Consider the following 72,089-nt stretch of genomic DNA (forward strand, 5'->3'; position numbering starts at 1 on the left):
CAATATTGCACTGAAAATTATAGTATTTGATAAAAAGGCATTTGTTCCAATAAAAATCCACATATCCTTCATGAGATGAATCTCTTCATCATGATTTAAATATGGTTTAAATACGTTCTCCTCCCATCATGACCAGATATGCAAATTCAAGCATCAGGGTTGGATATCACTCTATTTATGAGATCTGATGGTCTCTGTTAAACTTTGGAGAACAGAGAAGACCCCAGTACAAACAACACACACCATGTTCTCTACATCTCTACTGCTCCTGCTGGAAGCTGCTGTGAATGCTTTATCAAATTCATTTATTTACTACAATAACAATAAATGTGCAGCATATATTGTGTGAGATATCACCATGTGTTTTCCTCCATAGATGTGCATAGTGTTGAACTGACCCAGCCTGCTTCCATGACAGTTCAGCCAGATCAGAGTCTCTCCATCAACTGCAAGGTTTCATATTCAGCGACCATACAGCTTGGATCCGACAACCTGCAGGAAAATCTCTGGAGTGGATTGGAAGCCTCTATAGCTGCAGTGCTGCACAAAAACATCATCACAATTCAGTTCTGTATTTAAATAATAGCTACATTTAACTGAGCGAATAATCTCCACATTATAAACATTTCAGCATAGACACCAAGATCATTATTTATTAATACAAAGATTTACTCTGATCATGCTTAATAAAAGATATTATCTCTTTTTAGCTGTTTAAAATTAAATGCGTTTGAATGTCCAGCGAATGGATGTGAACCAGATTTAACATAACTATATATATTTTTATGACCTACCGCAGAGATTTTCATATTCTATGTGAAAAAAAAGAACATGAGTGTGCAACTTGTGTGGGGTGGAAAACATATGGCCGCACCATGTACGGTAACGAATGGATGTGATCCAGATTTAACATAACTATTCATATTTTTGTGATCATGACCTTTGATCTAGATATAGAGAGTTAGAATGTGTATCTTTTTGACCTTTGACCTATACCTGTTAAAACTACGGTTACAATATATACAAAGTATCTCTCTCTAGCGATGTTTATAGCTGTAATAATGTGAGTGATAACAAGAAATCCTTTGAGTGATAACAGGAACTCTGGTTTGATTCACTGTCGATTATTGTCCTCCCGAAGTGTTTTATTCCGTACTGAATCTGCCACTGAGCTCCTCTGCTTCTGTGGAATTTTAAATAAAGCTCCAAGAGTTATATATATATATATATATATATATATATATATATATATATATATATATATATATATATATATATATATATATATATCCCCATTTCTATGAATTTATAGTGTATAGTACATTTATAGTGTTATATAATAACATATTTTTGGGGTTTTCACTCAGCTTCATTTAATAAAACGGGTTCTTGTTGTTTTCCTAAAGTGTTCATTAGATGGGTAATGGTTCTTCTAGGAACACTTTCTGATAGTGAAACATTCTGTTATACACAGCAAAATACCCAAGTGTTTATATAAGTCCATGCATCCTCTTTAGAAATGAATATTATGTTTTTCATTATGCTTTAACTCCTCTGAGAGGCGCTCTTTACGCAACGTCTACCCAACATGTTGCGGTTAAAGTGACTGAGAGATTAAAGGTTGTACAACATTGTTTAAAAACTAAAACAAGTAAGTGTTTTTACATTTGACATATAATACGGCTTTTGGGCACATTTTCCTTTTCCAACATTAAAATAACTTTTCTTTAACAGGTGTTCACTGTGTTGAGCTGATCCAGCCCGGATCCACAGTATTAACCCCTGGTCAGTCAGTGACTCTGACCTGTAAAGTGTCTGGATATTCATTAACTGATAGCAACTACTGTACAGACTGGATACGACAACCTGCAGGAAAAGCTCTGGAGTGGATCGGAGAGATATGTGGTAGCGGTAACACTTACTACAGTGAGAAACTGAAAAGCAGATTTCAGGTTTCCAGAGACACATCCAGCAGCACAGTAACATTAACAGGGCAGAACATGCAGACTGAAGACACAGCTGTGTATTACTGCGCTTGTGAACCACAGTGAGACAGATCAACCACATCCCTGTACAAAAACACCTCATACAAAGGCCTATTAGTCCACAAGTGCAACACTTATCTATCCAAGTCTAACGATCCATCAATCCATCCATCCACCCATCCATCTTCTACCACTTACTCCTTTTCAGGGTCATGGGGAACCTGGAGCCTATCCCAGGGAGCATCAGGCAGAAGGCGGTGTACATCCTGGACAGGGTGCCAGTGCATCGCAGGGCACAATCACATACACACTCACACACTCATTCATACACTACAGACACTTTGGACACGCCAATCAGCCAATTTACCATGCATGTCTTTGGACTGGGGGAGGAAACCCCCGCAGCACGGGGAGAAAATGCAAACTCCGCACACACGCCATGTGTGGGACTCGGACCCCCGACCCACTTGTGAGGCGAACATGCTAACCACTAAGCCACCACGCGCCCTCAATCTAACTAAATATTTCTAACATAATAATGCTACAGCTCTAACATTGCTGCGCATTATATCACTGCTGTCATATATCAGGAAACTCTGGACTCCAGTCCCCATTAGCCACTGCACTGCACTACATGTCACATGACCACCTGCACCTGATTCACGTTTGGTAATGAGCACACTTGTGTATATATAGCCATTGTCTGCACTGTTTCTGTCTTTTGTTGTCTTAGACTTTCTTGTTCCATGTTCCTGTGTTTTGTTTCATGTCACAGTATTTTGCCTAGTTGTCTTAGTTTTGTTGTTTGATTGTTTAAGTAAACATTGTAATCTGCGATTGCTTCCGAACTCAACTTTGATTCGTGACAGAAAGAAAGACCTTCAATCGGTAGCAGCAGATCGCCAGGATGGAGAATTGGGGCATCAGGATGCCACCGATATTAGTGGAGTACTTTGCTATGTTACGCCAAAAGTCGGAGGATTACCAAGCTGCTCTACGAAAGCAGCAGGTCGTCAGGATGTTCACGAAGGACTACGCCACACCAACTGGAGGAGGAGTCCGGGTACAAGGGGGAGTCTGTGGTCAGGGCTAATACCATCTCCCGCCCTCCCTCCCCTATTATGGATCTACTTCAGCAAACGGAGTCAGCGGAGAACGAAAGTCAGCCTCCCTGCTCGTCTGAGGACGCTGCTCAGCTTTTTGGTTCAGCTGAGGATGGCACCCAGTCACCCGGGTTGGCTGAAGACGTTGCTCCATGTCCTGACATACCCAAGTACTCCCCTCTGTTCAACAACCCCGCACTCAAAGCCGCTCTGCCTTCCTGCACCGCTGAGGTCATCGCTCTGCCTTCCTGCACCGCTGAGGTCATCGCTCTGTTTGCCTGCACCGCTGAGGATGCTGCTCTGCCATCCTGCTCTGCTGAGGTCGTCTCTCTGCCATCCTGCTTCATGGAGGACTTGCTCTTCCTCCATGTTCCGCTGAAGACGTTGTTCCTCTTCTTTGCTGCACGCTGTATGTCACTCCCCGTTCCTGCTGCACGGAGGACATTGATCCCCCCTCGTGCTCCATGGAGAACCTCACTACTCTCCCTGGCCTGGCGAAGAACCTTGCTCCCCTCTATGGCCTCAAGGAAATCTTGGAGCTTCCCTCATGCCCCTCATAAATTTGCTCCCCTCTCCTGCAGAGGAGGTTGTCCCGCTTTCCTGCCCCGCCGAGGTCGTTGCTCTGCTTTCCTGCTGTGCCGAGGACGTCCCTCTACCTCCCTGCTCCGCTGTGGACGCCGCTCAGCCCCCTAGTTTTGCTGGGGACACAGATGGAGGGCATGTATTTTTGGGTGCTCCGGGAGAAGCGCCCTGGGGGGGTGGGGGGGGGGGGGGGGGATTTTGAGAGGTAGAATTTTTTCTATTATCCCAATATCCTCAAGTACAGATAATAATTATCATGCTAAATTTAATCCTTGTGCTTATTGCACTGACACTTTAATATTTTCTAGAAAATTATAGAATTTGATGAGGCACATGTTACAATAAAAATCCACATTCAAAAGATGAATCTCTTCTTTATGATTTAAACACATCTGAAATACATTCTCCTCTCATCATCACCAGATACGCAAATACAAGCCTCAGGGCTGGATATCTCTCTATTTATGAGATCTGATGGACTCTGTTAAACTTTGGAGAACAGAGAAGAACCCAGTAAAAAACAACACACACCATGTTCTCTACATCTCCACTGCTCCTGCTGGCAGCTGCTTCCTGTGAGTGCTTTATCAAATTTCATTTACTACAATAAATGTGCAGCATATATATTGTGAGATATCACCATGTGTTTTCCTCCACAGATGTGCATGGTGAAGAACTGACTCAGCCTGCTTCCATGACAGTCCAGCCAGGCCAGAGTCTCTCCATCAACTGCAATGTTTCATATTCAGTTACCAGCTATTATACAGCTTGGATCCGACAACCTGCAGGAAAAGATCTGGAGTGGATTGGAAACATCTATAGCGGTGGGAGTACAGCTTACAGTGGCAAACTGAAAAATAAGTTCAGCATCTCCAGAGACACTGCTACAAACACAGTAACAATTGGAGGACAGAATCTGCAAACTGAAGACACAGCTGTGTATTACTGAGACAGAATAGTGGATTCCCCTTACAAATACTTTGAGATGTGTTAGACATCCTCTCAATGCAACTAATAAACCATCTCAGTCACACTTTTACTTTTTTCCAGTGGAACGACATTTTAACAGCTTCTGTTATTTTAAATACACAAACACTAGTTTTTATTAAAGAACTGCATAAAAATGAAAATTATATTCTTTAACAAGTGATCATTTTGAATGTTTATAAATTTCTCCATTTTTACAGTTAAATTAAAGTACAATTAAAAATCATGATAATTAATGAATAAAACACTTGGGGTGAGCTGTTAAAGGAAATCATGTGTTGGTGTAATGTGATGCAGCCCGATGTGAAGTGGACTTACTGTTACCACCTGAATTTACCATCAAGTTTTCCAGTAACAGCACATCCCATGGTTTATTTGTCTTATAACACAGCAATTTGCCAACACTAACAATTATTTGTTTATTTTTTAACAACACTTGAATCATTCTATCCATTAATGATTACATTTAATTTTGTGGAACATCTGTAAAACAAGTTATGTTTCCTTTATTACTTATATCATAGAAGTTAGAAACAGTTGTTCCCTCTCCAGTCTCATTTTTGTCTCTCTCTTGAAGTTAATGAGAAAATAAAGAGCAGTTTGTCATGCTGCTGAGAAACCACGTAGTGCAAAGTCCTCTGTACTGAAGAAATGTCTGTGTCTGAAAATTTACACTGGAGACTCCTTCCATAAATATTACATAAACATCTCCTTACAGAAATCTTAATTATACCAGTGACGATACCTTTTATATTGTTAAATAACAGAATGTTTTCTAATCTGTTTATTATTAGTATTAGATTATGTGGAGAGCCATTCATACAAGTCGCTGCATTTTCCTTTAACTAATTGGCGAAAAAAATGACAAAGTTTGGAAACGAGACTGTGGATAAATGTGAAAGAATTAATGATTTGATTTTATTGGTTTTTACTTTGCATTTCAGCACAGCACTTCTGAATTCTCAAATCTGATTGGTCAGAGGTGTTGCTTAATTTTCTATAACAGCTGTGACAGTAGTTTCAGCCAGAAGGCAAATCACAAATTTATATTAATCACTTATTCTGATATGTTATAATTTTTATGATAACATCTTACACAGAGGTGTGTGGTGGAAGTAGGGTTGGAAGGGTTACTTTAAACATGTATTCTGTTACAGTTACAAATCACTTCATAAAAAATGTAATCGGTAACATAATCCAAGTATCACAATATAATATAACATAATAAAAGTAATGTAATCTGATTACTTTTGGACTCCACATAATCCAATTTCAAAACTTGTGTAATTGTTTGTGTTTAAATTTCATTTAGCATTTTTTAAAAGCAGTCTATCATAGCTTTTTAACAGTCAGAGATAAACCAGTAAATTTAAGTGTTGTTCCATTAAAAAGCCACATATCCTCAACACCAAGAAACTCCTCCCCATTTTTCAAAGACTTTCACCTCCCATCATCATTGCATTGTCATGAGACACATTAAGTATCACTCATTATCTGATACATATCTGGATTTTGTCTTTTTTTTTAAATCAGATGCTTTCACTATGTGCCTAATTTATGATTATTTCTGTTTTTTCGTATCTACATTAACTCAGGATATGTACCATTTTCCAAAGCAAAATAAATAAAAAGTAATAATAAAAAACAAGCCTCCTTTACCACTCTGTCATCAGCAGGATGACCAGAAATCTCTGCTGGATTAGTGTTTCTGAGTAAACACAGTAGATGAACATGATGTGTTGAAAGTTTATTTGCTGTTCCTCTCTGTTACATCATCATGACTCACACATTTATTCCATCATGATGTCGATGTCATGATTCAAATCCAGAGTGCTGTGTGGAGCAGTCGAGTCTCATCAACACTCACCATGAAGTCCCACTCTCCTTCTTCCTGCTACTAATCAGCCTCATCAGTGAGTTCTCATGCTGAATCTCAAATATATTTTACATTAGTATTTTTTAATACACTAAAGTTTTTTCTTTTATGTGGCAGGTATTCAGTGTCAAAGTCTATTCCCACTGGTGCAGTGGTGAAAAAACCTGGAGAAACTCTGAGTCTTTCCTGTAAAGGATCTGGGTTTAACTTTGGTAGCTATGGCATGCACTGGATCAGACAAGAAGCTGGAAAAGCACTGGAATGGATTGGGGTTATCTGGAATGATGCCAGTAAAATGATATGCCAAACACATTGAGGGACGTTTGGAAATTACCAAAGACAACTCCAAAAACATGGTGTATCTGCAGCTGACTGGTTTGAGTGCACAGGACTCCGCTTTGTATTATTGTGTAAGAGACTCAAACTGACACAATAGACTCCAGAGCCTACAAAAACTTACACAAGCACTCAGATTTTACTTTTTCATTCCAGACACATCTACAAACTCTTCAAGCTTTTTCTGATTAATAATAATCCCATGGAATTAATTATGATATGAACGCATTACAGCATTTAATCATGGATTACGATCATTTGGAAATGAAAGGACAAAGTGTAAATACATTGTTAACAAGTGTTTTGTGAACATTTAGACAAATACAAGCACAGGGAGACTCGAGGCAAATAAGCTCTAGGACAAATTCATGTTTTTTTCCCATCCTATTACTTCCATCCATCCATCGTCTATACCACTTTATCCTTTTCAGTGTCACAGGGAAACCTGGAGCCTATCCCAGGGAGCATCGGGCACAAGGCGGGGGACACCCTGGAATCCATCACAGGGCACAATCACATACACATTCACACACCCACTCATACACTACGGACACTTTGGACATGCCAATCAGCCTACCATGCATGTGTTTGGACTGTATCTTTGTTATAATGTTAACACGAGGTACCTGATAATACTTTATATGTCTTCATCATAAGAATATTGTCACTATGTTGATGATTATCTTTGATTGCAATGTTTTATCTTCTAGGTGTGAGCAGTGATGAGATCAGACTGGACCAGTCTTCTGCTGTGGTAAAGAGACATGAGAACATGTGAAGATCTCTTGTAAGATAAATGGCTTTGGTATGACTGAGTATCTCATGCACTGGATACGACAGAAACCAGGGAAAGCTCTACAATGGATTGGTTATGTGAACTCCATGAAAGGCCAATTTCTCCTCTCTGAAGGCATCCCAACATGCACACAGTTCTTAGAGGCCAATAATCTGAGGACAGAGGACACTGCAGTTTATTACTGCAACTGAAATGCCACAGTGACTGGAGCTGAGGAAGCAGCTGTAAAAAAAACAAAACAAAACAAAAAAACCAACAACAACAAACAAAAAAAACGGCCACATATTGTAACTGAACTAAGTAAAGCTGCTTCAATTGTAATTCATAGACAGGATAACACCATCTGTATCTGTTTCCATCTCCAAATATCCATATGTGTATCTGGATTTTTCCCTAAAGTAGGAATGACCTAAACGAGAACTTTTTTATTTATTTATATGAACCCTTACTATGTTCCTAAAACACTGGAAACACTGGGGGGGAAAAGCCCACAAGTAGAAATGTCCGCACTGTTAGCATGGTGTGTGAATTGTGGCTCTGACGGTTCCTCAACAACACACTAATAGGCATCCAAGTCCCATTACACACCTCTAGTCTCAACCAGATTTCCTGCAAGATTCCTAAAAATCTAACCTCCTGTTTGTATTAGTATCTGTTCAGATCACATTATCTGTTCATCTACTACATCAACTACATCCCTACTCCTCACACAAAACATCAACATATCAACAATGCTACATGTCTTTTTTGTTTGTTTGTTTTAATCCAATTATCCACATAAATATAAAAGAGTTCATTAGTATAAATATAAAGAGTCCAAAAAATAAAGAGTGCATTATATTAGTTCCGTTGTAAATTGTACAGAAACTCAAACACATTAGAGCGAGCATCTCTCTGTAAACACTGCAGCTGGAACTACTGTCAGAGCAGCTGTTATAGAAATGTAATTAACTCTTTCTGACCACAGTACTTGCTACTTCAGGGAGAAAGTTTTATATTGGATGATTGTTCAGGTATTTAGGATTTTCGCAAAATAAAAATGTTACGGTGTAATCCGTTGATCACAGAGATACGTTAGTGCTTTGTTTATTTCAGGCTAATTTTAAGATGAATTCACTGAGATTTCAGAAGGTTAGGATGTCAACTAATAAATTTGTAAACCTGAGTCTTCAAGTTCATGTAGTACTTGATGACACATTTTATGCAAATCCTCCACTCATGTCTCTTAAATTAAGGAGGTCTGTGTGTGTGAGAGAGTATGTGTGTGTGTGTGTGGTGAGGAAGGAGGAGAGCAACTGGGTTTATTTCACTTCAGTTTTATACTAAACAAAGATGCTCTCCTAAGTGCTGCTGCTGTTAACAGCTGCATTCTGTAAGTCTCCATGTTGTCTGAATGAGTTTAGATTTAATACCTGTTTGTGAAAATGATTTGAAGACATTTGATGATGTTCTATTGTGATTATTCACAGGTGGTGTTGGCGGTGTGGAGCTCACTCAGTCAGCCTCTGTGCTCGTGAAACCTGGAGAGTCGTTCTCCATCTCTTGTAAGATCTCAGAGTAGAGCTATTGTATTCACTGGATACGACAACCTGCTGGGAAAGCACTGGAATGGCTCGGATATCTGTGTAGCGGTGGTAGCACTAATCTCAAAGACACGATGAAGAGCAAGATCAGTTTCAGCCAGGACACATCCATCAGCACAGATTATTTAAGAGGACAAAACTTTCAGTCTGTGTATTACTGTGCAAGACACACAGCACTACAAACTCACTGCAGCCCTGTACAAAAACATCCCTGTTCAGTTTCCTCTCTCTGCAGTACACTTGTCCCCAGGGACGCTTGGTATAAATGAGCTAGCAGGGCTGAGACCCCTCTGTATTTCAAAGATAAAAGTACATCAACATAGTGTTTCATCTTTGGCCTCAACATTCATGTATTTGTTGACCTGAGGTGGATATTCAGTTAATCCATCATTAATAATATGTCAATCCATTCCAAATCTTTTCTGCAGGTTGTTGAATCTGAGCTGTGTAAAGTGGATGTTGGTATCAGTGATAGAAGCTCCACACACAGCTCAGTACAAAACACACATCTGCAAGGAGAGGAACAATGTGTAAATATTTTTGCACCTATAGAGGGCAGTAGCTCTCTTCTACTGAGGTAAAATTCACGAAAGATTTAAAGGAAACATTTTCTGGAATGAGAAAAACACAAGTATTCACTCTCAGAATTAGGAGCCAAGGCATCTTCTAAATAACAGCAGCAATAACACACACAACAAAGATCAATTCAGACAGCTTATGTAAATATAAATACAACATGTAAATGTTGAATGAAAGTGTTCAGGTGCCAATTGAAACATTCTGAGGTTATTTATAGATTGTTTAAATTATGTTGATTAATAATTAACAAGCATTGATAAAGTGAAGGAAATTAATAAATCATAAGAACTTTGAAGGTTACTTGCATGTACACCAATTATTAAAAACAAACATTAAGCTGAACTGGCAAACTGTAAAATGTGACATCGCTCTCATCCTTAACACATGCAAAATCAGCCTGTGGAGGTTCTTATTATAGATCTGACTCTATTGGTTAAAAGGAAGTCAATGCAAATCCATCCTGTTATTATTTGCTCTACATAAAATCAGCTTGTTGCTCAGCTAAAGCTCATATCATCAAACTGAATTACAGAACTTCCATCACAGTGTTTGATTAAGGGGCTAAGCGTCATTCAGCAGTGCATTTTTATACTCATGTTAACACGAGACTTCTTTATATGTTTACCACTGAGTGTATGATTTAATGATTATTTTTGATTGTTTTATCTGGCAGGTTTTTGCAGTGCTGAAATCAGACTGGACCAGTCTCCTGCTGTGGTAAAGAGACCTGGAGAATCTGTGAAGATCTCGTGTAAAATAAGTGGATATTCAATGACAAGCTACAACATACACTGGATCCGACAGAAACCAGTGAAAGCTCTGGAATGGATTGGCTGGATGAATACAGGCAATAATAAAGCAACATATGCAGAGTCTGTGAAAAACCAGCTAATTTTTACAGAGGATGTCTCAGCAAGCACACAGTACTTAGAGGCCAAGAGTCTGAGGAGAGGACACTGCAGTTTATTACTGTGCCCGACAAGCCACAGTGACTGGAACTGAGGAAACAGCTGTACTAAAACCACACACATATTTTTTCACACATCATTTTATTGAACAAGTCATTACTGTTGTCATTTATGTAAATGATGAATATAATCCCCTCTTATTGTGGTTAATAAACTGCTCAATTACATTCAACTGCACTATCACGAATGCGGAGACAGATGCACTTGCAGATTCAGAGTTTAATAGGAATTCAAACCAACCACAAACGTCACTAAGCATAGGGCACGGGCGCACATAACATGATGACCTGAAAGAAACAAACCTAGACACCAAGTGCTGTACAAACAGTGATTTAAATACACAGCTGCTCGTTAATCAGGATGAGAGTCAGGTGCGGCTGGTCACATGACCGTGATGCAGTGGTGAGGTGGCTGCTGGGAATTGAAATCCCTAGTTCCTCATGGAGTTTCATAACACCCATATTGTAAACACTTCAGCCTAGACACTTAGATAATAATTTAACAAAAACTAATGAAAAAAAAATTACTCAGTTCATAGTTATTAAGAATATATTATATATCTTTTTAGCTGCTTTAAATGAAATGAAATCTGAATCTCTAGTTAAACTTCTACTTTTTTGACACTTTTGAAAGCAGTTTTTGATGTTCATGTAACTGAATTCACATTGTATAAAAACTACTTAATTTATTATTTTTAAAAATATTTGTAAATAGTTTATGAAACTATTTAACTGGTGAGGCTGGTTAGGAAACGACTTTTTATAACTGTAATAATGTAATTGATGACAAACACTTTGGGTGGTAACAGGAAATCTGTTTTAATTCATTGTTGATTATTTTCCTCCCAAAGTGTTTTATTCCTTACTGAATCTGTCACTGAGCTCCTCCGCTTCTGTTGTATTGTATATAATGCTCCAAGTGTCCATGTCTTTTAGCAGAAATGTTCAACAGCAGTTTATTTTCAACTGAGGTCAAAGTTACTGTTATTTTACATTGAATGGGCAGTCTGTTTAAACTAAACCATCTATGCATAACATTCCTATGAATTTGTAGTGTATACAGTAATATTTTTGGTGTCTTCAGTCAGCTACATTTAGTAAAACTGACCTTATAATCATCCACTCATCTATACACTGAGCAGCCTGTGGTTGTGAATTTAATACATCTATGGTGGACACTCCCTATTCAAATAGAGTCGGGTATAAACAGCATGTTCTTGGCTGTTCAGGTTTCCAGTGAGCTCTGTGTTAGATAACACTCCCATTCACTTTAAATCTGGGTGAAGCAGAACTAAGAGAACAATGATTTTAGGATATTGTATTTTATTTGTGCTAATATCATGTAAGTTTAATTTTTTTTCATGTGATGATTACTAGGAAAATTAACCATTCTGATTCCATAATCATTATAACATAACATTACCTAGTTATACTCTTCTCTTCCAGATTCTTATGGACAGTCCCTGACCTCCTCTGCTTCTGTGGTGAAGAGACCTGGAGAGTCAGTCACTCTGTCCTGTACTGTCTCCGGATTCTCAATGAGCAGCTACTACATGCACTGGATCCGTCAGAAACCAGGAAGAGGACTGGAGTGGATCGGATACATCGACGGTGGCACTAGCACAACATTCGCTCAGTCTCTGCAGGGCCAGTTCTCCATCACTAAAGACACCAATAAAAACATGCTGTACCTAGAAGTGAAGAGTCTGAAAGCTGAAGACACGGCTGTTTATTACTGTGCACGAGAGTCACACTGACACAACAGACTCCAGAGCTGTACAAAAACTTACACAAGCACGTCCTCATGAGCTGTAAATATTCCCTCAGCAGGAAACTGAACCCCAGAGACACTTATTATAAACAACATCCATTTATTTTTGTGCTCAGTTTTACTTCTCCTTTTGTCTTACTCCATTAACAGTCAGAATTCCTCTGTAAAATTCTCAGCCTTTTCTTTTATTATCTCTGGCAGGTGCTTAAAGCTGAAGACAAACATGAAAATAACAGTAAGTATACGCAAAGACATTAAATGATAAAACATTCAACTGCATTACATTTCATTTCATGATAAAAACATAACTCATGAGACATCTTTTTGCTAATTTATTTGTTTCTTCATATGCAACTGAAACTATATTTTGATTAAATTTAATTTATGTATTTGTTCATTTAAGAATTTGTCTACACAGTTTTATAAATGAAAATGTTTGAAGAAATGCTGTATTGTAGAAAGACCACCATAATAAATGTTAGATACATAACCCATACTGCATGCAAATCTCCCCAATCTCAGACAGATATAAATACACTGCAAGTACACAGCAGTCTTTGTGTTTGGTCAAGTACAGGAGAGGAATCATGAGCTGGCCTCTTCTTCTTCTGATATCCTCTGTGCCCTGTGAGTAAACACATCTCTCCACACTTTACTCACCTTTTTATATGCTCCATATTTCAGTGTGAGTTGAAGTGAAGTTTGCTTAATAGCTTCTGTATGTTTTACCGCTCTCCTCTTCTCAGATGAGCATGGCATCAGTCTGACCTCGTCTCCTGCTGAGGTTAAACCTCCCGGAGCCTCAGTGAAGTTATCCTGTCAGATTTCTGGCTATGCCCTCACTAGCTACGGCACAGGCTGGATAAAACAGCCTCCAGGAAAAGGCTTGGAGTGGATCTGGATCATATGGGGTGGTGGAAGCATAAACTCTGGAGCTTCCTTTAAAACTCGCTTCAGCATCTCCAGAGACACGAGCAACAATGTGCTTTACTTAGATATCAGCAGCCTGGTGTCAGAAGACACGGCTGTTTGTTATTGTACAAAGACACACAGCTGTACATCTCAGTGAGAGGACTGAACAAAAATCAAACCTCAAATATGTGTGAAGTATATTTTGAGTTAAAACCTAAAAGTACAATTTATGGAAATCCATCACATCCTATGTACATAAAGAAATATTAATTGATTATAGTCAAGATTAAAGCACAGTAAATAATGAATAGATAGAAACATCCGATCTAACATTCCACTAGTAGTGCAAATTATTTAGCTTTTTCACAGACAATGAAATTTTCCTAAATGTTTGACTAGCACTGTACATATTTATATTTAGGTTTTGTATACTTAAATATCTGCACATTATGCTTTCCATTATGTTTTAAGTCCTCTGAGAGGCGCTCTTTCTCTACTTACACAGCATCTACCCAACATGTTGAGGTTAAAATGACTGAAAGATTAAAAGGACTGAGAGAGAACTGATGTCCTCCTGGGATTTTCGTTACAGTCATAAAATGTATTTACAACATTGATTAAAAAGTAAGACATTACAGATCTGTTATATCCGTGTCTTAATAAACCAGGCTGCATAATAATGCATAATGCATATAGTAGTAGCTCTTATATTTTGTGAATGTGTACATGTGTTTACATTTGCAGGAAATGTAGTATGACATTGTTTTATTGCACCTTTGTGAAAACCTAAACACTATTATGCAAATCAAATGTTTTAAATGACTGATATATTTATTTATAATGTGGGAAAAAGAGCAAACTTAGTTTGTTAGAAAATATCACAATTAAGTCCAAACAAATACACACAGAAGCAGGTAGGAGAAAAATAAACAGTCAAACCATTACTTTCTTCCACTGGAATGACATTTTAACAGCTTGTGTTATTTTAAATACACAAACAGTAGTTTCCATCAAAGAACTGCATAAAAATGATATTCTTTCATTTTAAGAAAAAAAGAGAATAGAATAAATAATCTATTAAGTTAATTAAGTTATTTTTAATTTCTAAATGAAAAGTGTATCTTCTAGTGGAATTGTCTGATATGGTTTATTGAATTTATATTAATTCACTGCACTCTGTGTAAACAATAAATAAAGCAGTTATAACTGAAAAAAGCCTGATACTTATAAAACAATGAGGGTAAAAATAAATGAAAAATAATTAAAAACATCTGGATGGAGACCTTTGCTCTCTGCAGTTTCCCAGTAAAAAGTTTAAATCAACTTTAGGGTGGTAACTAACTCTGTTTCATCCCACCATCATGTCATTGATTATTTTCCTGTAACAATACACCTGCTGTGTTTTATTACTAAATAAATGTGGTTATAATGTAGTGTGTGTGCTTATTCACCTGAAAACACAACAGGACTGACAGACATATTTAAATAGATATTTAAATGGCTCAATGTCCCACATTTTTTTATATTTAAAATGACATGTTTGATAGATGGGGAGGTGATTTGATTTAGAAGACTCCCTCAAATGTACCCTAAGATAAGGAGTGTCTCTATGCAAATGTCTTTCCCAGTTATATATTTAAGCAATGAAGACCAAGAGCTTTTAATTATTCTGCTTCAACACACACCATGATCTCTACATCCCTACTGTTGCTGCTGCTGGCAGCCGTACACTGTAAGTGTTTTTACATTTGAAATAAATATGGCTTTTCGGCACAAAAAAAAAAAATATTTATAACATTAAAACAGCTTTTCTTTAACAGGTGTTCACTGTGTTGAGCTGATCCAGCCCGGATCCACACTATTAACCCCTGGTCAGTCAATGACTCTGATCTACAAAGTGTCTGGATATTCATTAACAAGTACCTACTGTACAAACTGGATACGACAACCTGCAGAAAAAACTCTGCAGTGGATCGGACGTATATGTTATGGTGGTAGCACTGCCTACAGTGAGAAACTGAAAAGCAGGTTTCAGGTTTCCAGAGACATGTCCAGCAGCACAGTAACATTAACAGGACAGAACATGCAGACTGAAGACACAGCTGTGTATTACTACGCTTGTCAACCACAGTGAGACAGATAAACAACATCTCTGTACAAAAACATCCTGTACAGTAAACTATTTATGTGAGAAAAAGCAGAAATACTATGATTTATCATTTTGCTGTGTGTCGTGTCATGTTCCTCCATTAACAATGGACAAAGCCATGATTGAACAGTGCTTATTGTGCTTTAAAACTATGTTTAGTTATTTTATTTTCCAGAAAAACATAAATGAAATCTGTGAATTATATCTAAGCACATACAGTACTAGTCTTGCCCAAGTGCTAGCTCCCAACATGCTTCTTAATTAACTAATTAATTAAATAATTTATTAATTAACTAATCAATCAATTAATTAATCAATTAATTAATCGATTAATTGTTTAATTAATTAATTAATTAATAATGCTAAGAAGAAGAAGAAGAAGAAGAAGAAGAAGAAGAAGTAGAAGAAGAAGAATTCTGGCTGAGTGCATAAGCATCATGAACATTTTGTCAGTCCGGATCTGATTACAACTGAGCTAATTAGGCGTATATTTATTTCACTGAAATGCATAGTTATCAAAGTATGAAATTCACTGTGTGAGGAAATCACACCTAGCTAGTAAGGTTTCAGGATATCTTCAGGCAGACTGACTGTTTTTCATCACAGTGTTTGTTAAACCAGCTCCTTGCACATGATTTTTGCAGGAACAAATCCTAGCCCAAGTTTCAAAGTAAATATAGAAATATATGTATGGTTTCATAAAATTGATGTGTCAAAGTACAACCCCAATTCTGAAAAAGTTGGGACAGTATGGAAAATGCTAATAAAAACAAAGAGAATTGATTTGTAAATGTACTTTGACTTGTATTTAACCAAAAAAACCTTATAAATACAAGGTATTTGATGTTTTACTTAATCAACTGCATAGTTTTTGAAAATAAATGTTTATCTTTAAATTGATGAATGTTCCAAAAAAGTTGGGACAGGGGCAATTTAGGACTAATAGAGGTGTGATAAGTTAAAATAAGAAGGTGAAGTGAAACAAGTCTGATCATAAGCCTCCAAAAAAGGCCTAGTCCTTCAAGACCAAGGACGGGTCGAGGCTCGCCAATCTTTCAACAGATGAGTCAGCAAATAATCCAACACTTTGAGATCAACATTACCCAAAGACAAATCGGTAGGATTTTGGGCAACCGTCATGAGTCTGTAATGGATAGCCTGACTTGGGCTCAGGAATACTTTGGTAAATCTTTGTCAGTCCCCGCGGCCCGACTACGAATAAGTGGTTGATCTTTGTCAGTCAACACCATCTGCCGCTGCATCCAGAGATCCAAGTTAAGGCTTTATTATGCAAAGCAGAAGCCATATATCAACAGTGTTGAGAAGCACCGCCGACTTCTCTGGGCTCGGGCTCATCTGAGATGGACAGTAGCACAGTAGAATCATGTTTTGTGATCCGACAAGTCAACATTTCAAGTAGTTTTTGGACAAAACAGCCGTCATATTCTCTGGGCCAAAGAGGAAAAGGACCATCAAAGCTGTTATCAACATCAGGTCCAAAAACATCTGTCAGCATCAGCATGGTCAATGCCCATGTCATGGGTAACTTGCACATATGTGAGGGCATCCCTAATTTCTCCATCTGGGGATTAATAAAGTATTATCTTATCTTATCTTATTAATGCAGAAAGATATTTACACATTTTGGGGCAACATATGCTGAAATCCAGAGCAGGACAACGCCAAACCACATTCTGCCCAGATTACAAGAGCATGGTTGCATAAGCAGAGAGTGTGGGTACTAGCATGGCCTGCCTGCGGTCTTGACCTGTCTCTGATTGAGAATGTGTGCCACGTTATGAAGCGCAAAATAAGGCAGCAAAGGCCCCATACAGTTACGCAGCTGAAGAAATGCATAATGGATGAATGGCGAAAAATTCCACTTGCTAAACTTAACCATCTAGTGTCTTCAGTGTCCAAACACTTAATAAGTGTTATTAAAAGAAAAGGTGTTGTGCAACTTTTTTGGTGTGTTGCAGCCATCAGATTAGAAATGAGTATTTTCAAAAATAAATTAAATTCACAAAGTTAAACATAAAATATTGTGTTAATAATGTATTTTCATTATACAGGATGAAGTGAATTTTCAAATCACTATTTTTTGCATTTTCTATACTGTCCCAATTTTTTCAGAATTGGGGTTGTATATTATAGACAGTGCTGCTTTAACATTTGAGCAGCATTGCAAATTATTTTCAGTTTTTTTACAGACAAATTTAGAAAGCCAACCTTTGGTCATGTAGTGTACTGTAATGTATATTTAGTCTGCACCCACATTAGAAATGTATGAACATTATACTTTTCTTTAAGCTTTAAGTCCTGTGAGGGGCGCTCTTTCTCTATTCACACAACATCTACCCAACATGTTGAGGTTTAACGGACTGAGGGTGTGATAAAAATGAGAACAAGTTCTCCTGGGATTTAAGTCATAAGCTCTAACTACAACATTGTAATGTCTTATATGTAATGTCTATTATATCAGTGCCTCATTAAACCAGGGTGCATAATCCACACTGTTTGAGGAAAAAGGAAGTCTATAGTAAGTAACTCTCTCATATTTTGGGAATTTGTACAATGTTTTACATTTCCAGGAAATGCCTCATGTAATCTCTGTACCTTTATGAAACCCCAAACACTGTCATGCAAATCAAACCCCCTATAAAATATTAGAGGTGTTCTCAGGAGAAGTGAGGTTCTGGGTTCAAGTTGCACTCAAACCATGTTCGCTACATTTCTACTGCTGCTGTTAACAGCTGTATCTGGTAAATATGTGGAGAGTTTTGAGATAATTGTGTTTATATTTCTTTTAGAAAGAATGCACCTGATTAATTGATTAATTTGTTGTTCACAGGAATTAAATGTATTGCACTGGTTCAGCCTCCAGTCATGGTGGTTAAACCTGGAGAATCATTTTCAGTCCCCTGTAAGATCACTGGGTATTCAGCCACAAGTACCTGTACTAACTGGATACGACATAAATCAGGACAAGCACTGGAATGGATTGGCTGGTACTGCAGCTCCAGTAATACTGGCAGTATAGATTCACTAAAGAACAAGATCCGTTTCTCAGCCGAGGCCTCCAGCAATACTGTGATTTTACATGGGCAAAACTTTCAGTCTGAGGACACAGCTGTGTATTACTGCGCTCGTGAACCACAGTGAGACAGATCAACAACATCCCTGTACAAAAACGTCCTGTACAGTAAACTCTTTACATCAGAAAAAGTAGAAATACAATGTTTTATCATTTCTGTGTCATGTCATGTCATGTTCCTCCATGAACAATGGACAGAGCCCTGTTTGAACAGTGCTTATTGTGCTTTAAAACTATGTTTAGTTATTTTATGTTCCAGAAAAAACATAAATGAAATCTGTGAATTATATCTAAGAACATACAATACCAGTCTTGCACAAGTGCTAGCTCCCAACATGCTTCTTAATTAATTAATTAATTAATTAATTAATTAATTAACCAATCAATCAATCAATCAATCAATTAAATAATTAATTATAATAAAAGGAAGAAGAAGAAGAAGAAGAAGAAGAAGAAGAAGAAGAAGAAGAAGAAGAAGAAGAAGAAGAATTCTGGCTGAGTGCAGGAGCATCATGGACATTTTGACAGTCAGTATCTGATTACAAATTGAGCTGATTAGGCTTATGTTCATGTCACTGCAATGCATAGTTATCAAAATGTGAAATTCACTGTGTGAGGAAATCACACTTAGCTAGTAAGGTTTCAGGTTATCTTCAGGCAAACTGTCTGTTTTTCACCACAGTGATTGTTAAACCAGCTCCTTACACATGATTTTTGCAGGAACAAATCCTAGTCCAAGTGGCAAAGTAAATATAAACATGTTTAGAAATATACTTATGGTTTCAAAAATTGAGGTGTCACAGTATAAGCCAATTCTTTGATAATGATAATGATAAATTGGTATATAGTTAAATTGGTAATTTGGATGTTTTTTTTAATAGTAGGTGTTCTGTTCAAGAAATTATGGTATTATTATTGTTATTATTGTTGTTGTTGCTTTGTTGTTTTTTATATTATTATTATTATTATTATTATTATTATTATTATTATTATTATTATTATTATTATTATTAATAATAATAATAATAATAATAATAATAATATATAAAATTAATTGATTGATTAAAATGGATTGCTGTTATCGGAAAACAATCAATGTGGAGGTGGTGTGAGTCAGCCCAACACGAAATGGAGCTACTATTTCCACAAAGAAGTTGATTATTTTCCTATTACAGCATGAAAAAAACACCCACAGTGTTGTATTCCTCTAATACCATAGTCCATCCATCCATCCATTTTCTGTATCGCTTATCCTACAGAGGGTCACGGGGATCCTGCGGCATATCCAGTAAGTGTTCATGTTAATGGTAGCATTCTGCACATTTTAAATATATTCTCCTTCACTCAGATAAACAAATACAAGTGTCACAGCTGGACATCACTCTATTCATGTTCTCTGTTAAACTTTGGATATCAGAGAAGACCCCAGTACAAATAACACACACCAGGTTCTCTACATCTCCACTGCTCCTGTTGGCAGCTGCTTCCTGTGAGTGCTTTATCAAATGTATTAATTTACTACAATAACAATAAATGTGCAGCATATATCGTGTGAGATACCACCAAGTGTTTTCCTCCACAGATGTGCATGGTGTTGATATAAGTACAGATATCACAGTCAATAAAGTTCTCAAGCGTCTCTTAGCAGCAGTGTTACTTTTTTAACATCAATAAGCAAGCTGAATAAATGATCTAAATTCATTCAGTCAGTCATCTTCAGTAATGTTGTTCTTCTGGTGGTGACTAAGAAATCTCTAATAAATATTAAAAACAAAAAGGACACAACCATTAGTATCAGTTATAACACAGCGCTGTAGAATTTTCAGTACTGATTAATGGTTAGTGCAAATCACAGGTTTATATTAATGCGCTCGTTCCAAACATTGTAATGGATCAACAGCATCACACCACCCTGAGGCTGAAACAAACCAGTTTAAAATTGTGAAATAGTCATGTAATGTGTATAGTCACATTTACAAATTAAGAGAAAATGAAAATAAAGTCACATGTGTTAATAATGTATATTGGTTCAGATATGTAGGATTGCATCAAATTTACTCTGATAAAAGAGTGTGTCACGACCGGTTCAAAGCCGTGACAAATGATAGGAGGACATAGTAAAGTCAGTTGCAACAATAAACATTTATTAAAATAAACAGAAAAATTATATAAACCAAGGAAACAACACAGTCATCTGTAATGTCTATCTGGTGCAAGGATGTTAGTGTATCAAAAATAGAAAACAAAATTCTCAAAACAAATTACAAAAACAAGCTAAACTACAAAACAAACAAAAGCCAAACTCAAACACAAAGCAACCAGGAACAAGCTCCATCTACACTAACAAAGCCTAAGCTTTTACAGAGGGAGGAACTGTGGACATGGTTCTCTTGATGAGCCTCCTAGTCAAACCCACTGACCGGCTGTAGCATGAAGAGTAGAAGACCTGTCACAAGTGTCTCTATGCAAATGTAATTCCGTTATATATTTAAATGGTGAAGACCAAGAGCTTTTACTTATTCTGCTTCAACACACACCATGATCTCTATATTCCTACTGCTGCTGCTGCTGGCAGCTGTACACTATAAGTGTTTTTACATTTTACATGCATATGGCTTTTGGGCACATTTTCCTTTTACAGCATTAAAATGATCTTTTCTTTAACAGGTGTTTACTGTGTTCAACTGATTCAACCTGAAACAACGATTTTATCCCCTGGTCAGTCAATGACTCTGACCTGTAAAGTGTCTGGATATTCAGTAAGTGATGGCAGCTACTGGACACACTGGATACGACAACCTGCAGGAAAAGCTCTGGAGTATATCGGACAAATATCTGGTAGTGGTAGCACTTACTACAGTGAGAAACTGAAAAGCAGGTTTCAGGTTTCCAAAGACACGTCCAGCAGCACAGTAACATTAACAGGGCAGAACATGCAGATTGAAGACACAGCTGTGTATTACTGCGCCCGTAAACCACAGTGAGACAGATCAAGAACATCCCTGTACAAAAACACCCAGTACAGAAAAGTGATGTATTAGCAAAAGCAATACCATAGCAATACAATGTTTCATCTCTGTTTGAAATTTTATGTTTCTCATAAGTGTAAGAAGACATCAGCTAGCAAATAGTCAGTTGATTTGCTGAGTTTGTTAAATTTTAACATCACATTATAAATTGGTTAGAATTCAAATTGACCAAGAACTGTGCAGTGCTCCAATGAAAAACTTCATGTTTTATCTTTCTTTATCTGAGTATCATAACTTTTGTGCAGTGATGTACTGACCTAAAGAGATGAAAAATCAGATTTTGGCTAAATAGGGTTTTCTGTCTAACATTTAGAAGCCTCAACATTGATACAATATAAATATATTTCACCAAAACAACATGAAATGATTTACTTTCTAATCTTGCCTAGGCTTTCTTCCTGCAGAGATCATGTTGGATAAGGAACCAGTTTAACAACAGCAGTGATTAAAACAGTCAGTTTGATAAAAAAATAAAATAAATGTGTGAGTTCCTCACACATTTAATGGTCACACTTTGATCAAGTTTTAGGCTAATTTTGTATCTTATTGAAAGACATAAGGTTAATAAATTCAGTTTATAAACAGATACCATCAGTCAGAATGTATGTGATGCTCCTGTACCACAGTCAGAATGAAATCTTTAACTGCATTTTCTTCCCCTTTTCACATTTAAACTATATGAAAATTAACAGGACAAAATCTAAATTGGTGGAGATTTCTGCAGAGAAAATATATCACCTACATGATATAAAATAAATGTATTAATAAAGAATAAAATACACTGGGACTGTCACAAATATCCTACTTTTTTGCTGCTCTACTGAACCCTCTTTGGATTTAAAGTCTGATTTTATGTTTGCTATAATTATTGGGACCCACTTTCATTAACCACACATTACAGCGTTGTGCTGTTATAGGAAAATAATCAAAATAATTGTGATATGATGCAGATTGACATGAAGTGGAGATACTATTAAAATTGTTCAAAGTTGATTTCCAGTAACAGCACACCCTGAAGTGTTTTATTGGATGCATATGTTATGATGGTAGCACTATATACATTGAGAAACTGAAAAGCAGGTTTCAGACACGTCCAGCAGCACATTAACATTAACAGGGCAAAACATGCAGACTGAAGACACAGCTGTGTATTACTGCACTTGTTGGCCACGGTGAGACAGATCAACAACATGCCTATACAAAAACACCTCATATGTCTACCTATAAAATATAATCACACAAATAAAACAAAGAGTTTAAAGATATTTAACGTTTATAATGTAAATTTTAATTTAATTTATTTCATATTTCTAACACAATGATGCTACATCTCTAACATTGTTGCACATTATACACACCATTATAATCACATCACTTAAAAGAACTTGTTATACTGTAATATCTTTACCTAACAATAATCACCTCAACAAATTTAAATTTGTGTGATCATGTGTGAGAAAGTGTGAGAGCATTTTGAGAGGATTTTTTCCATTATAATGAACCCAATATTCTCAAGCACAGATAATTATTATCATGCTCAATTTACTATTTAATCATTGTGCTTATTACACTGACACTTCAATATTTTATAGAAAATTATAGATTTGATAAAGAGGCACATATCCACAAATACGCCATAAGCTGAATTTCTATGGTTTAAATACATTTAGAGAACAGAGAAGACCCCATTACAAACAACACACACCATGTTCTCTACATCTCTACTGCTCCTGCTAGACACCTAAATCATTTATATATATTTTTTAAATAAAAAAATAGTACAAAGGTTTACTCAGGTCATCGTTAATAAGAATATAATCCAGTTAATATTCCACTTGCTTTATATGTTTAAAAGCTTTTATTTGTTTATTTTACTTCCTATATTTTAATTCAAATGCTACTTAAAATATTTGGTAATAAATTTCACTTGCAAAGCTATTTGTTGGTGTATCTTAAGGACTAATTCCTGGTGTTGACTCAGTACACAACACATAGAGGACTGCACTGATTACCATCACGACCTGTTTCAGTCTATAAAAGCTACTTTTTTTTTTTTATTTAATGGGTGAGGCCGGTTAGGAAGCGACATTTTAGAACTGTAATAATGTAAGTGATGAGAAGAAGTCCTTTGGGTGGTAACAGGAAATCTGTTTTACTTCATTGATAATTATTTTCCTCCGAAAGTGATTTATTCCTTACTGAATCTGTCACTGAGCTCCTCTGCTTCTGTGGTATTCCAAGTGTCTTTTAGTAAAAATGTGCAACAGCAGTTTATTTTCAATTCAGGTCCTAGTTACTGTTTTATATCTTTAGGGTGCAGTCTGTGTAAACTAAGCCATCTATACATAACATTCCAATGAATTTGTGGTTTTTGTACAGTATAACATTTTTTGGGGTCTTCACTCAGATATATTTGGCAAACCGGACTTTAGAATTAATTGGGATTCTCGATAACGGACTCGGACTCGAGTCCAATTATGAATTAAGTCGGACTTGTCACACACTCGGGTAAATTTTACATTTGAACTTGACACGGACTCGGACATTTTGGACTCGGAAATGTTTCCGATTACAGTCGAGTCCGCGTCACGTGTAACATGCAAAGTAAGAAATAAATAACAGCATAAAATTAAGATAATAAATTACTGAACATCTCCTTGCCTGAGCAGGCCCAGCCGACATTTCAACGTTGCATCACCGTTGAAATTGGTTTCGCTTTTGTAAATTGAATCAGCGTTGATATCCTGATGATGTTTCAACGTCATACGTTTCAACATTAAGTAAACTATCTAAATTGAATTTCCTATAGGCTTCACTCACTGTGTACACGATTGTGCATTTTTAATTCTATTATAACCTATTTTTGTTATAATCTAGCTCGCATTTAGAACAACATGACCTACATTTCCCCACACAGCTGTTCATATGCACCTTGTCGCAATACGATCCCTATATCAGACAAAATAAACACCTGAAAGTAAGTCAGTGGTAAATGAATTGGATGTTATTAAATAAGATCGCACTGGAACAAGAGATGATGGCACCAAGAAAAAAATTAAACAGTCATTCAACTAAGAGAAAACAACAAAATAACAACAGGTGCAACTCCTATCTTTATTTCAAATACAAGCTCTTTAAACAAGAGCTGTGTGGCACAGATCGTTAGGGCAAAGTCTTCTTATCCAAGTCTTCTTTAAATATTTGGACATTATTGTCTCCATTATCTTCGTGTGTGTTGTTCCATAGCTGCTCATAACGTCATCTAAAGGAAAACAAAGACACAAATAAGACTGTTTAAAAAAATGCTGCAAATTTCACACCATCTATAAAGAAATGTGTGTATTTTTGCAAACCCTTTTCCAAAGCTGTATCAAAATTGATTACATTGCATGAGTTTTGTCAGTAAAGTGCATCAACTCTTTGTTGACGCTAGTTAACCATGCTCCATTTAAGTATGTCATAGGCTATTCAAAATAACTTCACATTGCACATAACTTCACAGATTATTAATTAAATAGGCTAAATTAGTGTGTAATAGGCAAAATCGTTGCCATTTTCAAAAAAAAAGAAAAAAGATTCCCCCTACCTCTGACATTACACTACATTTTTCAATAATTTTAAAAGGATACTGATGCACCTATATATCTATATACACCAACCTATATATCTATAAACACAAAAACACACTGCTGACAAAAAAAAAAAAGTTTGTGCGAGCAGAGAGGGTTAAAAACGAGCGCGTGAAATAAGGTTGTTGTCATTCATAGACAGATTAAAAGCAGTAATAAAGCATGAAGCTTGTTGTTATGCCATGCTGCTAAATGTAACTGTACCCTTACTCTCTCTCTCAGCTTATATAACTGTGGGGGAGATGCATCAAATCACTGAATTGTGAACTCCAACTGGACAACACAATATAGTGTATAGATACAATAACAAAACAGCTTTATTTATATTTTACACACTTGTAATAATGTAAGCTGCAGGGACACTACAGATCGATGGTTAATTTCCTGAATTTATAAACAGTGAGTCTGTTCAGCAGCACAGAATCTGACCAGAGATTAAATTAAATGTACATGTTTTCTGCAGCACCACTACTACAAACTCCTGGAATTAAAATCATCTGTAGGGCAGCAGATCACTTGTTTTGAAGAAGGATTCATGAAACTATTAAATCTATTAGTTGAAGTGTGTTTATGCAAATTCATACTGTTATAAAAATCAGTCTCTTACTCACCCAAAGCTCATTTCACACAACTGAATCAAAAAGCTTGATTATGGGGCTGAGGGTCACTCAGTACTGCATCTTTGTTATAATGTTAATACATGGCACCTGACACTTCTATATATGTCTTCAATGAGAATCTGTTGTTTATCTTTGATTGTTATGTTTTATCTTCTAGGTGTGAGCAGTGATGAGATCAGAGTGGACCAGTCTTCTGCTGTGGTAAAGAGACCTGGAGAACATGTGAAGATCTCTTGTAAGATAAATGGCTTTGATATGACTGAGTATCTCATGCACTGGATACGACAGAAACCAGGGAAAGCTCTAGAATGGATTGGATATGTGAACTCGGGTACAACTGATGAACTCACATATGCAAACTCCATGAAAGGCCAATGTCTCTTCTCTGAAGACATCCCTACAAGCACACAGTTCTTAGAAGCCAAGACTCTGAGGACAGAGGACACTGCAGTTTATTACTGCACACAAAGCCACAGTGACTGGAGCGGGGGAAGCAGCTATGCTAAAATCACACACATATTTTAACTGAACTAACTGAATCTGCTTCAATTGTAATTCATAGACAGGATAATACTATCTGTATCTGTTTCCTGCTCCAAATACCCATATGTGTATCTTGGGGTGGGAGCCTACAGGTAGAAATAGCAGAACTGTAAACATGATGTGTGAATTGTGGCTCTGACGGTTCCTCAACAACACACTAATAGGCATCCCAGTCCCATTACACACCTCTAGTCTCAACCAGATTTCCTGCAAGATTAAAAAAAACTGAACCTCCTATTTGAATTAGTATCTGTTCAGATCACATTATCTGTTCATTTCCAATAACTTATTCATATCCCTACATCCCTACAGCTCACACAAAATGTCGCCATATCAACAATGCTTGCTCATTTTTTTTTTGTTTGTTTTAATCCATTGATGTGTAGAGTCCATTATATTAGTCCCTGTGTAAATTGTATAGAAACTAAAACATATTAGAGCAAGCATCTCTCTGTAAACATTGCAGCTGGAACTACTGTCAGATCGGCTGTTATAGAAATGTAATTAACACCTTCAGACCACAGCACCTACTACTTCAGGGAAAAAGTTTTATATTGGATGATTGCTCAGCTATTTAGGATTTTTGCAAAATAAAAATGTTATGTTTAATCAGTTGATCACAGAGATACGTTAGTGTTTTGCATATTTCAGACTAATTTTAAGATGAATTCACTGAGATTTCAAAAGTTTAGGATATCAACTAATAAATTTGTAAACCTGAGTCTTCAAGTTCATGTAGCAGTTGATGACACATTTTATGCAAATCCTCCACTCATGTCTTTTAAATTAGGGAAAAGTGTGTGTGTGTGTGTGTGTGTGTGTGTGTGTGTGTGTGTGTGTGTGTGTGTGTGTGTGGGTGTGAGAGAGAGAGAGAGAGTGTGTGTGGTGAGGAAGAAGGAGAGCAGCTGAGAAGTTTAATTCACTTCAGTTTTATACCAAACAAAGATGCTCTCAGCAGTGCTTCTGCTGCTAACAGCCACATTCTGTAAGTCTCCATGTTGACTGAATGAGTTTAGATTTAATACCTGGTTGTGAAAATACATTCAAAAGCTTTTGAGCAGGTTGTTGAATCTGAGCTGTGTAAAGTTGGTATCAGTGATAGAAGCTCCACACACTCAAATCTGTACAAAACACACATCTGCAAGAAGAGAAACAAAGTGCAATTTTTTTTTCACCTCTAGTGGGCAGTAGCTCACTTCTACTGAGGTAAAACTCATGAAACTTGCTTTTAAAGGAAACATTATCTGGAATGAGAAAAGACACAAGTATTAGTCCCTCTAGGATTTAGCAATATTGTGATCTCAGAAAATAGTGCAAAATCAAGCAAACTCTGCAATATTTTGAGGAACTTACAAATGTTCAAAATTACTTTAGATTTTCCACAGATATGAGCCAAGATGTATCACATTCAGCCAAAGCCCTCTTCGATTCACATGCGTCGAACATGCATACAGACAAATGGTCTCATTTACCAACAAACATCACAACTTTTTAGACATGTTGGAACTACAACGTGAATTTAATACACAATAATGTACCACAACTTGGTTAACTTTCACTCACACAATGAGCACAGTCATATTCTCACTGGTTCCGTAGCTTTCTGTCTATGGATATGCAGTTTAATTGAATTGTTTAGTAGTTTCAACTGATTCCAAATTCAGTCTTATAGAGCCAATCATGGATCACGGTGTTAATGAAGCACCTGGGCAGAATAAAATGTAATCTGACCATACTTTTGCATCACCAATATCAAATGTCCTACATTTTTCCTTCCACATGCAATGCATATTGCTTGAGTTGATCCTGTTTTACCTGAATATCAGAATATTTATTGTAGTCTATAACTCCTCTAGGGGCTGGACATGCAAATGACACTTTCCCTTTATAAGCACAGTCTCCAGTTGCATTATTTGCACTTAGTTTAGACTTTTTTCAGGAACAGCCATGCAACAACAAATCATTAACTCTTTTATTTTGACATTAATGACTATAACCAGTGAGTAAAAGCATGTTTTTGAATGCATCAATAATATAAATTGTGTAATTCTGTAAGACTATGAAATGATTAAATGTATTTGACAGGTCACTAACCAAGTCTGAGCCAGTCATTAAACCTGGAGGATCTCATCAACTCACCTGTACCTACTCTGACCCCTAAACTTGATCTCCGTGACATGTTGTCAGTAGTGACTGAGAAGGTGGATGTGAAAGCTGATCTACAATCTGAACATAACCCAGCAAATCCTCTCTGTATCAGTTAAAGCCTCTAAAGTGCAGACTAAACCAGAATTAAAATGATTTGACTGCATGGGGCATTTTCTATTGCACAGTTTGATTATAATGTTAAATATAGAGCCCAGTTTTAATGCCAGCAATAAAAATGTTTTTGCCACATTCTGTTCTGAAAACACTGCAATATTTCACTATGTGAGATTGGAAAATATGGAACTTGATTATTTTCCTATAACTGCATGCCCCCAAGTATTTTATTCCTTACTGAATCTGTCACTGAGCTCCTCTGCTTCTGTTGTATTTTAGGTAAAGGTCTGTATAAACTAAACCACCTCTAACTGCTCATTAAAACACATTCACCTTCTCTGTCCTCACAGACTGCAATGATTCACCATCATCTCACTCACATTAAACAACTGAAAGACAATTGCTATTTAACATTGTTATATTATTATATTTCATTGCACAACTATGCAAAGGTAATAATAAATAACTCTAAATTATATCATCAGTTGCATAAATTATATCATCATTCACAAAGATTTAACAACAGTGATGATTTGTGACCTGCATTACTTCTGCAACTACATTTCACTTTTTATTGGACAAACTGGATTAGACACAAAGAAAACAAATGTGAGCTTCTGAAAGGACTGGACACGTTTCTGCTGTTCAGTGATTATGAGTGATCAGAAAACTTCATGTTCTTCTGTGTGTTACAGTGATACACAGTAATGTACTAAAAGGACATGACATCTAATGAGTAAAGAGCAGTTATGGACTTGACAGCATGAAATACAGCTGGAGTCTACTTGGCTTTTCCTCTGTGAATCATTTTTATGTCTCTAGTGGGCGTGCCATGTAAATTATATCCTGTCTTTGAACCATTTATGTGATATACGTTCAGCTCAACAACATACCAGCAGTTTCTGTTCATTTACAGCAATAGTAATCATTTAAATTAATTGAGATGGGACTAGGCAGAGTTTTGAGTTACTTTGCTCTAGCAATGTTCATTCAATGTTAGTAGCCTATTATTATTTATTTCATACAGAAAAACATTTTAACAATTTTCCATAGATTCTTTTTTTACTTTGACACTTATCTTTGTGCTTTCTTGTATTTCAGATTCTTGCAGTCAGACACTAATCGAGTCTGATTCCGTGATCATCAAACCTGATCAGTCTCATAAACTGACCTGCACAGCTTCTGGATTCGACTTTAGTAGCTACTGGATGGCTTGGATCAGACAGGCGCCTGGAAAAGGACTGGAATTTGTTGCAACTGTCTACAGCAGTAGCAAGTATTACTCCAGTGCAGTTAATGGCCGCTTCACCATCTCCAGAGACGACAGTAAGATGCAAGTGTATCTGCAGATGAACAGCGTGAGGACAGAAGACACTGCAGTGTATTACTGTGCCCGTGACCCACAGTGATACTTCTCCCTAGACATCAGTACAAAAAACACATGCTAGCTATAGTCACATGACAAGCTCACATTTTCGTATTCATAAGTGTATTCTTGGAGGTAAAAGAACCAAAATGTTTTGAGTTTTACTGCATGTGGCTTGTTGTGAATGTTGTCTGGACTTTTATGCTAGTGAAAGATTACTTAAGTCAGTTCTGAATATATGAAATACAGTATATATAAATACAACACTGTAATACACATTACTTTGAAAAAGCTTAATATTGAATTATTTGACTTTCTTCTATGTTTCCAAGAGCCTGTGTAATGAGCTCCAGCCAATATAAGAGTTCCTACATGCTGTTTTAAACACAGAAATATTTCACGATGTGATAGTAAGAACTATGGAAGCAGTTGTTCACAGAGATAGGGAAAAAAGCTCAAGGCAATAACTCACTTCTGGGCCTATAAAATAAAATAAAACTTATCTAGATGCAATGTGTATAGGCTGATAATGACGAAGGACTGGTTCTTATTAATATGCTTTAGGGCAGCATGGTGGTACAGAGGGTAACATTGCCACCTCACAGCTTCAGGGGCCTCGGTTTGATCCTGAGGTCGCCTTACTGTCTGTGTGGAGTTTCATCTCCTCTCTATGTTCATGCGGGTTTCCTCTGGGATCTCCAGTTTCCTCCCACTGTCTAAAAACAGGCTGGTAAATGGATGACAAGAATGAGTATGTGAATGTGTGTGCATGATAGAACAGTGCCCCATTCAGGATGTCTTCCTGCCTCACACCCAGTGTGAAGGATTAGTCTCCAGATCCAATGCAACCCTGACCAGATTAAAGCACTTACTGTAAATGTGAAAGGACTATTTCACTCAAATATGCTCCCCTAGTTACAAATGTTTGATATTGACGGAAGACTTTGCCCATATGATGGTCATTTCCAGCACTAAATTTAAATTAATTGTTCTGTCTTTAGTCAATACAAACCAAGGTAAGCACCAAAGAACATTTCCATTGTGAATATTAAAACTTGTAGGAGACAGAAATTAGCCCTGCTCTTAGTTCAATGATGTTCCTTCCATTTTTGCTGATGCTGGCAGCTTCATCCAGCGACTTTCACTTTAATAATGAACTCAGAGCTTCTACTGTAGCAAATTATTACACTTATGACCTACTGCACATACATTTGTGACTGAAATTGTGACATCTCTTTTTTTCAGATGTGGGATGTGCAGTGGAACTCACTCAGGTCACCTCAGTGATGTTAAAGCCAGGTTATTCTTTAACCCTCAGCTGTAAAGTATCTGGCTACTCTGTTACTGATAACAGCTACGCCACAGCTTGGATTCGACAACCTGCAGGAAAAACTCTGGAGTGGATAAACCACATTTGGAGTAGTGGAGATACTTATCATAAAGATTCTCTAAAGTTCAGTATTTTGGCTCCAGCAGCACGGTGACTCTGAGAGGACTGTAACAATACCTGTTGGAGACAAGCATGGACGGGCAGGTTAGCATGCATAGAATCGACGGAATAGTAAACAAGGAAGACAGACGAAAGTCAGGCGATCAAGCGGACAATCCAAACAGGGCAGGGCAGGGAATCGTAAATGAGGAACAGGCATTTATATCCGAAAACCAGGAAAATCCAGAATATAGACAAAGGCTTGGTAAAACGACTGAGTTACGATAACTGAATATTTACTTCACGAAATGCTGTCGTTAACGAGGCCTTAAATAACTTAGGGTGAAACACAGGTGTTCGCGCTCAGTACTCCGGCGAACTCGAGCGCGGGCATGGCTGGGAAGTGTAGTTCTCGTCCGCCATGTTTGTAGGCAGCACTGCATTCTGAGAACTACCGCTGCGAGTTCGCCGCGACGAGGACAGAATCTGCAGACAGAAGACACTGCTGTGTATTACTTCGCCCGCTACACACACTGATGCTTCTACTTGGGTGTCAATAGAAAAACATATGCATGCTGTAGTCATACACTGAACTCATATTTTCATCATCAGTGTATTAGATCTAAGGAACATCGAGACTAATGCTGAACTCTATAACTTTCCTCTATGCTTAGAAGAACATCTGGAATAAGTAACATTTCCTGAAATCTCACCTCTGTAAAATAAGGAGACTGATGGGTGTTTCTGAATTATAGCAAGTTTCACCATATCAGCAATTACACACTTTAAAAAAAAAGTCTGTTTATGTAGAACATCCACCATACAAGTTGTGTGTAAATTGGAATGATAAAGTATTACAATAAGCTAATTAATATAAACCTGTGATTTGCCTTTCAATAATTGTCAGACTCAGACTCATAATCAGATTCGAGATTTCAACAGCACTGAGGTATAAGTGTATTTAATATCTTTAAATTATTTTTAGGAAGCTTCTTTATTTTGGCTTTAAATGACATTAGAAAAGCACACTACACAGAGAGTGAAGAACAAACTCCATCATAAAGACAGGGTTATAAATGACTTCATTTCCCTCTGATACTGTATCTGAGTGCTTTCTCTCTTTTAAACCGTGGTGATACAAATACTCCAATGTGTAATTCATACTTTCCTCATTTGTATTGCAGCTTCATGTGAAAAGTTTTTATTGACAGCAAGAACATTTGACTCTTTTTCTTTAATATTCCTCATTCTGGTTCTGGATCTGTTGAAAACAGGACTTTTCTGCCTCTGTGCAGAGTGCACTGTGCAGAGTGCAGTCTGTGCAAACTCAACCATCTCAGTCTGTTGCTATCTGCACATCTCTCTCTCTATCTTTATATTCGGCTATGACTGCATCCAGCATCATGACACTCAGATTAAACAGAATTACATGTTGCATATTAGCAACCTCTCTTGTGTTGATCAATAAATCATTTTGTTATAGAGAACCTGATTTCATGGAAAATTAATGAAGCTCTGAGAGAGCAAGATCAATTGTTAAATTTTATACGATTTCATTCATATACATTTTTATTTAAATGGTTTAAGGGGTCATTGGATAATTAAGGTTGTAAAAATGGTTCTACTTGGAAACCTTTCTGATAGTGAAACATTCTGCTGTAGGGTTCTACACAGAACCTTATAATCATCCACTCATCTATACACTGAGCAATCTGAGATTGTGGATTTAATACATCAATAGTGGTCATGGACACTCCCTATTCAAATAGAGGCAGGTATAAACAGCATGTTCTTGGCTGTTCTAGTTTCCACTGAGCTCTGTGATAGATAACACTCCCATACACTTGGGTGAAGCAGAACTCAGAGAAGGATGATGTTAGGACATTGTATTTTATTTCTTCTCATTTCATGTAAGTTTGATACTTTTTCAGGTGATGATTACTAGGAAAATTAACCATTCTGTATTGATTAACATTATAACATAACATTACCTAGTTGGTACTCTTCTCTTCCAGATTCTTATGGACAGTCCCTGACCTCCTCTGCTTCTGTGGTGAAGAGACCTGGAGAGTCAGTCACTCTGTGCTGTACTGTCTCCGGATTCTCAACAGGCAGCAACTACATGAGCTGGATCTGTCAGAAACCAGGAAGAGGACTGGAATGGATCGGATACATTGATGGTGGCACTAGCACTGGCTTTGCTCAGCCTCTGCAGGGCCAGTTCTCCATCACTAAAGACACCAATAAAAACATGCTGTACCTAGAAGTGAAGAGTCTGAAAGCTGAAGACACGGCTGTTTATTACTGTGCGTGAGAGTCACACTGACACAACAGACTCCAGAGCTGTACAAAAACTTACACAAGCACATCCTCATGAGCTGTAAATATTTCATCAGATGGAAACTAAAAAGAAGACACAGCTGTGTATTACTGCGCAAGATTCTCAGTGACACAGAATAGTGGATTCCCCTCACAAAAACTTTGAGACATGTTAGAGACATCCTGTCAATGTAACTAATAAACCATCCCAGTCACACTTTTAGTTTCTTCCACTGGAATGAAGATTCAGCTTCAGCTTGTGTCATTTCAAGCACACAAAAAGTAATATCCATCAAATAATTGCATAAAAATTATGGTTAGTGGTCATTTTGAATGTTTATTATTTCATTCATTTTACAGAATATTTAATGAAAAGTTAAAATAAATATTTATTTGGTAATAAAACAGCATGTCTCCAGTTTGTTGTGTTTAATACACAATCTGTTCTCACAGGTTGAGTTCCAATACTTTCGGAACACAGTAGGAGGCAACAGAGCTCAACAAATAAAGTGGGGGGAAAAAGCCCCTGCAGGTTGAAATTCCAGTTTTGTCAGCATAGTGTGTGAATTGTGGCTCTGGCAGTTCTTCAACAAATAAACTAACAGGCTTCCCAGTCCCAATAAACACCTCTAGTCTCAAAAAGATTCCCTGCAAAATTTAATAATAATAATAATAATAATAATAATAATAATAATAATAATAATAATAATCCTATTTGTATTAGTGTCTGTTCAGAACACATTATCAGTTCATTCAACAATACTACAAGTTCTGTTTATTTTTATTTTTAAAGCCATTAAATAATTGTGTAAATTGTATATGAACTAAAACACATTAGAACGAGCGTCTCTCTGTAAACCTTGCAGCTGGAACTACTGTCAGACTGCTGTTATATGAATGTATCACCTTCTGACCACAGCACACCTACTATTTTATTAAGAGGTTCATTTTGGATGAGTGTGCAGCTATTTATTTGTTTGTTTGTTTGTTTTTTATGCATAGTGTTCATAGCATTTTCACAAAATAGTGTAGTTGATGATGCATTTTATACAGACCCTTCACTCATGTCTCTTACATTAGGGACGTGTATGTGTGTGTGCGTGTGTGTGTGTGTGTGTGTGTGTGTGTGTGTGTGTGTGTGTGTGTGGTGAGGAGGAGGAGAGCAGCTGAGCAGCTTAAATCACTTCAGTTTTATACCATATACAGTTAATCCATCATTAATAATATGTTAATCCATTCCTAAGCTTTTCTGCAGGTTGTTGAATCTGAGCTGTGTAAAGTGGATGTTGGTGTCAGTGATAGAAGCTCCACACACTCAGCTCAGTACAAAACACACATCTGCAGGAAGAGAAACAAAGTGTAAATGTTTTCGCACCTTTAGAGGGCAGTAGCTCACTTCTACTGAGGAAAAAAGGTCAAAAGCTTCATCTAATTAACAGCAGCAATAACACACCCAACATATCAGTTCAGACAGCTTATGTAAATATAAAAGACAACATGTAAATGTTGAATGAAAAAGCATTCAGTTGCTGCATGAAGTAAAATATTACTTCTTAATATTTAGAATTATATTAGAGTATTAGAATATTCTGAGTTTATATTTTCATTATATACTGTACAGTATTGTGCAAGAGTCTGAGGCACCCTATTTTTTTTTAGTAAAATCTGTTTTATAGATTTTTGTTTCATGACTTCTACATTATCGAGTCAAGAACATTTTATATTTCCAAACATTAGTTTTCCAGCACAAAATTGTTACAGAAAAATGTTTGTATGTCATTAAAGAAAGCAGCATATTATGTAAGAGACCCTTTTCAGACAAAAAACACAATGAAGGCTGCTGGGTTTTGCTGCAAAAATAGGACGCAAGTGCAAGAGTCAATGTCTCCAGAAGAAATGCGACTGGTTCTGTAAGATGCACAATAAAACTTACAGCTCATTTGTTTATAAAATTGCAGAAAGTGTACCTTAGACTACATTTTTTTTAAAGCAAAGGGTCGCCAAACTAAATATTGACTTTGTTTCCTTTATTACTGTTTATTACTGAATCCATCCACTTTCAATACCACTTATACTACAGGGTCACTGGGAACCTGGAGCCTATCCCAGGGAACATGGGACACAAGGCGGGGTACTGGGTGCCAATCCAACGCAGGGCACATGAAACCGGAGTACCCAGAGGAAACCCGCGCTGCACGGGGAGAACATGCAAACTTCACACATGCAGAGCTATGGCAGGAATTTAACCCCCAACCCTGGAGGTGTGAGGCGAATATGCTAACCACTAAGCCACCGTGCATCCATTTCTTAGTGTACTTTATAATATTTTTTTTAAATGTAGAACCATTTAATTTCTTTATTTTTGCATATTTTTGCAGACTTCTGCACAGTTCTATAAAATATGTTCATTACTAATTAACAACCATCTCTAAACTGATGGAAATGAATAAATCATAAGAACTTTGAAGGTTACTTGCATGTACAACAATTATTAAAAACAACCACTAAGCTGAACTGGCAAACTGTAAAATGTGACATCGCTCTCATCCTTGACACATGCAAAATCAACCAGTGGAGGTTCATATTATAGACCTGACTCTATTGGTTAAAAGGAAGTCTATGAAAATCCATTCTGTTATTATTTGCTCTAAATAAAAATCATCTTGTTGTTCAGCTAAAGCTCATATCATCAAACTGAATTACAGAACCTCCATCACATAGTTTGATTATGGGGTTAAGCATCATTCTGCAGTGCATTTTTATACTCATGTTAACACGACGTATCTGAGACTTCTTTAAATGTTTATCACTGAGTGCATGATTTAATGCATTAACGATTATTTTTGATTGTTTTATCTGGCAGGTTTTTGCAGTGCTGAGATCAGACTGGACCAGTCTCCTGCTGTGGTAAAGAGACCTGAAGAAACTGTGAAGATCTCGTGTAAAATAAATGGATTTGATATGACTGAGCACTACATACACTGGATCCAACAGAAACCAGGGAAGTCCTGGAATGGGTTGGTAGGATGGATGCTGGTAATAATAATGCAGAATATGCAGAGTCTTTGAAGAACCAGTTCACCTTGACAGAAGACGTCCCAGCAAGCACACAGTACTTAGAGGCCAAGAGTCTGAGGACAGAGGACACTGCGGTTTATTACTGCTCCCGAGAAGCCACAGTGACTGGAGCTGAGGAAACAGCTGTACTCAAACTACGCACATATTGTTCACACAGCATTTTATTGAACAAGTCATTACTGTTATCATTTAAGTAAATTATACATATATAATTGCCCTCTTACTGTGGTAAATAAACTGCTCAATTTCACTTTGTTTACAATTGTTTATATTACAAACCAGAAACGAATGAATATGTAATATACATATGTAATGTTATTGTAATGTTTAGTTATTATGGAGTCTTACAGCAGTATTCAGATTCTCTAAACGGCAGATGTTTTTAACCTAACAATAGTTTGTAATTTCTGAATACACATAATGTCTGTATACTGTAAATTTGGCTTTAACAGCATTAATGTGTTTATTTTCCTGTTCTCTAAAGGTTTGTGTTCAGGAGCCCACAAGAGAACAAATGTCTGTGCTCTCATTAACAGATAACCAACTCTACTGGAGTGAGATGTGTAAGGATATATTTACTGTAACTAAAAATATAATCATTTAAATTCATGAGACATCTAATTATTCATTCAGTCATTCATTCATCTTAAGTAAAAACTTTTTCCTGGTCAGAGTGGTGGATCGAGAGTTGATCCAGGAACACTGAGTGTACACCTGGATGTAAAGAAGCCAAATCACCAGCCTCACTCCTGATTTGATTTCTTGAAGCAGAATATTTTAGGATTTTGAGAAACAGAAGTAGGAGATGAGAATAGTTTCAGTATCGAACTGCTTAAGGATATTAGAATTTTGCCATCTGGTCACTAGATTTATAGTTATTTTTTTGTAATTTTAAACACCTGCTTTAGAACCTTATCAATCTGCTACTTCGCACTGTATTCATCGGTTAAAGCCTTTAGAGTGCAGACTAAACCAGAATGAAAATGAGTTGACTGCATGGGGAATTTTCTATTACACAGTTTGATTATATTGTTAAATATAGAGCCCAGTTTTAATGCCAGTAATAAACACATTTTAGCTACATGCTGTTCTGAAAACACTGTAATATTTCACTCTGTGAGAGTGGCAATTATGGAAGCAGTTATTCACAGCAGTTACTGTATGTTAACAGTTTCTCTTCTACAACTATCAAATAAAACCATACCATGGCCCTGTGTGTGTGGAGTTTGTATGTTCTGCCCGTGCCCGTGGTTTCCTCCGGGTACTCCGGTTTCGTCCCCCAGTCCATAGACATGCATGGTAGGCTGATTGGCATGTCCAAAGTGTCCGTGGTGTGTGAATGCGAGTGTGCCCTGTGATGGATTGGCACCCTGTCCTGGGTGTACCCCACCTTGTGCCCGATGCTCCCTGGGATAGGCTCCAGGTTTCCCCGTGACCCTGAACAGGATAAGTGGTATAGAAGATGGACGGATGGCTGGATTTACATTTACATCATTATAAATACATTAACCAGGAAATTTATACACATGGTAATAATTGCTGTCTTATTGTAATTCTCTAGAGTACAGCCTATACAGCACTATACAGAGCTAATAATGACACAAAGGATTGTTTTTCTAATTAATTTTATTATTATTATTTTGCGTGTGTTATGGAAATTATCCAGTTTAATTTTCACTACAAACATAATAAAAAGAAATTTTTACATTATTTATTCATTTCTGCATTTATTTGAATATAAAATACTTACATTAATTACCACAAAACATTCATATTATTAGTAATAATAGTAGAAACTTCAATTACTTATCACAATAAACTGAAGTTAAATAGAGACAAAATGGGATGTGACTGTGATTAACAGCTTCAGAGCTGCACTCAACACTGCTTCTCTGTAATATTTATGCAAATCTCCCCCTCCTCTTGTAATATTAGCACCGTGCTTATATAGAGAGGAAGCGGTTCTCATTAGTCCTCCTTCAACACAAACATGTTTGCTTCAGCTCCACGACTGCTGCTGGCTCTCACCCCCTGTGAGAGTTTGGATTTAAGCTTCATTACTTCATCTGATCCTTTCAGTTCAACATGTGAACCTTTTTTTTCCCTCTCTTTTCACAGATGTGTTCTGTGCTACTGAACTCATCCAACTAGACTCAGTGGTTATAAAGCCAGGAGAGACTTTAACCATCACCTGTAGAGTGTCTGGAGCTTCTATCACTGATAGCAGCAGCCACTATGGAACAGCTTGGATTCGAAAACCTGCAGGAAAATCTCTGGAATTGATCGACAGCATTTATTATGATGGGGATATTTATAAATGAAAAAGTAAGAAAGATTCACTTAAAGACAAGTTTGTCATCTCTCGAGACAAGTCCAGTAACACGTGACCTTACAGGGACAGGACACAGACAATACGCAGACTGAAGACACAGCTGTGTATTACTGTATTATACGACAAGCTGCAGTGTTACACAAAAACATCATCTTCATCACAACATTATAAACACTTCAGCCTAGACACTAAGATAATCATTTAACAAAAACTAATACAAATGTTTACTCAGCGCATAATTATTGAGATATTATTTAATTATTTAATTGAGCAATCATTTAAATTAATTGAGATGGGAATATGCGGAGTTTTGAGTTACTTTGCTCAAAGCAATGTTCGTTCAATCTTAGTAGCCTATTATTATTTATTTCATACAGAAAAACGTTTTAACATTTTTCCATAGATTCTTTTTTTACTTTGACACTTGCAGTATCTCACAAAAGTGAGTACACCCCTCACATTTTTGTAAATATTTGATTATATCTTTTCAGGTGACAACACTGAAGAAATGACACATTGCTACAATGTAAAGTAGTGAGTGTACAGCTTGTGTAACAGTGTAAATTTGTTGTCCCCTCAAAATAACTCAACACACAGCCATTAATGTCTAAACCGCTAGCAACAAACGTTTGTACACCCCTAAGTGAAATTGTCCACATTGGGCCCAATTAGCCATTTCCCCGCCCCGGTTTCTTAATGACTAATTCCTGATGTTGATTTCAATGCACAACACATAATAGAGGTATTAGAGAAATTAAGCACATCTACACATGCTACTGTAGGAAAATGATTAACATTAAGATGGTAACAACGAGCTGCTTCAAGTGAGGATGCGTCACATCAACCTGCCCTTGATTATTTTCCTATAACAGTATGCCCCCAAGTGTTTTATTCCTTACTGAATCTGTCACTGAGCTCCTCTGCATCTATTGTATTTTAGGTAAAGGTCTGTGTAAACTAAACCATCTCTAACTGCTCATTAATACACATTCAGCTTCTCTCTCCTCACAGACTGCAATGATTCACCATCATCTCACTCACATTAAACAACTGACAGATAATTGCTCTTTGTTGCTAACATTATCATAGTATTATTATATATTTCATTACACTACTCTGCCAAGGTAATAATAAATAACTCTAAATGTTATACACTATACCATCTTCACAAAGATTTAACAACAGTGATGATTTGTGACCTGCATTATTTCTGGAACTAAATTCAGTTTGTATTGGATAACCTGTATTAGACACACAGCTGAAAAATGACAGTTTCTGAAAGGACTTTACATGTTTGTGTTGTTCAGTGATCAGAAAACTTAATGTCCTTCTGGGTGTTACAGTGATACATAGTAATGTCCTAAAAAGTCATGATATCTAATGAGTAAAGAGCAGTTATGGATTTGAGAGCATGAAACACAGCTGGAGTTTACAGTAAGCTTTTTCTCTTCATGGCTATTCCTCTGTGAAATGTTTTTATGTCTCTAGTGGGCGTGCCATGCAAATGATATCCTGTGTTTGAAGAATTTATGCTGTTATATGTTCAGCTCAACAACACACCAGCAGTTTGTGTTCATTTACAGCAACAGTAATCATTTAAATTATTTGAGATGGGACCAGGCAGAGTTTTCAGTTGCTTTGCTCTAGCAATGTTCATGCAATGTTAGTAGCCTATTATTATTCATTTCATACAGAAAAACATTTTAACATTTTTCCATAGATTCTTTTTTTACTTTGACACTTTTTTTTACTTTGTGCTTTCTTGTTTTTCAGATTCCTGCAGTCAGACTCTTATCGAGTCTGATTCAGTGATCATCAAACCTGATCAGTCTCATAAACTGACCTGCACAGCTTCTGGATTGGACATTAGTAGCTCGTGGATGGCTTGGATCAGACAGGCGCCTGGAAAAGGGCTGGAATTTGTTGCAATTATTGAGAGTGATAGTGATAGGAAGTTTTACTCCAATGCAGTTAATGGCCGCTTCACCATCTCCAGAGACAACAGTAAGAAGCAGGTGTATCTGCAGATGAACAACGTGAGGACAGAAGACACTGCAGTGTATTACTGCGCCCGTGACCCACAGTGATACTTCTCCTTAGACATCAGTACAAAAACACATGCTTGCTATAGTCACATGACAAGATCACATTTTCATAACCAGTGTATTCATGGAGGTCAAAGAAACAAAACGTTTTGATTGTCTACTGTATGACTGACATGTTACCATTTACTGACTTTTACTGCATGTGGCTTGTTGTGAATGTTTTCTGGACATTTATACTGCTGTAAGATTACTTAAGTCAGTTCTTATATATAAAAGCACAACAGTGTAATACACATTAGTTAGAAAAAGCTCATTATTGAATTATTTGACTTTTCTTGGTGCTCCCCAGTGTCTGTGTAATGAGCTCCAGCCAGTATAAAAGTTCTCCCTGCATGCTGTTTTAAACACAGCAATATTTCACTGTGTGACAGAGTGAGAACTCTGGAAGCAGTTGTTCACAGAGTTACAGAGTAACAGAGGTTAATGCCATAACAGACTCACATGTCTGGGTTAATAAAATAAAATAAAAATACTCACAATGCATTATACTCAAATAAGCAAGTTTCTTAGAATTTTAATTAAACAATTTACTATGAGACAAGTGTGTGTTTATTTGGGCATCTATTTTCCATGTGGAATCAGGTTTAGATTAATTTACAGAACTAAATTTATCTTTCCACTATGCTTAGAAGAACATCTGGAAGAAGCAACTTTTCCTGAAATCTCACCTCTGTATAATAAGGACACTGATGTGTTTCTGAACTTTAGCAAGTTTCACCACATCAGCAATTACAAACCTTAAAAATTGTGTTCATGTGGAATGTCCACCATACAAGTTGTGTGTTCATTGTAATTAAAGGAATTATAAACTATTACAGTCAGCGAATTAATATAAACCTGTGATGTGCCTTTCAATAACTGTCAGACCTGCTATTATAGAAAATAATCAACACCTTCTGACTAAGAGAATTCAACAGTGTGATAAGTGTACTTAATATCTTTAAATTATTATTTTTTTTTTTTTTCAGAAGCTTCTTTATTTTGGCTATAAATGACATTAGAGAAGCACACATCACAGAGAGTGAAGAACAAACTATATCATAAAGACAGGGTAATAAATGACTTCATTTCCCTCAGATACTGTATCTGAGTGCTTTCTTTCTTTTAAACCGTGGTGATACAAATACTCCAATGTGGAATTCATACTTTCTGAATTTGTATTGCTGCTTATTATTATTATTATTATTATTATTATTATTATTATTATTATTATTATTATTATTATAACCCTGCTTAAACTTTTCATTTGAAATGTGAATTCGTTTAATGTTACAGTGTATTCACACAAACTTTTTTTTTTCTTTTCAGAGACATTCTTCTTCAAATGGATTAAGGGGTCATTGGACAGTTAAGGTTTCTCAGCTTGTAAAAATGGTTCTATTTGGAACCCTTTCTGATGGTGAAACATACTGTTGTAGGGATCTACATATACATATAATATTATAACATTATAATCATCCACTCATCTACAGTGAGGGAAAAAAAGTATTTGATCCCCTGCTGATTTTGTACGTTTGCCCACTGACAAAGAAATGATCAGTCTATAATTTTAATGGTAGATTTATTTGAACAGTGAGAGACAGAATAACAACAAAAAATCCAGAAAAACGCATGTCAAAAATGTTATAAATTGATTTGCAAATTGTTACAAGATACTCAATAAAACTTACAGCTCATTACCTTATAAAACTACAGAAAGTGTACTGCTGGCCCAAATTTAGCCTATTACCTGAAGACATTTAAAATTCTACATAGAAGCAAATACTCACATCTGTGAACCCAGTTGGAGATAGAAAAAAAGACACCAGCCGTGAGTGAGAAGAAGCAAGGGTCCAGATTTATTGGTTCCCTTCCACCACACGAGATCCACACCGATGAGAATTCTCAGAAGTGATCTGACACCTGGAGCTCAAGCTCCAGTATTTATACTGTGTTTACACAGTAGATAACCAATATACTTCAGAAAGACTATGATATCAATACCAATAGGGCTAAAAAAGAGCTCATCTACATTACCATTATGTTTTGAAAGAGGCTTATCAAATTTACCATTATGTTTTGAAAGAGGACTTTCCGGATACCATTAGGATCGAAAGTGGGAGAGAGACAAAACAATTTAGAGAGACCTTGGTCTCACTCTTATCTCGCGGGGGCAGCTTGACTCAGCTACCCTTATAAATGGCTCCTCATGGTTTTCTCTTAAAATTAAGGCCTTCCTTGCGCGACAAGAATCTTCACCATCTGAATTATGAGTAAGTTTCTTTTACATTTTTCTGTATTTCTAGTTCATAATTTACTTTCATATTTGCTCTATATCTCTATTTTATATATATAGTTATACTGCTTGCAAATGGTTTACTGTACTTCCTACTTCATAATATCATTATATTACCCTTCTAATATCCTACATATCCCACTACTCTTTATATTACCCTTATAATATCTTAATACTCCTTTTTATTATTCTTATAAAGTTATAATGTTATGTGTGTGTGTGTGAGAGAGCGAGAGAGACAGAGAGAGTGTGTGTATGTGTTATGTCTGCATGCCTGCCCTTGACTGTACGAGAGTGTGTGTGTTTGCACTCCTCAGCTCTTATACTTCTCTGTGACTAATAAACCATACTGTGTTACTCTTAAAAGATCTTAAAGTGTGAATCCAATTCGTCAATATCCGCCTAATACCGCTTCTGTGTGTCTAGGTGCCCGTCGTCATTTTTTCTTCTCTCCTTTACTGGAGGGGCTGGATTTGGATCTGAACACTCACTATCAGCTCGCGCATCTCACTGCTGACATCATGGTGCTACTTAACGTTCTTCGCAGCACCCCCTCTGGAAATGGAAATACGGGCCCCCCCCCAGATACAGAATCCACCCCGTGAATGTGTGTATTGACGCCTCTACACAGACAGACCCTCCCTCCAGCTTTCAGTCTGAGGATGATGTCACCTTCTCTGATCTGGGCTCTGACCATTCTTCCCTCTTCTCACCTGTTAGTCCGCCGTACTCTCAGTGGTCTCCTTATTTCACCTTTGCTGACTATCCCATGTCCCCAGGACACACCCCATTTTCTTCCCCCTACCACTCTCCTCAAGATTACGCACCCACCAGTCCTGTGAATTTTCAATAAAAATACATATTACTCATACTAGGTCTCCCTCATGTTTATTTTATGTCATTTTTATCCACAACAGTACCTTAGACTACAATTTTTTTAAAGGGTCGTCAAACTAAATATTAAGGTGGGGTACAGGGTCCCAGGCACTTCTGCACATGAAGAAGGCACTTCTGCACATGCTACTATAGGAAAATAATTAACTTTAAGGTGGTAACAGTGACACTGCTTCAAGTGAGGATGCGTCACATCAACCTGCCCTTGATTATTTTCCTATAACAGCATGCCCCCAAGTGTTTTATTCCTTACTGAATCTGTCACTGAGCTCCTCTGCTTCTGTTGTATTTTAGGTAAAGGTCTGTATAAACTAAACCACCTCTAAGTCCTCATTAAACACATTCAGCTTCTCTCTCCTCACAGACTGCAATGATTCACCACCATCTCACTCACATTAAACAACTGAAAGACAATTGCTCTTTGTTGCTAACATTATCATAGTATTACTATATATTTAATTACACTACTCTACAAAGGTAATAATACATAACTCTAAATGTTATACACTATACAATCATTCACAAAGATTTAACAACAGTGATGATTTGTGACCTGCATTATTTCTGGAACTACATTCAGTTTGTATTGGATAACCTGGATTAGACACACAGCTGAAAAATGACAGTTTCTGAAAGGACTGGACATGTTTGTGTTGTTCAGTGATCAGAAAACTTCATGTTCTTCTGGGTGTTACAGTGATACACAGTGATGTACTAAAATGAATCTAATGAGTAAACAGCAGTTATGGACTTGACAGCATGCAGCACAGCTGGAGTTTTACAGTAAGCTCTTTCTCTTCATCACTGTTTGTGAATATTTTTATGTCTCTAGTGGGAGTGCCATGCAAATGATATCCTGCCTTTGAACCATTTATGTGATTTATGTTCAGCTCAACAACACACCAGCAGTTTGTGCTCATTTACAGCAACAGTAATTGTTTTAATTATTTGAGATGGAACTAGGCAGAGTTTTGAGTTTCTTTGCTCTAGCAATGTTCATTCAATGTTAGTATTATCATTTATTTTATATTTTAAACAAAACAACTTCTTTCTGTCTTTTTTTTATACTTTAACACCAATCTTTGAGTATTCTTTTTCAGATTCCTGCAGTCAGACACTAATCGAGTCTGATTCAGTGATCATCAAACCTGATCAGTCCCATAAACTGACCTGCACAGCCTCTGGATTTAACTTTGGTGGCTACTGGATGGCTTGGATCAGACAGGCACCCCCCCCCCCCCCAAAGAATGTTTGGTTAATGCTGATCAGTAATTAAGGCTCTTTGTTACGGAGAACCTGATGTCAAGGAAAATTCATAAGGATTTAAATGATAAAGAGTCTTTGTTGGTCACTTGTACATTACAGCACAGTGAAATTATTTTCTTTGTATACCCCAGCATGCCAGGAAGATGGGGTCAGGGCACAAGGTCAGCCATGATACAGTGCCCCTGAAGCCCAACAGGGGCAGCTTGGTAGCACAGGAACTTGAACCCCTGACCATCAGTAACCCAAAGCCTTAACCCAAAGCCACCACTGCCCTTAAGCAAGATCAGTTGTTTAATTTTATACAAGTAATCCGCTACTTAAACTTTTCATTTGAAATGTGAATTTGTGTGATGTTACAGTGTATAAACACAAACTTTTTTTTTCCATTCAGAGACATTCTTCTTCAAATGGTTTAAGGGGTGATTGGATAATTAAGGTTTCTCAGCTTGTAAAAATAGATCTACTTGGAACTTTTTCTGATAGTGAAACATTCTGTTGTAGGGTTCTACACAGAAACTTATTATCATCCACTCATCTATACACTGAGCAGCCTGTGGTTGTGGATTTAATACATCCATAGTGGTCATGGACACTCCCTATTCAAATAGAGTCGGGTATAAACAGCATGTTCTTGGCTGTTCAGGTTTCCAGTGAGCTCTGTGATAGATAACACTCCCATACACTTTAAATCTGGGTGAAGCAGAATTCAGAAGGATGATTTTAGGACATTGTATTTTATTTGTTATCATTTCATGTAAGTTTCAGACTTTTTCATGTGATGATTACTAGGAAAATTAACCATTCTGTCGCGATAAACATTATACCATAACATTACCTAGTTGTACTCTTCTCTTCCAGATTCTTATGGACAGTCCCTGACCTCCTCTGCTTCTGTGGTGAAGAGACCTGGAGAGTCAGTCACTCTGTCCTGTACTGTCTCCGGATTCTCAATGGGCAGCTACTGGATGAGCTGGATCCGTCAGAAACCACGAAGAGGACTGGAATGGATCGGATACATTGATGGTGGCACTGGCACTGGCTTTGCTCAGTCTCTGCAGGGCCAGTTCTCCATCACTAAAGACACCAATAAAAACATGCTGTACATAGAAGTGAAGAGTCTGAAAGCTGAAGACACGGCTGTTTATTACTGTGCACGAGACTCACACTGACACAACAGACTCCAGAGCTGTACAAAAACTTACACAAACATGTCCTCATGAGCTGTAAATATTCCCTCAGCAGGAAACTGAACCCCAGAGACATTTATTATAAACAACATCCATTAATTTTAGTGCTCAGTTTTATTTCTCCTTTTGTCTTATTCCATTAACAGTCAAAATTCCTCTATAAAATTTTCAGCCTTTTCTTTTATTATCTCAACATTAAGTATACGCAAAGACATTAAATGATAAAACATTCAACTGCATTACATTTCAATTCTTGATAAAAACATAACTCATAAGAAAACTTTTAGCTAATTCATTTGTTTCTTCATTTGTATGGCAGGATAAGTGATTTGGCTGTCCTATTGGCTCTGCTTGGTATATGATTTCGGCAGACCAATAGGATGAGAGCTACCCGATTATTTAAGGACCCTTATTTTGATAATCAGATAGGTGTCCTGGTGATTCTGAGTCCTACTTTCGGCCAGGTATGTGCAGGCTTTGTCATGGCGTAATGAGGTGAACACCTCAAGGCTAATTTATTGTTTATAGTCTTAGAGTGGCGCAGGTAGCGCCAGAGATCGCGTTCATTGATCGCAACATTTATCCGGTGGCTGAAATCTGTGTGTGGGTCGAGCCGCGGTACCTGTGAGTAATTATACAACTTCGCGTCTGCTGTTTGTTCAGTTTAATGCAACGTTCATCTCTCCCTTTTTCACATCGGGACTTAGGTAGGTTTAGGTTGATACTGTGATCTTTGTGTCAAGGTGAGAGTGGGGAGTTGAGTAAGTCTTCTCTAAGACAAACCCCTAGCCGAAGACACTACATGTGACGTCGCTGCTGTTTTGCTTCAACAATTGTTTTGTTTGGGTTTTTGTTTTACCTGATTTTGTTTTAAGGCCACTTTCTTTGTTTTGATCTTTTGTTTTGTTTGGGTGTGACTTCCAATGAATTGGATGACTAGTCCTGTGGTCCTTACTGAGCTGTAGCTGGCCTGCCTTGTTTCTGCCAAACCTGGGCCTGGAGAAGTGTTTAGTTTTAAAATGCATATTGTGCTTCATGGGAGAGCAATTTTATATTTACATGTCAAGCTTAAATGATTAAGTGTCAAATCATTTTTATATTCGTGCTCATCTCACTCATGTTCCTTGCCCTGATTGGTGAAACTTGTGTGCCTTTTTATTTGGGAGTATTTCCCTGGTCCTCCCCCAGGGTGGTGTAGTTGGACTTACTGAATTGGGGATAAACAAATCCCTCCACTTGGGAATGCCACATATGCAACACTGAAACTATATTTTGATTAAATTTAATTTATTCCTTTAAGAATCTGTCTATTCTCATTTATAAATGAGAATGTTTGAAGAAATGCTGTACTGTAGGCAGACCACCATAACAAATGTTAAAACCTAACCCATACTGCATGCAAATCTTTCTAACCTCAGCCAGATAAATACACTGCAAGTACACAGCAGTCTGTGTTTGAGTACAGCAGAGGAATCGTGAGCTGGCCTCTTCTGATGTGCCCTGAGTAAACATGTCTCTCTATACCTTACTCACCTTCTTATATGCTCCATATTTCAGCCTGAGTTGAAGTGTTTAATAGCTTCTGTGTTTTACCATTCTCCTCTTCTCAGATGTGCATGGCATCAGTCTGACCTTGTGTCATACTGAGGTTAAACCTTCCAGAGCTTCCTTTAAAACTCACTTCAGCATCTCTGGAGATACAAGCAACAATGTGCTTTATGTAGATAGCAGTAGTTTGGTGCCAGAAGACACAGCTGTTTATTATTGTGCAAAGACACACACAGCTGTACAGTCATCTCACTGAGATGTACAAAAAGTAAACTGTGTGTGAAGTTTATTTTGAGTTCAAACCTAAACTGTACCATTTATGGAAATCCATCACATCGTATATACATAAAGAAATCTCATGTGATTATAGGCAAGATGAAAGCACAATGAATGGATAGAAAAGTCTAATGCAACATTTCAGTAGTACTCAATTATTTAGCTTTTTCACAGACAATAAAACTTACCTGAATGTTTGACTTGCACTGTACATATTTATATTTTATATACTTGCATATCTGCACCTCATGCTTTCCATTATGCTTTAATTCCTCTGAGAGGTGCTGTTTCTCTACTTGGATAACATCTACCCAACATGTTGAGGTTAAAATGACAGATTAAAAGGACTGAGAGGACTGTTCTCCTGGCATTTCCAGCAAAATCCCAGTGTCATAATGTATTTACAACACTCCTTAAAAACTAAGACATTACATATCTGTGTCTTTAAAAAGGTTGCATGATCCACACTGTTTGATAAATTAGTAAGTAAATAATAATAATAGCTATTATATGCTGTGAATGTGTACATGTTAAATTTGCAGGAAATGTAATGACTTTGGTTTTATTACACCTGTGAAAGCTTAAACATGATTAAAAGACTGATGTATCTATATTGTGGGGGGAAAATAACCAACATAGGTGGTTAGAAAACATCACAATTAAGTTCAAACAAAAAATACACAGACGTGGGCAGGAGAGGAAAAATATTCTCTATTTTTAATTCCCTTTATTATTGATGTATAACTAACAGAAGTTGGTGAAGAGGTTTCTGTCATGTAAGTTTTTTTTTTTGTTTTTTTTTCCATTAAAAAGTCACATTCTCCATCATAATTTAAATGTTTTAAATATGATCTCCCCTCATCACCAGATATGCAAATATAAGTATCAGGGCTGGATATCATTCTATGAGATGTGATGGACTCTGTTAAACTTGGGAGAACAGAGAAGACCCCAGTACAAACACCACACACCATGATCTCTACTGCTCCTGCTGGCAGCTGCTTCCTGTGAGTGCTTTATCAAATTCATTCATTTACTACAATACAATAAATGTGCAGCATATATTGAGATCACCATGTGTTTTCCTCCACAGATGTGCATGGTGAGGAACTGATTCAGCCTGCTTCCAGGACAGTCCAGCCAGGCCAGAGTCTTTCCATCAACTGCAAGGTTTCATATTCAGTTACCAGCTATAGTACAGCTTGGATCCGACAACCTGCAGGAAAAGCTGTGGAGTGGATTGGCTACATCAGTACTGGTGGTAGTACATATTACAGTGATGAACTGAAATAAGTTCAGCATCTCCAGAGACACTGCTACTAACACAATAACAATTGGAGGACAGAATCTGCAGACTGAAGACACAGCTGTGTATTACTGTGCAACAGTCACAGTGACACAGAATAGTGGATTACAAAAACTTTGAGACATGTTGCAGACATCCTCTCAATGTGACTAAAACCATTCAAAAACATGTCAAACTTTTACTTTCTTCAAGTGGAGTGAAATTTTAACAGCTTGATCTATTTTTTAATACACAAACAGTAGTTATTGTTTATAATAATAACAATAATAATAATAATAATAATAATAATAATAAAGGAACTGCATAAAAATGAGTGCTCATTTTGAATGTTTATTCACTTCATTTTACAATTAAATTAAAGTACAATTAAAAATCATGATAATTAGCGAATAGAACACTTGGGGTGTGCTGTTACCGGAATTCATGTGATGGTGTAATGTGATGCAGCCCGATGTGAAGTGGACTTACTGTTACCACCTGAATTTACCATCAAGTTTTCCAGTAACAGTACATCCCATGGTTTATTTCTCCCATAACACAATTTGTCAACACTAACAAGTTTTTGTTTATTTTTTATACTTAGGCTGATAAATTTTATCCACTAATAATTACATTTAATTGTATGGCACATCTGTAAAATAAGCTAAGCTCCCTTTATCACACATCATAGTAGTTAGAAACAGTTGTTCCCTCTCCAGTCTCTTTTTTTTTTGTCTCTCTCTCTCTTGAAGTTAATGAGAAAATAAAGAGCAGTTTGTCATCATGCTGAGAAACCCCAAAGTGCAAAGTCCTCTGTACTGAAGAATAGTCTGTGTCTGAAAATTTACTGACACTGGAGACTCCTTTCATAAATATTACATAAACTTCTCCTTACAGATAGCTACTGATCAGAAGGTTAGGGGTTCAAGTTCCAACACCACCAAGGCCCCTTAACCCTGTCTGCTCCAGGGGTGCTGTATCATGACTGACCCTGCACTCTGACCCGAGCTTCCTAACAAGCAAAGAAAAGAATTTCACTGTGCTGTAATGTATATGTGACAAATAGAGGTTTCTCATGTGAGCCACAATTGGTAAGAGGGAACTAGAACTACCTATAATCAAGCAGCTGTCTATATTGTGTTATGTGAAAAGATTCATTTCTTTGATTTTAAATGAAAATAATTGTAATCCGATTACTTTGTTTTTTGAAATAACTAATGGATTACATTTACCAGTGTTTTGTATCCTGATTACAGAATGCTGTTACATGTATTCCATTACTCCCCAAGCAATTTTTGCCCTGCTGTGTTTTATTACTTACTAAATGTGGTTGTATTGTAGTGTGTTTGCTTATTCACCTGAAAACACCTGACAGTCCATAAACTTACATATTAACAACTAAGTAAAGCTTCTGATTTATTAAAACATAAATGCAAACAGGGTTGATAGATTTATTTAAATAGACAGGGTATGGTGTCCCATGTATTTTTTTTAAAATATATATTTAAAATGACATGTTTGATAGATGGGGAGGTGATTTGATTTAGAAGACTCCCTCAAATGTATCCTTATAGAAGGAGAGTCTCTATGCAAATGTCCTTCCCTGTTATATATTTAAGCAATGAAGACCAGATTTATTCTGCTTCAACACACACCATGATCTCTACATCCCTGCTGCTGCTAACAACTGTGCACTGTAAGTGTTTTTACTTTTGACATAAAAATGGCTTTTGGGCACATTTTCATTTTATAAGATTAAAATAACTTTTTTTTAACAGGTGTCCACTGTGTTGAGCTGATCCAGCCCGGATCCACACTCATAACCCCTGTTCAGTCAATGACTCTGACCTGCAAAGTGTCTGGATATTCAGTAACTGATAGCAGCTACTGTACAGACTGGATAAGACAACCTGCAGGAAAAGCTCTGGAGTGGGTCGCAGGAGCATGTGGTGATGGTAAAACCTACCACAGTGAGAAACTGAAAAGCAGGTTTCAGGTTTCCAGAGACACGTCCAACGGCACAGTAACACTAACAGGGCAGAACATGCAGACTGAAGACTCAGCTGTGTATTACTGCGCTCGTGAACCACAGTGAGACAGATCAACAACATCCCTGTATAAGGACACCCAGTACAGAAAACTCTTAAGGGCAGGGAAACAGTGTACAGTCTCAATGTGTTCACTGACACTTTTTCATGAATAGTGTATATTGTTAATAACATGTATAAAAACAATTGTTTCTATCTAGCAGGTGTTTTGATGTATACATTAAAATGAATTATTTTTACATTAAACTAAATACAATATTGTCTTTTGCTTTGGTTTGTAAAGTAGTTGTGCATGGTAAGCAAGTAGATTGGAAATCTAAAAGAATTTTAGATATCGAAGACTGTAGATAACTGTGAAATAGTTTCAGAAAATGAATTAATGTTATAATTTGGTTGGTGTTTACCTTGCATTACGGTGCAGCGCTGCTGAATTCTCAAATCTGATTGGTCAGAGGTGTTGATTAGTTCTATAACAGCAGCTGTGACAGTAGTTCCAGCCAGAAGGCAAATCAAAAATTTATATTAATGCACTTATTCTAATACGTTATAATTTCTATGAAAACACCTAACACAGAGACGTGTGTTGTGGGCGCTCCACATAATCCAATTTCAAAACATGTGTAATTGTTTATGTTTAAACTTTATTTAGCATTTTTTAAAGCAGTCTTCAATATCATCACTTTTTAACAGTCAGAGATAAACCAGTAACTTTAAATGTTGTTTCACTAAAAAGTCATATATCCTCAACACCAAGAAGCTCCTCCCAATTTTCAAAGACTTTAACCTCCCATCATCATTGCATTCTCATGAGACACATTCAGTATCACTCATTATCTGATACACATCTGGATTTTGTCTTTTTTTATCAGATGCTTTCACTATTTGCATATTTTATGATTATTTCTGTTTTTAGTATCTAGATTAACTCAGGATGTCACGTCTTGAGACGTAACGCAGATAGGACAGATGCAAGTGCAGTTCAACAGTTTTATTAAAGAGAGACACAGGTAGATAAATCCAAATCGTAATCCATAAACGTAATCCAAAACATGCAAAATGTCAGGCGATCGGCAAACATTCATAAACAGGGCAAAGCAGGAATCAAGGTCGCGGTCACGGAAAACAGGGTCGAGAAACAAAACAAGCAACATAAACAATGACTTGGAACTGGGAGCGGAAAAACCAGCAATGATCTATGACTATGACAAGGACTCTAAACTAAGTATCTTAACTATTCTAATCTACTATACTATATTTTATCTAATATTCCGCGCCGTGTGCTGGGAGGCGCGCGGTATATATGTAAACATAATCAGCGCCTTGATTGCTGACGGCTGAGCAATCTAGACACACACTAAACAACAGCCAATGACAGAACTGGGAGGAGACATAACAGAAACAAAAGCATGTGTCAAATGTACACAATGTCACGGTTGTCAACAAACGAGAAGCAGGTGCTCGCTCACCTTGCTCGTGCACGCGCGCCCACATGCTCTCCCGCACGCTGCTTAAAGGGGAAACCGTGACACAGGATATGTACCATTTTCAAAAGCAAAATAAATAAAAAGTAATAATAAAGAACAAGCCTCCTTTACCGCTTTGTCATCACCAGGATAATCACAAACCTCTGCTGTATTTGAGAGTTTCACATTAACACAGCAGATGAACATAATGTGTTGAAGGTTTAGTTGCTGTTCCTCTTGGTTACATCATCATGACTCACATTTATTCCATCATGATGTCATGATGCAAATCCAGAGTGCTGTGTGTCCATACAGTATTTATGTGCAGCTGAGCTGAATGGAGAAGTCGAGTCTCATCAACACTCACCATGAAAATCCCATTCTCATTATTCCTGCTACTAATCAGCCTCATCAGTGTGTTCTCATGCTGAATCTCAAATATATTTTACATTAGTATTTTTTAATACACTAATGTTTTTCTTTTATGTGGCAGGCATTCAGTGTCAAAGTCTGGAGTCTATTCCCACTGGTGCAGTGGTGAAAAAACCTGGAGAAACTCTGAGTCTTTACTGTGAAGGATCTGGGTTTAACTTTGGTAGCTATGGCATGCACTGGATCAGACAAGAAGCTGGAAAAGCACTGGAATGGATTGGGGTTATCTGGTGTGATGCCAGTAAAACGATATATGCCAAACACATTGAGGGACGTTTGGAAATTACCAGAGACAACTCCAAAAACATGGTGTAGCTGCAGGTGACTGGTTTGAGTGCACAGGACTCCGCTGTGTATTACTGTGCACGAGACTCAAACTGACACAACAGACTCCAGAGCTGTACAAAAACTTACACAAGCACATCCTCATGAGCTGTAAATATTCCCTCAGCAGGAAACTGAACCCCAGAGACATTTATTATAAACACACACACGTGTGTGTGTGTGTGTGTGTGTGTGTGTGTGTGTGTGTGTGTGTGTGTGTGTGTGTGTGTGTGTGTGTGTGTATGTTTGTATGAATGTATGTATAAGTGAAATAAATATAAAAAATTTTTTTTATAAATTTAACCTATTTATTTGCCGTGCATTACAGATAAACCTTGCAGTAACTATTGCCTGAGATGTTGTTTTAGAAAATTAACCTTCTGAACCTACTGAATGTTCTGAAAATATATTCTGATAAAATGTAACTGATTTATTTGTTGGTTTGTTCCTTTAAGAATTTGTCTGCACATGTTTGAAGAAATGCTGTACTGTAGACAGACTGCCATAATTAATGTTAAATACTTAACCCATACTGCATGCAAATCTCCCCAACCTCAGACAGATATAAATATACTGCAAGTACACAGCAGTCTCTGTGTTTGGTCGAGTACAGCAGAGGAATCATGAGCTGGCCTCTTCTTCTTCTTCTGATATCCTCTGTGCCCTGTGAGTAAACACATCTCTCCACACCTTACTCACCTTTTTATATGCTCCATATTTCAGTCTGAGTTGAAATGAAGTGTGTTTAATAGCTTCTGTATGTTTTACCGCTCTCCTCTTCTCAGATGTGCATGGCATCAGTCTGACCTCATTTCCTGCTGAGGTTAAACCTCCCGGAGCCTCAGTGAAGTTGTCCTGTCAGATTTCTGGCTATGCCCTCACTAGCTATGGCACAGGTTGGATCAGACAGCCTCCAGGAAAAGGCTTGGAGTGGATCTGGATCATATGGGGTGGTGGAAACATAAACTTTGGAGCTTCGTTTAAAACTCGCTTCAGCATCTCCAGAGACATGAGCAACAATGTGCTTTACATAGATATCAGCAGCCTGGTGCCAGAAGACACGGCTGTTTATTACTGTGTAAAGTCACACAGCTGTACACCTCACTGGGGACTGAACAAAAATTAAACCTCAAATATGTATGAAGTTTATTTTGAGTTAAAACCTAAAAAGTACAATTTATGGAAATCCATCACATCCTACATACATAAAGAAATATAAATTGATTATAGACATGATTAAGGCACAGTAAATCATGAATAGATAGAAACATCCGATCTAACATTTCACTAGTAGTGCAAATTATTTAGCTTTTTCACAGACAACGAAATTTTCCTAAATGTTTGACTTGCACTGTACATATTTATATTTTGGTTTTGCATACGTATATATCTGCACATTATGCTTTCCATTATGTTTTAAGTCCTCTGAGGTGCTCTTTCTCTACTTACACAACATCTACCCAACATGTTGAGGTTAAAAAGACTGAGAGATTAAAAGGAGTGAGAGATTTAAAGGACTGAGAGAGGACTGATGTCCTCCTGGGATTTCATCAAGTCATAAAATCTATTTACAAAATTAAAAACTAAGACATTACAGATCTGTGTCTTAATAAACCAGGCTGCATAATCCACACTGTTTGATAAATAAGTAAATAGTAGTAGGTATTATATTTTGTGAATGTGTACATGTTTTTATATTTGTAGGAAATGTAGTATGACTTTGGTTTTATTGCAGCTTTGTGAAAGCCTAAAACACTATTATGCAAATCAAATGGTTTAAAAGACTGGTATATTTATAGGGAAAAGTTAGTTTGTTAGAACTAAACAACTTAGCTTGTTAGAAAATATCACACTTAAGTCAAAACAAAAAATACACACAGAAGTGGGCAGGAGAGGAAAAGAACAGTCCTACACACACACACACCTCTAGCATGAATGCTAACTGCCCTTTAAGCCTAATGTTGGCCTTTGTAAAATCCTCAAGCACGAATAATAACCATCACCCTAAATTTAGCATCTAAACCTTCTTGTGAGTTTGTCTATATGTTTAATTCCCTTTATTACTGAAGTATGAATAACGGAAATTGGTGAAGAGGTTTCTGTCATGTAAAAGATTTCTTCCATTAAAAAGCCACATGTTCTCCATCAGATGAAACTCCTCATTATACGTTTTAAATACGTTCTCCTCCCATCATCACCAGATATGCAAATACAAGCATCAGGGCTGGATATCACTCTATTTATGAGATGTGATGGACTCTGTTAAACTTTGGAGAACAGAGAAGACCCCAGTACAAACAACACACACCATGTTCTCTACATCTCTACTGCTCCTGCTGGCAGCTGCTTCCTGTGAGTGCTTTATCAAATTTATTAATTTACTACAATAACAATAAATGTGCTGCATATATTGTGTGAGATATCACCATGTGTTTTCCTCCACAGATGTGCATGGTGAGGAACTGACTCAGCCTTCTTCCATGACAGTCCAGCCAGGCCAGAGTCTCTCCATCAACTGCAAGGTTTCATATTCAGTTACCAGCTATTATACAGCTTGGATCCGACAACCTGCAGGAAAAGCTCTGGAGTGGATTGGAAACATCTATAGCGGTGGAAGTACAGCTTACAGTGACAAACTGAAAAATAAGTTCAGCATCTCCAGAGACACTGCTACTAACACAATAACAATTGGAGGACAGAATCTGCAAACTGAAGACACAGCTGTGTATTACTGCGCAAGAGACTCACAGTGACACAGAATAGTGGATTCCCCTTACAAAATCTTTAAAACATGTTAGAGACATCCTCTCAATGTAATTAATAAACCATCTCAGTCACACTTTTACTTGATTTCACTGGAATGAAGATTCAACTTCAGCTTGTGTCATTTTATACACACAAAAAGTCATTTCCATCAAATAATTGCATAAAAATTATGGGTAGTGGTCATTTTGAACGTTTATTATTTTATTCATTTTATGGAATATTTAATGACCAGTTAAAATAAATATTTAATTTGTGGATTTAGGAATAAAACAGCACGTCTCCAATAGTTTGTTGTGTTTAACACACAATCTGTTTTCACGGGTTGAGGTCCAATACTTTCCGAACATAGTAGGAGGCAACAGAGCTCAACAAATAAAGTGATGGGAGAAAAGCCCCTGGAGGTTGAAATTCCAGTTTTGTCAGCATAGTGTTCTGGCAGTTCTTCAACAAATAAACTAACAGGCTTCCCAGTCCCAATAAACACCTCTAGTCTCAACCAGATTTCCAAGATTTCTAAAAATAATAATAATAATAATAATAATAATAATAATAATAATAATAATAATAATAATAATAATTCTCCTATTTGTATTAGTATTTTTTCAGAACACATTATCAGTTCATTCAACAATACTACAAGTTCTGTTTATTTTTACTTTTAAAGCTTATAAAATTGTATATGAACTAAAACACATTAGAACGAGCATCTCTCTGTAAACCTTGTAGCTGGAACTACTGTCAGAGCTGTTGTTATAGAAATGTAATTAACACCTTCTGACCACAGCACACTTACTATTTTATTAAGAGGTTCATTTTGGATGAGTGTTCAGCTCTTTATTTGTTATAGTGTTCATAGCATTTTCACAAAATATAGTACTTGATGATGCATTTTATGCAGACTCTTCACTCATGTCTCTTACATTAGGGACGTGCGTGTGTGTGTGTGTGTGTGTGTGGTGAGGAGAGCAGCTGAGTAGTTCAGTTTTATACCATATACAGTTAATCCATCATTAAAAATATGTCAATCCATTCGTAAGCTTTTGTGCAGGGTGTTGAATCTGAGCTGTGTACAGTGGATGTTGGTATCAGTGATAGAAGCTCCACACACTCAGCTCAGTACAAAACACACATCTGCAAGAAGAGAAACAAAGTGTAAATGTTTTTGCACCTATAGAGGGCAGTAGCTCTCTTCTACTGAGGTAAAAAATAAAATAAAATAAATAATAATAATAAAAAATTCAAAGGCAGGAGCAGAGGCATCATCTAAATAACAGCAGCAATAACACAGCCAACATATCAGTTCAGACAGCTTATGTAAATATAAAAATCAACATGTAAATGTTGAATGAAAAAGTGTTCAGTTGCTGCATGAAGTAAAATATTATTTCTTAAAATATTACTTCTTAATATCTTACTGCTTAGAATATTCAGAGTTTATATTTTCATTATATACTGTACAGTATTGTGCAAAAGTCTGACGCACCCGATTTTTTTAGTACAAACTATTTTATAGATTTTTGTTTTATGACTTCTACATTATCGAGTCAGTACAAAAACATTTTATATTTCCAAACATTAGTTTTCCAGCACAAAATCGTTACACAAAAAACGTTTGTATACCATTAAAGAAAGCAGCATATTATGTAAGAGACACTTTTCAGACAAAAATAGGCTGCTGGGTTTTGCTGCAAAAATAAGCAGCAAGTGCGACAGTCAAAGTCTCCCGAAAAACCGTGGCTGGTTTTTCAAGATACTCAATAAAACTTACAGCTCATTACCTTATAAAACTACAGAAAGTGTACCTTAGACTACAATTTTTTTAAAGGGTCGTCAAACTAAATATTAAGGTGGGGTACAGGGTCCCAGGCATTTCTGCACATGAAGAAGGCACTTCTGCACATGCTACTGTATGAAAATAATTAACTTTACGGTGGTAAGAGTGACACTGCTTCAAGTGAGGATGCGTCACATCACCCTGTCATGATTATTTTCCTGTAACAGCATGCCCCCAAGTGTTTTATTCCTTACTGAATCTGTCACAAAGCTCCTCTGCTTCTGTTGTATTTTAGGTAAAGGTCTGTGTAAACTAAACCATCTCTAACTGCTCATTAATACACATTCAGCTTCTCTCTCCTCACAGACTGCAATGATTCACCATCATCTCACTCACATTAAACAACTGAAAAACAATTTCTCTTTGTTGCTAACATTATCATAGTATTACTATATATTTAATTACACTACTCTGCAAAGGTAATAATAAATAACTCAAAATGTTATACACTATACAATCATTCACAAAGATTTAACAACATTGATGATTTGTGACCTGCATTATTTCTGGAACTACATTCAGTTTGTATTGGATAACCTGGATTAGACACACTGCTGAAAAATGACAGTTTCTGAAAGGACTGGACATGTTTGTGTTGTTCAGTGATCAGAAAACTTCATGTTCTTCTGGGTATTACAGTGATACACAGTGATGTACTAAAATGAATCTAATGCGTAAAGAGCAGTTGTGGACTTGACAGCATGCAACACAGCTGGAGTTTTACAGTAAGCTCTTTCTCTTCATGGCTGTTTCTCTGTGAATATTTTTATGTCTCTAGTGGGAGTTCCATGCAAATGATATCCTTATCAAATGATATTACAGTGATACACAGTAATGTACTAAAAGGACATGACATCTAATGAGTAAAGAGCAGTTATGGACTTGACAGCATGAAATACAGCTGGAGTCTACTTGGCTTTTCCTCTGTGAATCATTTTTATGTCTCTAGTGGGCGTGCCATGTAAATTATATCCTGTGTTTGAACCATTTATGTGATTTACGTTCAGCTCAACAACAAACCAGCAGTTTGTGTTCATTAACAGCAACAGTAATTGTTTTAATTATTTGAGATGGGACTAGGCAGATTTTTGAGTTACTTTGCTCTAGCAATGTTCATTCAATGTTAGTATTATCATTTATTTTATATTTTAAACAAAACAACTTCTTTCTGTCTTTTTTTTATACTTTAACACCAATCTTTGAGTATTCTTTTTCAGATTCCTGCAGTCAGACACTAATCGAGTCTGATTCAGTGATCATCAAACCTGATCAGTCCCATAAACTGACCTGCACAGCCTCTGGATTTAACTTTGGTGGCTACTGGATGGCTTGGATCAGACAGGCTCCTGGAAAAGGGCTGGAATTTGTTGCAGCAACCTACGATACCAGTAACATACGCTACTCTAGTGCAGTTAATGGCCGCTTCACCATCTCCAGAGACAACAGTAAGAAGCAGGTGTATCTGCAGATGAACAGTGTGAGGACAGAAGACACTGCAGTGTATTACTGCGCCCGTGACCCACAGTGATACTTCTCCTTAGACATCAGTACAAAAACACATGCTTGCTATAGTCACATGACAAGCTCACATTTTCATAAGCAGTGTATTCATGAGGGTCAAAGAACCTAAACTTTTTGATTGTCTACTGTATGACTGACAAATTTCCACTTCCTGTCTTTTACTGCATGTGGCTTGTTGTGAATGTTTTCTGGACATTTATACTGCTGTAAGATTACTTAAGTCAGGTCTTATATAAAACACAATGCACATTACTTAAGCCTAATTTTGAATTCTTTGACTTTTGTCTGTGCTTTCAAGAGCCTGTGCAATGACCTCCTTCCAATAATAAAATAAATAAAAGTTCTCCATACATGCTGTTTTAAACACGTCGATATTTCACTTTGTGACAGAGTGAGAACTAAGCAGTTGTTCACAGAGATAGGAAACAGAGATCAATGCCATAACAGACACACACTTCTGGGTTTACAAAAGACAATAAAAATACTCACAATACATTATGCTCAAATAAGCAAGTATCTTTGGATTTTAATTAAATAATTTCCTATGAGACAAGTGTGTGTTTATTTAGGCATCTAGTTATTTGAGCACCTAGTCCATGTGGAATGAGGTTAAGATTCATTTACAGAACTAAATTTGACTTACATATTCAGTCTTTAATATATAAATTAACTCTTTTTTTTTACATCACCAAAGAACATTTCCATTGTGATTATTAAAACCTGTAGGTAAGGGCGTAACCATGTGTGGCAGGGTAAGTGATTTGGCTGTCCTATTGGTTCTGCTTGGGATATGGTTTCGGCAGACCAATAGGATGAGAGCTACCAGATTATTTAAGGACCTTTTTTTGATAAGTAAATAGGTGTCTTGGTGTTTCTGAGTTCTTCGCGCCCTTGGCATTTTCGGTTCTCAGCCCCATTCAGGTACATTGAGGCTTATCTCACGGTGTAATGAGGTGAATATCTCAAGGTTAATTTGTTGTTTATAGTCTTAGAGCGGCGCTGGTGGCGCGTGCATTGTGGTGATTTGGCGCTGGAGATCACGTAAAGTGATCGCAACATTTATCCGGTGGCTGAATGATGTGTATATGTATGTATGTGTTTATGTATATCGAGCCGCGGTACCTGTGAGTAATTATACACCTTCGCGTCTGGTGTTTGTTCAGTCTAATAGTAAGTGCACCTCTCCCTTCTTCACATTGGGACTTGGTACATTTAGGTTGATACTGTGATCTTTGTGTTAAGGTGAGTGGGGAGTTGAGTTAAGTCTTCTCTAAGACAAACCTCTAGCCGTAGACACTACATGTGACGCCGCTGCTGTTTTGCTTTGTGATTGTTTTGTTTTAGTGCAGGGATCTCAAACTTAATTTACAGTGAGGGAAAAAAGTATTTGATCCCCTGCTGATTTTGTAAGTTTGCCCCCTGACAAAGAAATGATCAGTCTATAATTTTAATGGTAGATTTATTTGAACAGTGAGAGACAGAATAACAACAAGAAAATCCAGAAAAACACATGTCAAAAATGTTAGAAATTGATTTGCATTTTAATGAGGGAAATAAGTATTTGACCCCTCTGCAAAACATGACTTAGTACTTGGTGGAAAAACCCTTGTTGGCAATCACAGAGGTCAGACGTTTCTTGTAGTTGGCCACCAGGTTTGCACACATCTCAGGAGGGATTTTGTCCCACTCATAAGTATTTGACCCCCTCTCAATCAGAAAGATTTCTGGCTCCCAGGTGTCTTTTATACAGGTAACGAGCTGACATTAGGAGCACACTCTTAAAGGGAGTGCTCCTAATCTCAGCTTGTTACCTGTATAAAAGACACCTGTCCACAGAAGCAATCAATCAATCAGATTCCAAACTCTCCACCATGGCCAACACCAAAGAGCTCTCCAAGGATGTCAGGGACAAGATTGTAGACCTACACAAGTCTGGAATGGGCTACAAGACCATTGCCAAGCAGCTTGGTGAGAAGGTGACAACAGTTGGTGTGATTATTCGCAAATGGAAGAAACACAAAAGAACTGTCAATCTCCCTTGGCCTGGGGCTCCATGCAAGATCTCACCTCGTGGAGTTGCAATGATCATAAGAACAGTGAGGAATCAGCCCAGAACTACACGGGAGGATCTTGTCAATGATCTCAAGGCAGCTGGGACCATAGTCACCAAGAAAACAATTGGTAACACACTACGCCGTGAAGGACTGAAATCCTGCAGCTCAAGGTCCCCCTGAGGTCCCCCTGCTCAAGAAAGCACATATATATGCCTGTCTGAAGTTTGCCAACGAACATCTGAATGATTCAGAGGACAACTGGGTGAAAGTGTTGTGGTCAGATGAGACCAAAATGGAGCTCTTTGGCATCAACTCAACTCGCCGTGTTTGGAGGAGGGTGAATGCTGCCTATGACCCCAAGAACACCATCCCCACTGTTAAACATGGAGGTGGAAACATTATGCTTTGGGGGTGTTTTTCTGCTAAGGAGACAGGACAACTTCACCGCATCAAAGGGACGATGGACGGGGCCATGTACCGTCAAATCTTGGGTGAGAACCTCCTTCCCTCAGCCAGGCCATTGAAAATGGGTTGTGGATGGGTATTCCAGCATGACAATGACCCAAAACACACGGCCAAGGCAACAAAGGAGTGGCTCAAGAAGAAGCACATTAAGGTCCTGGAGTGGCCTAGCCAGTCTCCAGACCTTAATCCCATAGAAAATCTGTGGAGGGAGCTGAAGGATCGAGTTGCCAAACTTCAGCCTCGAAACCTTAATGACTTGGAGAAGATCTGCAAAGAGGAGTGGGACAAAATCCCTCCTGAGATGTGTGCAAACCTGGTGGCCAACTACAAGAAACGTCTGACCTCTGTGATTGCCAACGAGGGTTTTGCCACCAAGTACTAAGTGATGTTTTGCAGAGGGGTCAAATACTTATTTCCCTCATTAAAATGCAAATCAATTTATAACATTTTTTACATGTGTTTTTCTGGATTTTCTTGTTGTTATTCCGTCTCTCACTGTTCAAATAAATCTACCATTAAAATTATAGAATGATCATTTCTTTATCAGTGGGCAAACGTACAAAATCAGCAGGGGATCAAATACTTTTTTTCCCTCACTGTACCTGGGGGCCGCTGGAGGTAGAGTATGGGTGAGGCAGGGCCGCATCAAGTATTCCACAAAAAAAGGATTTCAAGTATTCCAAAAACAGTACAACCGATCCAATCTTCTTAATCTTTAGTAATAACTATTCTCAACATGCAGAACATGAACGGTTCTTCAGAACATAGGTTTCTCTTACTTCCTCCTACTCCTTGCTGCCAGAGACTTGGCAGCGCTTCCTCTTACACAGCTGAGCCACATTTGGCTTGAGGGAGGAAGCAACTGAGACCCTCAGTATGGCTCGAAGATGCTCATCTGTAAGTCTGGACCTGAACTTTGATTTATTAAAGTTCATAGTGGAGAAGAGCTTTTCGCACAGATAGGTGTTCCCAAAAAGGCACATGATTCGCTTGAACATCTTGGAAAGCTCAAGGAACGTGGGGGGCAATTCTCTCATAAATTGTCCAAGCTTGTCTGTTTTTCCACTCACCTCCCTGAACTTGGCTTTGAGTTCAGAACTGCACTGCAGGTCAATTAGCTCCAATTGAACCACAGGGGGGGCATCTTCCACATCGAAGGAGAAGGGGTCAGCAAAAATTTGAAACGTGGCTCTGTGTGTCTTGAAGTCTGCAAACCTGTGATCAAATTCTTCCTGTAGCTTTAGAATGGTATCAGCATACTTCTCACCACTGAATGGTGTGCCTGAATCCATGAGCGCCTTGCATGCTGGGAAATGCAGAGGTTTGTCTGAGAAAGCTGGGCTTTCCATAACGCAAGTTTTGTTGCGAATGCTCTGACACTGTCATATGCAACACTGACAAGCTGGCCCTGGCCTTGTAACTTCTTGCTCAGTACAAAAAAATTTACCTAAATGTTTGACTTGCACTGTATATATTTATATTTACATATCTGCTGCAGGAAATTTTGGGTGACTTCAGCCTGCATTGGCCCTGCTAGCTCACAAAATTAAACTATGAAATTAATTAAGCAATCTGACTTGTATTTTTAGAGAAATAACATAGAAGATTAGAAGAAGCAGGTTTATTCGGCAGTCAGCAAGACAGCTAAATGAACCTGGCTGGGCCCAGGGTTACACGCTCCACTCAAAAAGCAGAACATGCAACAAAATACAATCATATACAATGTGTCCTATATACAATTAAAGCATCCATGTACCTTTAGGGAGTGCCCTTATCTTAGCTTGCACCTTTTCTCTTACGTCTTTTCTGACGGGCCCTTGAGTTTTTTCTAATGAAAACTTTTGCCTGCATCTGCTCTTCTCTTTCAAGCGGACATCATTAACAGCGTCATAGTAATAAAAAGCCAATATCTGTTTTCTTTATTATTTACTACACTTGGGAGGCCTCCTCTTATCTCCTACCAGCGTGAAGACCCCCCCTTTCCCCCGCATCTCTCTCCCTTTCCCTGAGCCATGGGTAAGTACAGCCTTTTCCTTATCTATCCTCCCTGTTGCGCTCTGTCCAGCCCTATGTATATTTTATATGCATTTACGTATTTTAATATCTCTTATTTCTAGATGCACGATCCAAACTCATCGACCCGGGTTCTTCTAAACAGAATCCTGGATCTTCCATCAAAAGGAAAACGCCGACAGTTCCCTCCCAGACCCACTTCACCGGGCCCCATCTCAAAAAGGCGCAAAGTGGATTCTGGCACTCAAACATGTTTAACCGTGCTGCCCCTCAGGAAAAAGAGAACGGAGGTATCCACACAGACACGCATTGCTGTTCCCCCCTCAAAGAGAAGAATTAACGCATCCACTCAAACATCTGTTTCTGTGCCATTCATGAAGAAAAGATATTCAGATGCGGCTGCCCAAACCTACCACAGAATGTCATATGGCATGCAAACTCCCCAGATCCCTACTGCTTCTAAGGCACCCAGGCTACCCAAATCCACTGGGCCATGAATAGAAAAACCATGCATCCCCCAAAATCTTAAGTAAAACCCATGATTGTTAAAAAGTAATTCTTTTATGTGTTTTTATTAAACTACATGAAGTTTTCCAAACCCTTTTCTGTGTGCGTGCGAGTGTGTGTGTCTATTTTACATATGCACGACTTTTCTTATCTACCCCTGCGAGTCCACCTTGCTCGGGCCCCTTCGACAATTAGTTTTTTCAGCTCTAGAAAAGGAGGGTTTTCTTTTTTAATTTCTCTATTTTCCATTTTCTTTAATCTGATATAATATCCGAACACTGCACCCTCATTAGAAATAAATATTATGTTTTTCATTATGCTTTAAGTCCTCTGAGAGGCGCTCTTTACACAACATCTACCCATGTTGCAGTTAAAGTGACTGAGAGATTAAAGGTTGTACAACACTGTTTAAAAACTAAAACATTCGTTTTATTTCTACATTTAATGTTGTGGAACATTTACAAGAAAAGTTATTTCCTGTTGAATTGAGAATTTAACAGCACTGTGTTTGTAAAACCTTTTATTTGTACTTCAGTCTGTAAATTGAATATTACCTTCATTCTAAAACCTTTAACAGCACAAATGTCTATAAAATGGTAAGAAACAATGTGGTTGGAATTCTTACGATTAGGAAAAAATGAAGTTGTGAGAAAAGTTCAAACTAGATGTGTGCATCAGGACAAGCATCAGCTATAATAAAGTCACAGGAGCGGGTGGTCAGATATGCAGCTTGTGGGACCCACAAAAGAATGAATGAATGAATGAATGCCTTTATTGTCACTATACATATGTACAATGAAATTAAGAGTCACTCCTTTTTTTTTTTCCCCCTGCCAACATGTACATAAAATAAATACTAAAGACCAGAAAAGGCCAGAAACATTAACATGGCCATGTATTGCTGCTTCATCCTTGTTAGTGTCACTGTGATTTAAAGGACTAATATAACGTTATATTGTGGGGAAAATAACCAACATAGTTTCTTAGAAAATATCAGTCAAGTACAAACAAAACAGGGGAGGAAATAAAGCGCACACACAGTACAAATACTAACTGCCCCTTAACCCTAATTCTATGATACCAATATCTTCAAGCACAGTTAATTATTACCATAAAATGTTTGTTGCAAGTTTTTCTATATGTATAATACCCTTTATTATTGATAATATAAATAACAGAAGTTGGTAAAGAGCGTTCTGGCATGGAAAAGATTTGTTACATTAAAAACCCACAGGTTCTTTATAAAATGAATCTCATCCCCATGTTTTAAATACATTTTAAATACTAACATGAACACTGAGACGATCTCTTACTGTCAAATTCCCACAGAGGACCAAAGTCTGTGCTTACTGAGTACATACACCAAGTGAAGTAACTGCAGGAGCAATATCTTTATTTACAACACAGCAGACAAACACAGGAAACACGGTCTAAACTGGACAAGGTTAACTGGGTTAAACATGGAACTTAAAGTATAGGCATGGAACGAGAACCCTCGAAATAAGACCACTAGCATGCTAAACAATTTGTGTATGCTTGAACATAGTAGCGAATAATACTGCGCGCTGTGCACAGCAACAGGCCGAGCACCACCCCCAGCGGGACTGGGACGCTGGATGACGCCCCCAGTGGGGCTGGAGCTCGGAGGGACGTCCTCAGCGGAGCTGGACAACGGGACAGCCCCCTCGGCAGGGCTGGATGACGGGACAGCTTCCTCGGCGTGCAGGAGCTCCACAGCTGAGACTTCCCTCTAGGCCTCAAGCTGGAGCTCTGAGGCCGCTAAATTGACCTCAGACGGGGGCCCAGAGGTCGCCAGGTTAACCTGGGATGGAGCGCCACAGCTGAGACCTCCCTGTAGGCCTCAAGCTGGAGCTCCGAGGGTGCGGTTACCCCCCCAAAAAAGTGTTCTAGGCCAGCCTTCGGTTCCGGATTGGGCAGCGTGACTGGGTTCTCAGCAGAGCCGGAAGGTGGAGCGCTGTTCGGCACTATGGGACAGGGGCGAAGCGCTTCCTCCACGTTGCGGAGTATCTGATTTAGTTCATCCTCCCACTACTTAAACTGCAACTCCTCCTGCCGCCTCCTTAGCACAGCTTGGTACTCCTCCTGCTGCTTTCTTATCGTTGCTCGGTACTCCTCCGGTCACGGGAAGACCCAGGAATACCAGTAATTCTCAACAAGGCGCTCTCCTACTACTTCCATGGTTTAAGGCACAGTATTCTGTAACGACACAGGGCTTGTAGACAGGAAGTAAGCACAGGAGCAGGGTCTTTATTTACAACACAGCAGACAAAACGCAGGAAACACGATCTAAACTGGAAACGGTTAACTGGGTTAAATATGGAATTTAAAGCTGCGGCGTTCAAGCATATACGAATAATGCTGCGCACCGTGTACAGCAACACGAGGGGTTTAAATAACCAACTTAATCACACTAAAATACAGACACCTTGAGTAAATTAAGACACACCCTCGAACTTCAACCCACGCTTAAACAGGGAAGGAATCACAGCAAACGAAAAGCGCGTGTCCATATATAAGAGTCTCGTGCACACGCTGCAACAGTCTTAGCGCTTTGACGCCGCAGCGCCATCTGCCGGCGGAAACGTAACACCAAGATTGAAAATGAAAATGAATCATTGCATGAAGCTTTAACTTTTACTTTTTCAGTATGGAAAAAATCAGGATGGTCTTTGCGGTTTCTCTGTAACAAGATGCATTTTTAAATAAACTTTATGGTTGTAACTGTAACTCTGCTTCATCCCACCACCATGTCATTGCTTATTTCCCTGTAACAGTACCCCTGCTGTGTTTTATTCCTTAATTAATGGGGTCATATTCTAGTGTGTTTGCTTATTCACCTGAAAACACCTCCATGAGTTGATCAAACAGGACTGATAAATATATTTAACACAAAATAGACACGGAACAAATTATTATATATTTAAAATCTCAGACTAGACATATTTGAGACATGGGGAGGTTTTCTCATATGGAAGAATCTTTCACATGTTCTCCAATATAAGGAGTGGCTCTGTGCAAATGTCCTTCACTGATATATATATTTAAGACAGAGAGATTTTACTTATTCTGCTTCAACACACACCATGATCTCTACATCCCTGCTTCTGCTTGCAGCCGTACACTGTAAGTGTTTTTACATTTGACATATAATACAGTTTTGGTTACTTACAGTGAGGGAAAGAAGTATTTGATCCCCTGCTGATTTTGTACGTTTGCCCACTGACAAAGAAATGATCATTCTATAATTTTAATGGTAGGTTTATTTGAACAGTGAGAGACAGAATAACAACAAAACATCCAGAAAAATGCATGTCAAAAATTTTATAAATTGATTCGCATTTTAATGAGGGAAATAAGTTTCTCAAACAGAAAGATTTCTGGCTCCCAGGTGTCTTTTATACAGGTGACGAGCTGAGATTAGGAGCACACTGTTAAAGGGAGTGCTCCTAATATCAGTTTGTTACCTGTATAAAAGACATCTGTCCACAGAAGCAGTCAATCAATCAGATTCCAAACTCTCCACCATGGCCAAGACCAAAGAGCTCTCCAAGGATGTCAGGGACAAGATTGTAGACCTACACGAGTCTGGAATGGGCTACAAGACCATTGCCAAGCAGCTTGGTGAGAAGGGGACAACAGTTGGTGCGATTATTCGCAAATGGAAGAAGCACAAAAGAACTGTCAATCTCCCTCGGCCAGGGGCTCCATGCAAGATCTCACCTCGTGGAGTTGCAGTGATCATGAGAACAGAGGAATCAGCCCAGAACTACACGGGAGGATCTTGTCAATGATCTCAAGGCAGCTGGGACCATAGTCACCAAGAAAACAATTGGTAACACACTACGCCGTGAAGGACTGAAATCCTGCAGCGCCCGCAAGGTCTGCTGCTCAAGAAAGCACATATACATGCCCGTCTGAAGTTTGCCAATGAACATCTGCATGGTTCAGAGGACAACTGGGTTTAAGTGTTGTGGTCAGATGAGACCAAAATGGAGCTCTTTGGCATCAACTCAACTCGCCGTGTTTGGAGGAGGAGGAATGCTGCCTATGACCCCAAGAACACCATCCCCACCGTCAAACATGGAGGTGGAAACATTATGCTTTGGGGGTGTTTTTCTGCTAAGGGGACAGGACAACTTCACCACATCAAAGGGGCGATGGACGGGGCCATGTACCGTCAAATCTTGGGTGAGAACCTCCTTCCCTCAGCCAGGGCATTGAAAATGGGTCGTGGATGGGTATTCCAGCATGACAATGACCCAAAACACACGGCCAAGGCAACAAAGGAGTGGCTCAAGAAGAAGCACATTAAGGTCCTGGAGTGGCCTAGCCAGTCTCCAGACCTTAATCCCATAGAAAATCTGTGGAGGGAGCTGAAGGTTCGAGTTGCCAAACGTCAGCCTCGAAACCTTAATGACTTGGAGAAGATCTGCAAAGAGGAGTGGGACAAAATCCCTCCTGAGATGTGTGCAAACCTGGTGGCCAACTACAAGAAACGTCTGACCTCTGTGATTGCCAACAAGGGTTTTTCCACCAAGTACTAAGTCATGTTTTGCAGAGGGGTCAAATACTTATTTCCCTCATTAAAATGCAAATCAATTTATAACATTTTTGACATGCGTTTTTCTGGATTTTCTTGTTGTTATTCTGTCTCTCACTGTTCAAATAAATCTACCATTAAAATTATAGACTGATCATTTCTTTGTCAGTGGGCAAACGTACAAAATCAGCAGGGGATCAAATACTTTTTTCCCTCACTGTATAGCTTTTGTTTTTGCGAAATAAATTTTCTTTAACAGGTGTTCACTGTGTTGAACTGATCCAGCCCGGATCCACAGCGTTAACCCCGGATCAGTCAATGTCTCTGACCTGCAAAGTGTCTGGATATTCATCAACTGATAGCAGCTACTGTACAGACTGGATACGACAACCTGCAGGAAAAGCTCTGGAGTGTATTGGATGGATATGTAGTAGCGGTAGCACATTATACAGTGAGAAACTGAAAAGGAGCTATCAGGTTTCCAGAGACACATTCAGCAGCACAGTATCATTAACAGGATAGAACATGCAGACTGAAAACACAGCTGTGTATTACTGCGCTCGTTATCCACAAAGGTAGACAGATCAACACCATCCCTATACAAAAACACCTCATACAAACGCCTACTAGAACTTCTGAATGAAAAAAAAAATGTGTACATTATAACAGAAAGACATACAAAGACAACAATTTTTCAATCCAAGTCTAAACAAAAAATAATCAAATAAATAAGTAAATCACTTAAATGACACCTAAAAGGTTAAATTCAGTTAATTTTATGAATAGTTTGTAGTATAGATTTAAGCAGTGGCCAACAAAACCATAATCTCCAACGTAGCTGCACGTTTTTACTTTTTTATCATCTGGATTTTATGTTTTATAGGGTGATGTTACCAACATAGAAGCTCATCCTTTGTTCCTCTTATACCACAGCAGTGTGCACACGATTGCAATGTTTTATTAATTAAAGAATGACACCATGCATTTTATTCAATTATAATGTTGGCACAAAAGGTAAGTTCATGTTATTAGCTACATCATAATAGCTATGCACAGCCATTCTCTGAATGCAAACTCCTCTGTCGTGAACACTTTCCAGTGGCAGAAAACATTTTGGATTTTTTTCCCTCTAAATGTTATAAAATGTAGACACTGGAGACTCCTTCCATAAATGTTAAATAAACATCGCCTTACATTTACTGCATCAACAATTACCCACATATTTAAAATCGGTAGCGAATTTAAACGGAGCACTGCCATACACGTTCCTGTATACAAGTCATTACAACAGAAACAATACTGTATTTCAATGAGCTAATTAATATAAACCTAAAATTAATCAACAAATCAAAATTGAAGATTCAGTGCAGTGGTATGAAGTCATTAAGTTGTAGTTCACCTGGTGATTTTTATACTGTGAAGAAAGAGCTACAATCATTTAAAAATATCCCAAGTAAGTACAAAAAAACAATTGTGTGTGTGTGTGTGTGTGTGTGTGTGTGTGTGTGCGTGCACGTGTGTGTGTGTTATATTATTGAAACTAGTAGCTGGTAAAGAAAACTTTTCTTTTATTAAAAAGCCACATATCACCCATAAGATGAATCTCATCCCCGTGATTTAAACATGTTTTAAATACATTCTCCTCCCATCATAACCACATATTCAAATACAAGTGTCAGGGCTGGATATCACTCTATTTATGAGATGTGGTGGAGATGTGTTAAACTTTGGAGAACAGAGAAGACCCCAGTACAAACAACACACACCATGTTCTCTACATCTCTACTGCTCCTGCTGGCAGCTGCTTCCTGTGAGTGCTTTATCAAATTCATTCATTTACTAAAATAACAATAAATGTGCAGCATATACTGTGTGAGAGATCACCATGTGTTTTCCTCCACAGATGTGCAGGGGGAAGAACTGACTCAGCCTGCTTCC

At 37.6% G+C, this 72,089-nt stretch overlaps 1 long non-coding RNA gene, 1 pseudogene and 11 gene segments (V, D, J or C); 12 read left to right on the top strand and 1 right to left on the bottom strand.

The window, feature by feature from the left end:
• The first annotated feature begins 4,202 nt into the window (after positions 1-4,202).
• On the top strand, positions 4,203-4,619 carry LOC128629524 (Ig heavy chain V region 5A-like). The segment is given in 2 exon segments: positions 4,203-4,245; positions 4,330-4,619. Coding segments are annotated over 2 exon segments (333 nt in total).
• A 7,407-nt stretch (positions 4,620-12,026) lies between these two features.
• On the top strand, positions 12,027-12,799 carry LOC108278022 (Ig heavy chain V region 6.96-like). The segment is given in 2 exon segments: positions 12,027-12,136; positions 12,241-12,799. Coding segments are annotated over 2 exon segments (351 nt in total).
• Positions 12,800-12,991: 192 nt separating this feature from the next.
• On the top strand, positions 12,992-14,063 carry LOC108277726 (Ig heavy chain V region 914-like). The segment is given in 2 exon segments: positions 12,992-13,192; positions 13,312-14,063. Coding segments are annotated over 2 exon segments (450 nt in total).
• Positions 14,064-18,321: 4,258 nt separating this feature from the next.
• Positions 18,322-18,803, top strand: LOC128629519 (immunoglobulin heavy variable 1-8-like). The segment is given in 2 exon segments: positions 18,322-18,388; positions 18,478-18,803. Coding segments are annotated over 2 exon segments (354 nt in total).
• A 1,222-nt stretch (positions 18,804-20,025) lies between these two features.
• LOC124626363 (immunoglobulin heavy variable 4-38-2-like) lies at positions 20,026-21,706 on the top strand. The segment is given in 2 exon segments: positions 20,026-20,209; positions 21,388-21,706. Coding segments are annotated over 2 exon segments (417 nt in total).
• A 2,409-nt stretch (positions 21,707-24,115) lies between these two features.
• Positions 24,116-30,053, bottom strand: LOC128629530 (uncharacterized). Its single transcript, XR_008393859.1, has 3 exons — positions 29,975-30,053; positions 27,567-27,679; positions 24,116-25,011 (listed from the first exon to the last, which is right to left on the bottom strand). It is a non-coding gene; the product is annotated as an uncharacterized LOC128629530 (long non-coding RNA).
• LOC108277960 (Ig heavy chain V region 914-like) lies at positions 29,703-30,213 on the top strand. The segment is given in 2 exon segments: positions 29,703-29,798; positions 29,905-30,213. Coding segments are annotated over 2 exon segments (360 nt in total).
• Positions 30,214-40,892: 10,679 nt separating this feature from the next.
• LOC108277894 (immunoglobulin heavy variable 3-7-like) lies at positions 40,893-41,589 on the top strand. The segment is given in 2 exon segments: positions 40,893-40,989; positions 41,101-41,589. Coding segments are annotated over 2 exon segments (366 nt in total).
• A 4,927-nt stretch (positions 41,590-46,516) lies between these two features.
• LOC108278031 (Ig heavy chain V region 914-like) lies at positions 46,517-47,036 on the top strand. The segment is given in 2 exon segments: positions 46,517-46,621; positions 46,726-47,036. Coding segments are annotated over 2 exon segments (351 nt in total).
• Positions 47,037-49,854: 2,818 nt separating this feature from the next.
• LOC108278097 (Ig heavy chain V region 914-like) lies at positions 49,855-50,504 on the top strand (annotated as a pseudogene).
• Positions 50,505-55,053: 4,549 nt separating this feature from the next.
• Positions 55,054-55,556, top strand: LOC128634982 (Ig heavy chain V region 914-like). The segment is given in 2 exon segments: positions 55,054-55,096; positions 55,216-55,556. Coding segments are annotated over 2 exon segments (384 nt in total).
• Positions 55,557-56,623: 1,067 nt separating this feature from the next.
• Positions 56,624-57,183, top strand: LOC124626366 (Ig heavy chain V region 914-like). The segment is given in 2 exon segments: positions 56,624-56,782; positions 56,876-57,183. Coding segments are annotated over 2 exon segments (408 nt in total).
• A 2,838-nt stretch (positions 57,184-60,021) lies between these two features.
• Positions 60,022-60,657, top strand: LOC108277905 (Ig heavy chain V region 914-like). The segment is given in 2 exon segments: positions 60,022-60,152; positions 60,248-60,657. Coding segments are annotated over 2 exon segments (363 nt in total).
• Positions 60,658-72,089: the final 11,432 nt, after the last annotated feature.

Source organism: Ictalurus punctatus, chromosome 2 (assembly GCF_001660625.3).
Source record: "Ictalurus punctatus breed USDA103 chromosome 2, Coco_2.0, whole genome shotgun sequence".
In the NCBI taxonomy this organism is placed as follows: Eukaryota; Metazoa; Chordata; class Actinopteri; order Siluriformes; family Ictaluridae; genus Ictalurus; species Ictalurus punctatus.